At 40.5% G+C, this 72,089-nt stretch overlaps 1 protein-coding gene across 2 annotated transcripts; it reads left to right on the top strand.

The window, feature by feature from the left end:
- The first annotated feature begins 4,073 nt into the window (after positions 1 to 4,073).
- Pold3 (polymerase (DNA-directed), delta 3, accessory subunit) lies at positions 4,074 to 50,591 on the top strand. Of its 2 annotated transcripts, XR_001174978.1 has the most exons (13): positions 4,122 to 4,261; positions 5,368 to 5,423; positions 12,085 to 12,187; positions 19,187 to 19,226; positions 21,121 to 21,253; positions 26,468 to 26,732; positions 28,303 to 28,375; positions 33,397 to 33,562; positions 37,194 to 37,300; positions 42,909 to 43,018; positions 44,582 to 44,660; positions 49,194 to 49,468; positions 50,396 to 50,591. XR_001174978.1 is itself a non-coding variant. In XM_013014170.1 (12 exons), exons 1-12 carry the CDS (start codon positions 4,202 to 4,204, stop codon positions 49,391 to 49,393), a joined length of 1,392 nt encoding a protein of 463 aa, XP_012869624.1. In that variant the 5' UTR covers positions 4,074 to 4,201; the 3' UTR covers positions 49,394 to 49,710. The 2 variants fall into 2 exon arrangements, 1 of the variants encoding a protein (XP_012869624.1); XM_013014170.1 differs by lacking the exon at positions 50,396 to 50,591 and having other exon boundaries at positions 4,074 to 4,261; positions 49,194 to 49,710.
- The last annotated feature ends 21,498 nt before the right edge of the window (positions 50,592 to 72,089 follow it).

A 72,089-nucleotide genomic window follows, 5' to 3' on the forward strand; every position in this document is an offset into this window, starting at 1 on the left:
GGTATCATGGAGAAATCTCCCTGAGGGGGAGAGAATAAAAGGAAACGAAGAGTCAGTTTGGGAACATTGACTATCTGATTTTTGACTCCATAGTCTTAGAAGAAAATATAGAAAGGTAAGACAGTGCATTTATTAAAATTCAGTGTGTGAAGCCCGTGTGTGTAGTAGCATTTGAAGCCTTCCTTTGGGGTCTCCAAAAGCAGTGTGACTTTCCGGTCTCAGCTGGGTTGGAACCTCAGATTGGTTCTATATATTATTCCTGAACTTCTCCCTCTGCCTCCCTCCACCATTTCTGGTCAGTGGGCCTTTGAAGAAAGCTTTTCTCAGTTAGGGTATCAATAATGCTTGCCTTGATAAGACTATATAACAATTTCAGTGGTGGAAGGAAAAGTGGACAACACCTTCCACAAACAGCACTATAGTTCTTCAAAAGGAACCATATAGCAAAACAGTACTTAAAATTCAATTTCATCCATTCAGTTATCAGTCAACAAATATTTACCAAGAACCTATCCCATTGTAGCTTTGGCCAAGTAGGAGGCTGGGAATCCAGGATTGAAAAGGTCTTTGAAGAAGTCTCAGGCTATGGGAACCAAGGATCTCTGTATGGCCTTTGTTTCTGCAGTCAGTGCCCCTTGCTGAAGACTAAATGGAGAATGCTTGTCTTGCTGGTTTCTAAGACAAATGCCTATGGCAGCGTTTCCTCTTTCTGTTGCTTACACAGATGCATATGAACTTCTTGATCCTCCTCGCTTCTACCACCTCCTCATGATCAGAGTTGTGTTGCCCTGTCTTCAGTTCTTGTTCATCCTCACTCCATTTTTGTTCCAGTCCTGGGACTTGAATTCAGGGTCTGGGTGCTGTCCCTAAGCTTATATTGCTCCAGGGTAGCACTTTGAGCCATAGTTCTACTTCTGGCCTTTTTGGTAGTTGAATGGAGATAAGAGTCTCACAGACTGATCTGCCTGGGCTGTCTCCAAACCTCGATCCTCAGACCTCAGCCTCCTGAATAGCTGGGGTTATAGGAATAAGCCACCGGTGCCTCGCCCTTCCTTACTTCTTGACTCACTGCACTCTGGCTAGTGTACCTCTTATTTCTCTGGCCAAGGTCACCAGAGACCTCCTAATGGCCAAATCCAAGGCATTCCTTTCAATGTCTACCCAATTCCGCTAGGAGGATGGACAGATGACACAGCTGGCGATTCTCTCAGAAAAACTCACTTTCGCTTCCACACTGAAAACAAAAAGAACCTCTGAGGGCTATTCCCTTTCACTTCTCTTTTTTAGACATTTCCTCCTTTTTGTGCCCCCGAACTGCTGGTGTTCCCAGGAGGTCTACCTTCAGCTCTGACTCTGGGTGAGTGATAGCCGGTTACAATCTATAAATTGTATACTTTCCCTGTCTCAGCTAGAATCTAAGCATAGACACGTTCCACAGGGGACATGGCTTATTGGATATCTCCAATTTGGTGCCTTCTGCTCATTTCCTGTCTTATAATATGGTCTTTAAGCCATCTGTCTGTTCACTTATCTGCCTCCAATCAGCACTAAATAAGTCTTCAATTGGAATATATATTCACAGAAAGTACTCAAGTTCACAGAAAGAACTAAAAAAAAAAAAAAACCCAACTAAAGAATGAATGAATAAGATTGTCTGAGAAGAATTTGTCCTTTGGTAGTCCCATCTCCTAAAAAACATTTTTATTATCTGACACTTACAAAAACTGAGGAGTTAGAGATATGTCTCAGGTCATAGAGTACCAGCCATGAGCAAAGCAAGCCTTAGATACTGAGTGTGAGTCTCAGTTTTGGAGAGAGAGAGAGAGAGAGAGAGAGAGAGAGATTGAACAAAAGTTTAGCCATTTAGTATTTACAAAACAGAACTGCTATGAAAAACAAAATCAATAGAGGGTTGTTTTGGTTTTCTTGGTTTTGGGGGTTTTTCCGCTGCTGTTGTTTTGTTTTGCAGTGTTTGGGATCAAACCCAGGACCTTGTGCTTGGTAGGTGAGGGTCCATCCTTGAGCCACATCCTCAAACATGCAGTTAATGATGGGACGAATGCTGGAGACAGTGATACAGTTGAGTTGTGGCAAACACACCTATAATTGTGTTTAAATTTAAATTATAGGCGGGGAAGGAGCGATGGCGTACACCTGCCATCCCAGCTGTTCAGAAGGTGGAGTGGGAGAATCACAGATTTGAGGCCATCCTGGCAAAGGAGCAAAATCCTGTTCTCAAAAACAAAATCTAGAGCCAAATGCTAGTAGCTCATGCCTGTAATCCTAGCTACTCACAGGAAGCTAAGATCTGAAGATCATGGTTCAAAACCAGCTCAAGTACGAAAGTTAAGAGAGATTCAATTAAACACCAAAAACAAAACAAAACAAAAAAACAGAAGTGGAGCTGTGGCTTAAGTGGTAGAGTGCTAGCGGTGAACAAGAAAGCCCAGAAAGCTCACATCTGTAATCCTAGCTACTCAAGAGGCTGAGATCTGAAGCACAAGGTTTGAAGCCAGCCCCAGCAAGAAAGTCCAAGAGACTCTTATCTCCAATTAACCACCAGAAAACTGGAAGTGGTGCTGTGGCTCAAAGTGATGGTGCACTAACTCTGAGTAAAAAGAGCTCAGAAAAAAAAAAAAGCAAGCAAGCAAGCAATTTAGGGACAGTGCCCAGGTCCTGACTTCAAGCCCCCAGGAAAGGTGCATGTGCATGTGCGTTCTCTCTCTTTCTCTCTCTCTCTCTCTCTCTCTCTCTCTCTCTCTCACACACACACACACAGAATTAAAGGTACTGAAGAAGCAGTAAAGGCCACTTGAGTCATTTCCCAAAGGAGATAACTAACCCAGCCTGAAAATTAGAAGTAAAGGGAAAACTTGGAACTAAGCTAGACAACATGTCCTTTTACTGTATGTAAAAAACACATGAGAAATAAACTCAGAAGGTTGTCATTGTTAAGGTTTTTAACTATATACAAAACTAATAAGCCTTTTTTTCTTTTTGTGATAATTTTAGGGCTTGAACTCAGGGCCTGCACACTGTCCCTGAGCTTTTGTGCTCAAGGCTACCACTTTACCAAATGTGAGTCACAACTCAACTTCTGGCTTTTTTGATGCTGAATGGACTTTTCTGCCTGGGCTGGTTTAGAACCATGATCCTCAGATCTCAGCCTCCTGAGTAGCTAGAATTACAGATCTGAGCCATTGACACCCCCAACAAGTCTTCTTTTGAAAATGTTTTGTTTGTTTTTGTTGGTTGTAGGGCTTGAACTCTGGGCTTGGGCGCTGTCCCTGCACTCTTCAGCTCAAGGCTAGAGCTCTACCGCATGAGCCATAGCACCATTTCCAGCTTCTTAGTGGTTTATTGGAGATAAGAGTCTCACAGCCTTTCCTGTCTGGGCTGGCTTTGAACCATGATCCTCAGATCTGAGCCTCCTGAGTAGCTACTATTAACAGGCGTGAGCCACCAGCGCTGTGGCTCAAGTGGTAGAGTGCTAGTCTTGAGCAAAAGAAGCTCAGGGACAGAGCTCAGGTCCTGAGTACAAGCCCCAGGACCAGCACAAAAAAATTACAATAAAACCCAGTAAAAATAGCCTGGGTATGGCAGTCCTAGAACTAGGAAAAAGAAGACAAGATAATGCATTATTATTTGGCCACAAAAAGGAATTAAGCAGGGATAAATGCAATAACTTGGACAAATCTTGAAAATATTATACTAAGTGAAAGAAATCAGATATGCAAGAGTATACATCCTATGACTTCATAAATAGTATAGGCAAATCTATAGACAAAAAGAAACTAATAGCCAACTAGGGATAGAAAGAGTAGAGGTTGGAGAAATGATGATGAATGACTATTAATGGATATTTGATTTATTTTGGGGTGATGAAAATATCTGAAAATGACTATGGTGATACTTGCATGACTCTATAAATATACGGAAGCCTGGCCCGCGCACCTAGAAGACTAAGAGCATAACCACGCCCACCTCATGCCGTCGTTCGCGACTTCGTAGCTCCGCCCACCTCAGCCTGCACGCTCCGCGGTCAGGACAAGTTTGGCCCCCCTACGGCCGCCGTAGCGCGTCGGCCCCGTTACCATAGGAAACGACCCGAGACCCGGGAAGGAGCGAAGTCGGTTTCCCGCCGGCGGGAGCTGTGGTTCTGGCCGTCAGAGGGGTCGGTGCGGTTCAACGCTGCAGCACCATGGCAGACCAGCTTTATCTGGAAAACATAGACGAGTTCGTCACAGACCAGAACAAGATCGTAAGGAGCCCAGAATGGAGAAGGCGGGCCTGCGAGGGGGTTTCGGGCCTGGGCCGGCCGCCGGGGCCTTGACCCCTGGTGTTTGCGGCCTCGTGGGGAGCTGGCCGCGGGGAGGCCGGCCAGTCGCGTGCCTCGTGCCCTGGGGCAAGCGAGGACCCTGGCGGAGGGCCGCGTGCCCGGGGTGGGCGTGCCGGCAGCTTGGCACCCGACTCCCGCCTTTCTGGTCAGGCCCCAGGGAGGGGCGTCGCCTGGGAATTTTTGTAAGATCGTCCCGACACTCGGGCATCCAGAGTCCCAAATCTGCAGTGACAGACTCAGTCCTTTCCCGGTTGTGAGACCTGTTGTTCAAGATCACGACCATTTCCTCTTCCTGGAAATTTAAATATTGATTGAGGCGTGGCCGGCCCCCTGGCGCTGGGTTAATCCAGTGAGTGGCTGGCTGTGAGCAGCCTGGGCAAATGAAATTGGGATGATTGAGGGCCTACTGTGCACCCAGGCGCACTGGGTAGTCCTTACAGAGAAGGGCATATAAAAGCAAGAGGGACCAAGTAACATGTTTATGTGTCCTTAGTGAGGGATAGGGACTTTTGGAACCTTAAGTTTGTCTCCTACTAATGCTAAGTGTGGCACCTTTATCCAAATTTTAATAGTCTTCTCTGTGTTGGAAGCTCAGTGTTTAGAATTGGAATTGTGTGCTTACGGGTCCTAAGTCTTGCATGGCTGATTCTCTGCCACTTGAGCCACGTCTCCAGTCTGGCATTTTGCTAGTTAATGTGGAGATAGATCTTACCCAGACTGGCCTAGATGCTCGATACCTAGAATTACAGGGATGAGCTATCAGTGCCTGACTGGAAGTGTTTTAGAGCAGGGAATACCGAGTATGTATATCCAGCTTGCCCTTTTAGATTGTTTTTCCTTACTTAGTCTGTTAAGCAAACTTCTTAGGAAATACCTTGGTCCTACTTGCTCACATGGTTCTTCTAAACTACAGTGGCATTGATTATAAGGCATACTCATCTAAGAATAAAGAGTTTTTAGGATTGGGCCCTTGTGATTGATTTACACTCTGGAGTCAATAAAACTTAAGGAATTGTTTTTTCTTGCAGGTGACATACAAATGGCTGAGCTACACTCTAGGGGTTCATGTTAATCAGGCAAAACAGTAAGTCCAGTTTTCTACCAATTTTAATGACATGAGTTTTTTTTCATTGTTTTTAACTATGCACATAACTTCTTAGGTGACAACTTTTTTTTTTTTCTGTTTCCCTGGGTAATTGGAAAAGAATACTAGTTTTTATTACCTTGATTTTTTTTTTTTTTTGCCTCTTTTAGGAGATGGGTGGGCTTGTATACAAATGTATGGTGATAAATTCACTGGATTTATTTGTAGGCCTGCCTCTGGTTAACATCACTTTGTTATTTCAGATTTATTAAGTGGACTAGTCAGTCCAGTTTATAACTCAGATTTATGTCTGTTGTCTTATGTCTTCACTATATTTTCTTGAGTGCTTCTTAGGCCCATCCTTGGTTGTTACTCATATGTTTCCATGAGGGCATCAGCTGTTTGGCACAAGCTATATAATGGTGTAAGACAGAAAAACTAAGTAAAACTAAAAGAGAGTGTTTAGGTTGGCAATGCATGGCCCTTGTTGAATTTTGATATGTTATTTTTCCTTGCTGAAACTTGAGGGCAAAGGGAGAAGCCAAGTTTTTGAAATAATTTTCAAGTTTTTTTTACCTTAAAGATGCAGATTATTTTTGTACAGTATCTTCAAAATAAAATATATTTTTTAAAAGATGCAGATTATTGGGGCTGGGGGTTTAGGTCAGTGGAAGAGTGCCTGCCTGGCGAGCGCAAGGCCCTGAGTTCAGTCCTCAGCTCTGGGAAAAAAAAAAACAAAAAACCCACAAGGCAACAAAAGATACAGGTTATTGTTTATGTCCTAAGGAGAAGATTTGGTGAACTAGCTGAGGACACATATTTGGAGGTTAAATGCTCATTTTGGTTTGCTTTCTTCCTAAGGATGGCCTGAGGAAATTTCTTTTGAGTTATAAGAACATGCTTCATGGCAAGTCTTAGGAAGACCTTGAGCTCTAGAGAAGTTTGATTTGCCTTTATTTGGGTTAATTTAGACAGATCTAGGGGACTCATTTGGCAGTTTAAGGTCCTGAAACTGTTGGCTTATTTTTGTTTCTGATACTAGAAATTGAACTCAGAGCTTCACACTTACTATGCAGACATCTTACCACTTTAGTCATACCTCCAGCTCCTTTTTGTATTATTTTTGAGGTAAAGTCTTACATTATGCCTGGGCTGGACTGAGTTTGATCTTCCTACTTGTGGTTTCTTGTGTCACTGGGCAATAAGCTTATACCAATGTACTCAGCTATTGGTTGAGATGGAGCTGGAGAACCTCTTTTTACCCAGGCCAATATTGAACCATGATACCATCACCACCACCACCACCACCACACACATACACACAATCACATAGTTTTTGCCTCCTAAATAGCTAGGATTACAGGCTTGAGCCATTTTGCCTAGCTGCCGGACTGGTTTTCACTGAGATTGCTCCTAACCAGTTCCGACCCAAATTCAAGAACCCTCAGTTACTTTTGGTATGGACATTTATAAGTGACTTTTTAAAAAATTAGTTGTAGCAGCTGTTACTATATACATCTGTTGGAGTTTAAGGTGCTTATTTAGGACTGGGATTTCCTTAAAATGAACTAAAGATGCATATGATGTTTGCCTGGTTACATATAGTTTTTAATAGCATTTACAGTGTCTTAACCCCTACTTGACTTCTCAACTTCATCCCATACCACTTGCTTTCTCACTATATTAACAATATGTAAACTCCTTCTGTACTATTATCTCTACCTGGAAGTAATGACTAGAGGCATGGCTCAAGAGTACCTGCCTATCCAGCACAGGAACCTGAGTACTGAAAAAAGAAAAATAGATTTATTGAAATACAGTTCACATACTATACCCATTTAAAGCATACAATTTAATGATTTTTAATATATTTATATAATGTATATATATATTATATATGATAATATATGTATATTTATTGAGTCATGCAAGTATCACCATAGTCATTTTCAGATATTTTCATCACCCCAAAATAAATCAAATATCCATTAATAGTCATTCATCATCATTTCTCCAACCTCTACTCTTTCTATCCCTAGATGGCTATTAGTTTCTTTTTGTCTATAGATTTGCCTATACTAGTTATGAAATCATAGGATGTATACTCTTGCATATCTGATTTCTTTCACTTAGTATAATATTTTCAAGATTTGTCCAAGTTATTGCATTTATCCCTGCTTAATTCCTTTTTGTGGCCAAATAATAATGCATTATCTTGTCTACTTTTTCCTAGTTCTAGGACTGCCATACCCAGGCTATTTTTACTGGGTTTTATTGTAATTTTTTTGTGCTGGTCCTGGGGCTTGTACTCAGGACCTGAGCTCTGTCCCTGAGCTTCTTTTGCTCAAGACTAGCACTCTACCACTTGAGCCACAGCACCACTTCAATTTTTTCAGAGTAGTTTATTGGAGAAAGAATGTCATGGACTTTTCTGCCTGGGCTGGCTTAACACCGCAATCCTCAGATCTCAGCCTCCTGAGTAGCTAGGATTATAGGTGTTAGCCACTAGTGCCAGTTGCACAGATTATTTTTGAAACAGGGTCTGACTTTTAGCTGAGATTATGGGTATATGCTACCACACTCACCTTCTTCCATGTAGTCTTGCAATTTTCTGCCAGTTTTCTGACGTGGAACCAGGGCCCTCTTGACCTCAGGTTCTCATAAAGCTATGGTGACAGGTGTATACCACTGCATCCACCTGTGCCTGAAAAGAGGTCTTATGAGCTTTTTTCCTATGTAAGCCTCAAACCATGATCCTTCTGATTTCAGCTAGAATTACAGGAATGGCCATCAGTACATGACTTGGTTTTGATTTGTTTCTCTCTAATATCTAATGATGTTTTATGTGTTTATTGGCCATTTAGAAATACCTATCCCAAAATTTCACCAATTTTTATTGGATTGTCTTTTTACTGTTGAGTTTTAAGAATTGTTTATATATTCTGGATATAAGATTATGACCAGATAAATGATTTACAAAATCTTTTTCTTATTCCATAGGTGGTCATTGCACTTGCTTGTTGCTGTCCTTTGAAGTACAAATGTTATTGTTGAAAGTGTCCAACTTATTTTTTCTTTTGTCTTCGTTTTAGATGCAGCCTATGAAGGCTGTAAAGACCTATGCTTATGGATTTCCTTCCTTCCTTCCTTGCTCCCTCCCTCCTTCCCTCCCTCCCTTCATCCCTCCCTCTCCGCTTTCTCCCTCCCTTCCTCTCCCCCTTCTTTCTTTCTTTCTTTCTCCTTCCTTTCTTTCCTTTCTTTCTTCTTTCTTTCTTTCTTTTTTCTTCTTTTGACTCAAGGACTTGCTGTCCAGGCTGGCCTTAACCTCACTCTGTACTCCAAGCTGGCTTGGAACTCATGATCCTTCTGCCTCCCCTTTTGTTTTTTTCCTAAGGGTTTTGTATTTTTTTCTCTTATACTTAATTAAATGATTTATTTGGAGCCCATTTTTTGGTGGTATTGGTGTTTGAATGCAGGGCTTTGCACTTGCTAGGCAAGTGCTCGACCACTTGAGCTATCACCTTAGCCTTTTCACTTTAATTTTTGATAGGGTGTCACTGGATAGGCTCAGTCCTGGCTTGGCTTTTACTGTGATACTCATATTATTGTTGGGTTTTTTTGTTTGTTTTTAATGCCCACCTTGGGTCTTGAACTCAGTACCTCGGTGCTGCCCCTGGTCTGTTTTGCTCAAGGCTAGTGCTCTACCACTTGAGCCACAGTTTCACTTCTGTCTTTTTCATGGTTGATTGGATGTAAGAGTCTCAAGCACATTCCTGCCTGGGCTGGCTTTGAATCACTCTTCTCAGATTTCAGCTTCCTGAGTAGCTATGATTACAAGCATGAGCCACCAGTGCCCAGCTCTTCCTATTATTATTTTTATTGTTATTTTGGTGATTGCTAGAAGTGCTTTACCACTTCCTTCACAGCCCAGTCTTTCTGGTTTACTGATTAAGGTGGGGGTCCTGATAATTTTGTTTTTTTTCCTGGGTTGACCTCAAGTCACTGTCTTCCCAATCTACCTCCAGATTAGTTGTGATTATAGGAATGAGCCACCATGTCATGCTAATTTCTTTAATAATTGCTAATTGTCACTATATTCAAGTTTTTTTCAGATTATATGCTTGCTAACCTAAAAAAAATTCATATTAAGACTACACTAAAACTTTCAGATTATTAGTTCAAGGCACTTTTTAAATGAGGAATGGAATTTGTATTACTCATGTCTTCTAGGAATAATTGGGAGTTATTTTTTCATGCCTGGTGTAAGGAAAGAGTGCAATTTGATTTGTATCAATATAGGTATCCATTTGTCTAGCACTTGATAATTCTTACTACTGTCTGGTATTTTCTTTTTATTGTACTTGTCTTCTCTCACTAGAATATATGCTCCTGGAAGGCCAAAACTTTGTTAATCTAGTTCACATTGCTCAGCTTGTTATTGCTGCAGATAATAAATCCCCTCAAAATTTAGTGGTTGCAAACAACTTTTTTTGGGGGGAGGGGGTTCCAGTCATGGGGCCTGAACTCTGAGCTTGGGCGCTGTCCCTCAGCTCTTCAGCTCAAGGCTAGCACTCTACCACTTGAGCCACAGCACCACTTCCGGCTTTTTTTTTCTTTTTTCTTTTGTGGTGCTGAGGAATCGAACCCAGGGCCTCATGCATGCAGGAAAGCACTCTACCACTGAGCCATCTTCCCAGCCCTTTTTTAATACTCTTAAGAGTGTTTAGAATTTTGGACACAGTGGAAATGGTACTGACTAAATGACCTGATTTGCATTTTTAAAACATCACTGTGGCCACAGTGGAAAAGGAAGGGATAGAAGGGGACTTAACACTTGGAATTGGAATAGCCCCGTCAGGAGATTCAAGGGTCATGGAGATAAGAATTACTCAGGAGGAAGAGCTGATTGAGACTTGGCCACTCACTGGATAGGGAGACATTCAGAGCAATGACACCAGGTTTGGTGATTGGAGCAAATGATGATGATGTCAGGGATGGATGAAGCCATCAACATGAATAAAACAGACCAAGGAGAACACATAGAAGTAGATGACCAAGCATAGTTCATGTTCCAGAAAACCCCCTCAGACCCAGTTAAACTACATGGCTACTCACTAACAGAGGGAAAAGATGGCTAAAGCCACTGCTACAGCTAAGCAAAAGGAAGAGAGAAATCTTCAGGAAGGAGTGCAGAGGCAGTTGAGGAGAACCAGGAGACTCAGAAGCTAAGGGACAATTCAGGAAGAGAGTGATTAGCAGTTTAGGTTATATTTCTCTTGATATTGAAAAAAAAATTTTTTGCTATCCTTGGCAGAAGTATGACACATAGAACTCTGTTTCTTGAAATAAAATAAAAATGATATGTCTCTTTTTGCTGTTAAACTTTTAAGTTATGGGAGAGAATCAACTTCTGATATTTGCTGGATGAGAGGAATAAAAATGAATGAAAGGATTTTACTAAAAGCAAATTTTTGCATTTAATGTTGGTTATCTAAGATTAATGAATATTCTGGAAACTGGGTAGTAAAAGCAAACTTACATTCTGTAGTTATTAGTAATTAAATCTGAGTAATTATAAAATTAGACTTAGGTTATTTCGGAGGTAGAGTCTCATATGGGCTGGCTTCGAACCATAAACCTTATATTTTGGAGTACCAAAGTCTTAGAATTTGTGGAAAACTTTGAATCAAACAAGAAAGTCATATGGTCAGGCACTGGTGGCTTATACCTCTAATCCTTGCTTCTCAGGAAGCTGAGGTCTGAGGAGTGCAGTTCAAAGGCAGTCCAAGCAAAATAAAGTCTGTGAGACTCTTATCTCCAATAAACTACCAAAGAAGCTGGAAGTGGAGCTGTGACTCTTGTGGTAGAGTATCATCCTTGAGCAAGAGAAGCTCAGGCCCTTAGTTCAAGCACCAAGGCCCTTAGTTCAAGCCACTGTACTGGGGGAAAGAAAACAAAAAACAAAGCCCCCATCTCTATTTGCTAATACTTTGAAGGGGGAGGGAGGGTAACAGGAATCCCAGGTTAGGAGAATTGAGTCTAGTCTAACTTTATTGCTTAATACCTCAAGATACTAAGAGAGATCTAGAAAAATTATTTTATACTAGATTCTATAGCTAACTAATTAATTTACTGTGGATTTGGTATCATGTCCATTATATATCATTGCCACTGTTCTCATGCAGGCTCTGGTTCTCTTGGCTGGTCATTATTTTATTTTACTATTTATTGTGTCACTGCAAACTCAGACTCAATGTTTCACCTAAAGTCTATCTTTTGTAAAAAAAAAAAAAAGAAATATATATATATATAATATATACACACTTATGTATGTGTGTGTATCTGTATAGACTGAACAAAAGTTCTGCTGTTTAGAAAATTCAATGGACTATCAGATTTATTTATTTATTTTTGCCAGTCCTGGGGCTTGAACTCAGGGCCTGGGCACTGTCCCTGAGCTTTTACTTGCGCTACAGTGCCACTTCTAGCTTTTTCTGTTTATGTGGTACTGAGAAATCAAACCCAGGGCCTTATGCATGCCAGGCCATTACTCTACCAGTAAGTCAAATTCCCGGTCATATCAGATTTCATATATCTAACTTTTAAGTCATAAATTAAGAGTTGAGATTTTTACTAATGAATTCTCCCTTCTTTGGAACAGGATGCTGTATGATTATGTTGAAAGGAAACGGAAGGAAAATTCAGGAGCCCAACTGCATGTCACTTATTTGGTGTCTGGCAGTCTTATTCAGAATGGACATTCTGTAAGTTCTCAGAATTTTATAATGAACTAAAAAACTGTTACAACCTAATTTCCAGGGGAGAGCAAAACACAGATTCAGTATTAAGAAAGTTGAACTGGGATATGAACTGGATATGCTTTAATTATTTTTCAGATATGGGCTCCCATTTGTGCCCAAAATTGGACCATGGTCCTTTTACCTATGCCTCACATGTAACTGGGTTTACAGGCATGCACCACCAAACCTGGTTCAGTTGAGATGGGTTCTTGCTAACTTTTGCTCAGGCTGACTTTGAACTGTCACTCTCCCAGTCCCTGCCTCCTGAATATCTGGGATTATAGATATGATTCACTGTGCCTGGCCTATAATTTTGAATGCTTACTTTGGTAGCTTTGTAGCTTAAGTTGCTGACAGACTGGGGTTTTAGCTCCAGGACTTAGCTAATGCAGTATAGTAACATGGGTTAGGAGCATCTTTATTCTCCTGCATCTTCTTTTTACATTATTATCCTATTTGGTATCTGTTAATCTGTCAACATGGACACCTGCTGCATTTTCATCATCTCATTAAAGCTTTCTTGGTCTGCTAACTTTACCTTTCAGGAGCACAGAGGTCATTCCCTGTAGAAGCTTTGTTCTTCCCACACCAGTGAGCCCTGGTGACTTTGATTACCCCTCCCCCGCCCCCCCCCCCCCCCCCCCCCGCCCCCCACCTCATCCCTGCTTCCTCCCAAAGTGTAGCATTATGTTCTCAACTTTCTAAAGCCTTCTACCACCACCTATCCCATGAGTCTTGGCCCAAGGATCAGGTTCCTTCTCAGAGATCTGCTAGTATGTGTTTTGTTCTCTTCAGACTTTCCCAAAAAATTACAAATTAAAAACCCTGACTTAAATACTGGGAAATGAATCCAGAGCTTGGTACATGCATTGTCAATGAACTGCACTCGAAGCCCTGGGTTTATTTTTTAGAAAGTGCCCCAAACGTGAGATTTAAAACTAATCATTTTATTTTTTATTTTTTGGTGCTGATCCTAGGGCATGAACTCAGGGCATGGGTGCTGTCTCTGTGCTTTTTTGCTCAAGGTTAGCACTCTACCATTTGAGCCAAAGTGCTACTTCTGGCTTTTTCTGAGTAGTTTATTAGAGATAAAGAGTCTCATGGACTTTTCTGCCTGGGCTGGCCTTGAACCATGATCCTCAGATTTCAGCCTCCTGAGTAGCTGATATTATAGGCAGGAGCCACCAGCACACAGCTAAAACTGTAATCTTAATTTAGTAATTTAGAAGCAAACTGCTGGTGGGATCCGATCCTATATTTCTGTAGCCATTAGTTTCTTTCTTCATAAGCTTTTGGTAAGCCAAATGATAATCAGAGGTATTTACAAGTGTGGAATCATTTGTATTATATACCTGAAACTCTCAGATAAACTTGCCATCAGAAATCTCTTCCTGTATCATTCTGAAGTAGATGCTGTCAGTTTGCAACTGCATGACATCTTTTCTGTTCCTGAGTTTAAGGAACTCCTTTCTCTCTTTTTAGAATCTTCAAATAAGTGTAGTTTTCCTTGGGAACCATTGTGTTCCTTTAAAGAACAGCTTGGCTATCTCATATCTGAAATATTCCTTATAAGAAGTGTTTCAAATTTTGGATTTGTTTTAGATTTGAAAATATTTGCATATACATAATGAAATACTTTGGGGATGGAACTCAAATTTAATTATGAAATTCACTTAAGCTTTATACAAACACATACTATACACATACACATATCTAGTACACATAGTCAGAAGTTAGTCTTATGCAGTATTTTTAATTATTTCATGCATGAAACAAAAGTTTCCAAAGTGAATTCCATTTTGGGAATCATATCAGTGCTCAGAAAGATTCAGAGTTTGGAGAATTTTTGATTTGGGTTTTTGGATTAATAACCTGCTATGATTTTTTTTTTTTTTGGCAGGGGTCACCAATCTTTGAGAACTTGAAAGAAAAGTACATGTTAACATTTTAAAAACTTAAGAGTTCTGACTAGGATCTAAAATTAGTAATTTATGTTTTAGAATAATGTAGATTTTACTCTGATATGACAAGAACTCCTAATTTGGGATTGTTAGATTATCTTTAATGGTTAATATTTGAGACTTAGGATTTTTGCGTGAGTTCCTAAAAGTGCATAAAAATTTTATTCCAGAGCACATTTTTCTGTACAACCTGTAATCTGTTTTATTAGTCAGCTTTTTGTTTTTATAATAAAATAACAGATAATCAACTTAAAAGGAAGAAAGGATATGGGTACTTGTAGATCATGCCTGTAATCCTAGCTACTCTGAAGGCTGAGATCTGAGGATTATGGTTTGAAGCTAGCCTGGGCAGGAAAGTCTGAGACTATTATTTCTAACCACCAGAAAACCAGAAGTGGTGCTGTGGTTCAAAGTGTTAGAGTATTATCTTTGAGCAAAAATGCTCAGAGCCAGTACCCAGCCCCTGAGTTCAAGCCCCACGACTGACCAAAAAAATAAAAGGAAGAAAGGTTTATTTTGGCTCAGGATTTTAGAAGTTTTAATCCATGGTTCATTGGCCCCATTGCTTCTATGTATTGAGGCATTATGGTAAGAGACATGCCAGAGGACAGCTTCTATGTATTGAGGCATTATGGTAAGAGACATGCCAGAGGACACCTTCATCTCATGGCTAGAAGCAAAAGAGAGAAAAAGAGTCTAGGGCTCTACAGTCCTCTTGAAGGGCATGCTCCCAATGACCCAAGACCTCCCATTAGGCCCCATGTCTTACAGTTTCTGTAATGCCAAGCCAGGGCCTAAGCCTTTAACACATGGGCATTTGAGGACCACGTAAGACCCAAATATAGCAAAAGTTAGAAAGCTGTGGCTTGCTTATGAAGTACCTTCTATTTTTAAGAGGACATTTAAATTCTGCTCAAAGTGCTTTTTCAAACACAGTCTTTATTGGACTCTTCATATAAAAATTACATTAAGCCAGGTACTGGTGGCTCATGCCAGTAATACTAGCTGTTTAGGAAGGTGAGATCTGAGGATCACAGTTTGAAGCTAGCCCAAGCAGGAAAGTCCTTGAGGCTCTTACCTCCAATTAATCACCTGAAAACCTGAAGTGGAGCTGTGGCCCAAAGTGGTATAGTATTAGCCTTGAGTAAAAAGGCTCAAGGGTAGTTTCTAGGCCCTGAGTTCAAGCCCCCTGACTGATCTGAGAAAAGAAAAAAAATTAAGAATGAGGTTGCTGTTGTTGGAACCACATGGACTTGTAGCACTCCTTACAGCCTCACCAGGAAGCACTGGAATTGCCTATCAAGTATGTTTGCTAACCCATGCTTTTCTCATAATAGCAGATTTTATTTTTGTTTTATTTTTTTCTAATTAAAGTTTTAATGTTTCTTTCTAGAAAGGAAAAGAGCACTATAGGCTTGGTATAGATTTAGATTTATTTTAATAAAAATAATTTTTATTTTTCTGATAGTCATGATTATTTATAAAAAATACTTAACTATGCAGAAAGCAGAACCTCTCTCTAATCTCATTCAGGAAAGTTTCAAGGCAATGTTTGTTTAAGCCTCTTTTTGTGATTTAGGTTAGAGGTTATCAACCTGATCTATCTATTATGAGTTTCTCATTAGCTTTTCCTGTAGTAATGTTTAGCTGAGATTGATTTTTATCATTGTCTGCATTATTAATTCACTACAGTTGATAAAATATTGATTTTTTTATGTGTACATTCTTCTAATGTTGATATTGACTCATTTCTAACAAATCAGAATGGATTTTATTCTTCTGTGTGGTGTCAGGGAATGAACTCAGGACCTTGTCCATACTAGGCAAGTACTCTACTACTTGAGCTATGCCTCTAGCCTCAAATATACTTATATACTTTTTTCTTTTTTTTTTGGTCGGTTGTGGGGCTTGAACTCTGGGCTTGGGCGCTGTCCCTCAGCTCTTCAGCTCAAGGCAAGCACTCTACCACTTGAGCTACAGCGCCACTTCCGGTTTTCTGGTTGTTTTATTGGAGATAGGAGTCTCACGGTCTCTCCTGCCCGGGCTGGCTTTGAACTGCGATCCTCAGATCTCAGCCTCCTGAGTAGCTAGGATTACAGGCGTGAGCCACCAGTGCCCGGCTATACTTTTTTCTTTTAAAAAAAAAAGTTATTATAAAGGTGATGTACAGAGGGATTACAGTTACATAAATCAGATGATGAATACATTTCCTTTTGGGCAGTATCATCCTCAAATATATGTATTTTTAAAATAACAATATGGTGATGTTTTGATTTTTTGTGGTGTTAACTGACACTAAGCATGGTGGCAACCCATCTGTAATTTCAGCATTCAGAAGGTGTAGACAGGAGGATAACAGTTCAAGACCAGTCTGGGTTCCATAGCAAGACTCTGTCTTAATACTGTCTATATGTTCAAAGGGTTTACTCCCTGCCAGCTCTGGCTTTATGATGCTGACCTTATGCTTGTGTTTACCTTATTATCAGGAAGCCAGAATCAGAGCACCACTCTGGTTTGTGTTGTTAGGCACCAGCAAGCTGGCTTTTCCGCTCTGTTGTTTGTGTACATTTTTAGTATCTTATAGCAGTGCTTAGGCACACCGGACTATCTAGTTTTTCTCTGTAGGTATAAACTCTTATTTCCAGAGCTCTTACTGAAGGTCTGCATGGTTTTTGAGTGATTAGTTCTTAATGCTCTTTTTCTTGTAGGTTCTTTTAGTGTGCAGTTCTTTTTAAGAGAAAACACATAGTCATAATTCAAATTTATGGTTAATTTTGAAACAAGTTACTTGATTTTTATACTGCTCTTTTATCTTAGAAATATTGGTGGCTCCTAATATATATGTTTTAGCTAAATGCATGGGTAAGAAAAGCCAAATGTATATATAATATTTGTGCCTGTGCTATGACTTGAACTCAGGGCATTGAGCTTGCTTTCTCATGGCTAGGATGCTACTATTTGAGCCTTGTCTCCAGTATGACACTCTGTTACATTGGAGATGGAGTCTCGTGGAGTTTTTCTGCCCTAGCTGACTTTGTACCACTCTTCTCTGATCTAAGCCCCCTGAGTAGTTAGGATTACAAGTGTGAGATACTGGTGCCAGGCAAAACCAGTAGTTTTACTGATAATACAATTATTAAAATGAATTTTAAGGTTTTTTTCTTATAGCCAGGTATGTGAGTGCACACCTATAATTCCAGCACTCAGGAGGCTTAGACAGCAGAATTGAGTTCAAAAGTCTGGGCTCTGTACAGTCAAAAAAAGCAAACAAAAAATGTATGTATATATTTCATAGTTGCTTGTCTATAGTCAGGTCCTGCTAAAACACTAATTGTAGTTAATCTACCAATGTACTATCTATAAGTATTACATGAAGCCTTTTCCATTTTGCCTTTGATTTGTTGGTGCCTTAGTAGTTGTAGGTCCCTTGTAGTTTTTGGTTTTTTTGTTTTGTTTTTTCTTCTTAGGCTGGTGTTGGTGCTTAAACTCAGGGCCTGGGCAAGGTCTCTGAGCTTTTGTGCTCAAGGTGAGTGCTAATGCTCTACCTCTTGAGCCACATCTTCACTTCTGACTTTTTTTTTTTGGGGGGGGGAGGGTGTTAATTGGAGATGAGTCTCATAGACTTCTGCCAAGGGTGGCTTAGAACTGTGATCCTTAGATCTTGGCTTCCTGAGTAGGATTGTAGGCATGAGCCACTGGCTATCTTCTCCTTTTGATATTGTGTATATTTTTAACATAAACAATTATATATTCACATTACCCTTTTTCTTAGATAAACATTTACTGTGTAATCTATTTTACTGTTTTATATTTTTATTATTTGAGAAATTATAGAAATATTTATTACAGCCACATAGGACTATAATGATAGATTCACCTTAGTCGACTTAGTAGTCCCTTTTTGAGTTTATTTGTAATCTTTGGCTGTTAACAATAGTGCTATAGTAAATAGCTTAGTGTGTATGGGTTTTGGGTGTTTTTAATCTGTTCTAGAATTATTTTCTAGAGGCTGAGTCAAAGGATAAATGTATACGTACTTTCATTGGGTATTACCAGATACTTTTATTCTCACCAATATGTTTCTGTCTAGCACATGCATACATGTTTCAGGGCTATTTGCTTTCCTTTGCTAGGATTAGTTTGTTCCTGTCCATTTTTTCAAAAATGTTTGTCTTTAATCTGTTTATTTTTACAACCTTTTGTGATAGAAGTTGGAAATGTTTTTCTCATTTCATCACTTAGTTTTGTACTTTGTATAGTTTTTTGTTTTCATCCAAAAGTTGTTAGTTCTTATAGATTATTTCAATTATTTTTGGATTTTGAATTACAGGTAGGAAATATTTCCTTATTCTTGGGTTATCTCATGCTATAGAAGAAGGCACCTGTTTTCTTCTATTGGATATATTATCTTTTTACTTTGATTTGAAAGTAAATTCTGATCCATTCAGAATTTAGTGCTGATAAGTGGTGTGAGACAGATCCAGTCTTTTTCTAGTTCTGTAGAGTTATAGAAGCATTCTCACTAAATCATGTACTGATTTGAGATGCTGTATTTTATTATGGTATTGACATCTGTACTCTTGTTTTAATCTTACTGAGATTATAAATGGTGTCTGGCTTTATTAATCTGTAACTTTTTCATGTGTGTGCTGATACTGGAATTTGAATTCAGGGACTCATGCTCTCGGTTGGCTTTTCCACTCAAGGCTGGCACTTTACCACTTGAGCCATGCTGTCAATTCTGGCTTTTTGCTAGTTAATTGGAGATAAGAATTTTGTGGACTTCCTTGCCCAGGTTGGTTTTAAATTACAATCTTCAGGTCTCAGCCTTCTGAATAGCTAGGATTAAAAGTATAAGCAACCAGCGCCTGATTTAACATTTTAAGGGTACTCAGTGTTTACCTAATTTCATATCTAAGCACAATTGGATTATGGGGCAGGGAAACTTCCTAATTGCCAAATTTAGTACTTTAAACATTAACAAAGTGTTATTTCCTTGTAGTGCCACAAGGTTGCAGTAGTGAGAGAAGATAAATTGGAAGGTAAGTATTATAGCAGTGTAGCAAGTCTTTCTTCTTTCCTCTTATGGCATTTATGTAGGAACACTATATACCATCCCTAACCTTCTGAACTGTAACTGAGGAACCCTATTTTATTACTAGTTTCAGAAATATGTTAAATAAAATATGATACTGCATCTGATTAACTTCCCATTTTTAGGGCCAAAAACTGCTGATAGTTACAAAGCACTTGTATCACAGGATGACAGAACTCATGACAGACATACAAAAACCATCATACCACAAAGGACATTTCATCAACAGGCAGTAGTGTCTTGTGTTCCATAACGGGTTGTTCAAAAAGAATATTTTCCTGAAAGTTAGCCTTTTAAAATAAGTCCTGCTGACTTAAGACTATTAGTGCTGCTGCTGCTCTATTGTTTAAAAATCCAATTCAGGTCTGATGCCAGTGGTACATACCTGTAATACTGGCCACTCAAGAGGCTAAGATTTGAGGATCTCTGATAGAAGCCAGCTAAGACAGGAAAGTCTGTGAGACTCTTTCTAGTTAACCACTAAAAAAACGATGTGGAGCTGTAGAAGAAGAGTCTAACCTTGAGCAAAAAAGCTCAGTCACAGTGCTTAGGCCCTGAGTTCAAACCCCAGAACTGGCATATGTGTGTGTGCGTGCGCACACACACACACACACACACAAATATCCAATTCAAAAACATTTCATAAGAATCAGGGTTCTTCCAACTCAGATGCCCCTCAGTAGAGGAATGGATCAAGAAAATATGATACATATATGTGTATATATATATAATGGAATTCTATGTCTCCACCAGAAAGTATGGCATTGCCCCATTTGTTAGAAAATGGAAAGACTTGGAAAAAATTATATTAAGTGAAGTAAACCAGGCCCAAAGAAACATAGGTCCCATGGTTTCCCTTATTTACAATAACTAGTATATGTCTGGAATAAACAGAAAAGGTCAAAAGTTATGTACATATGACCAGATAAGATGATTTTAAGTGAAATGAACCCAAAGATAGGGACACAAGTGGTCTTTTCTTGTTATTGTTTCTAATGTATTTATAATGTACCATGTGATTTTTTTTTGTTTCTTTGTATGTTCCTCCTCCACAGTATAACCCCTGTTTTCACTGTATTTGATGTCATGCCCTGCATCTTGTGTATACACTTCTCTAATTTGGGGAAGGGAAGGGAAAAAACAAAATGCTTAAGTAGGGATACAGGTTGACCCATTGTAACAATGAGATGTACAAGACACTACGTTGAAAAATAAACTTTACAATTTAGGTGTGGGGGGAGTGTAGTTGTAGAGGTGGGAGGGAAGGGATGGTAGGGAAAAAACAAAGGAGGAGGCAACAATGCTTGTTAGAAATGTACTCATTACCTTGCTCATGTAACTGTAACCCCTCTATACAATATTTTTACAATAAAAAATGTATAAAAAAAGAATCAGGGTTCTTATGCTCTTCATATATTCATCTCATCTTGGGATGAATTTCCACAGTGAGAGGCAAAGATTTCTACAGTGATTATCTACTATGCCAACCTGGGCAAACTAAATTTAGGATACATAAATGAGTCCTCTCAGGAGAGATTATTTAGTTCTATTTAACTGGTTAAAAAAAATCATCGTAGTCATCATCAATCATCAGTATTTGCCGAGTGTCCACTGGATGAGTGATACTCTTACAGGTGCTGTGCTTAGAAATGACTCATCACCACCTACCTCGACATCATGTCCTCATTGCAGACAGAAGAGTGTATGTGGCTCTTTGGCCTTTTAGAGTTTTTTAGACCACTGCAGATTGCAAATGGTTTTAATGTTGAAGGGTTTCTTGTTAAAGTCCCACATGCCATGAAGTTGTGTATTAACAGACTGTTTTTCCTGTTGACTTGTAGCAGTGAAGTCCAAGCTAGCTGTGACTGCCAGCATCCATGTGTACAGCATCCAGAAAGCTATGCTAAAGGACAGTGGGCCTCTGTTCAATACCGACTATGACATCCTTAAAAGCAACTTGCAGAACTGTAGCAAGTAAGCTCCTTAGTGTTCCTTGTGGGCTTCTTTACAAATTGATTTTGTAAGATGTTTATACAATGGCTGCCTCTTCAGAGTGAATGCCAAGTCTAGTAAAACCCCATTTATCTTGCAGTAAGACACATGTTTTATTAGTACATCATAAGGTGAAAAATAGCAGTCACAACCCATATTGAAAACCCCAGTGGACTCCCCATAAATCTATTTCTCATGTATTTATCCTGTCACCACCACCAGAAATGCTTGTTGTGCCCCACTCCTCCCTTCCCCCAGTCTCTTGCTTGTGTAAATTCTACCCATCCTTCAGGAGCAAGTTCAAATGTTGTCCTTCAAAAACCTGTTCCTGAAATTCTGAGCTTTGGTTCTTTATTTTCAAATTAGATGTAATAGTACCTATTTTGTGGGATTGTATTAAAGGTTCAATTCAGTGCTCTAAACATATGGGTACCTACTAAAACACATGTAGTAATTGGAATTTATTCAGCAAATATCTTATGAATACTTATGTTTCACAATGTACAGAATATGGCCTAGTCACTTGCTCCCAAGGTTCTGAGCACTGAGAGTCTGGGTGGCAGCGTTCTAATTGGAGGAACAGTGTGGGAAAATTTTGGCTATAGCGGGCACTTACCCCACTTCTGGATGAGTATAATGAGGTAGCAAGACAGAGAGATTTCTTAACAGTTAGGACAGCTAAATGGCCTGAAGGCCCAACAGAAATAACCAGACAAAAGGGTGGGAGAGTACAAACAGAAAAGAGGAAATGATGCAAATACGTACAGTTGGAACTTAGTGAGAGGTAAGGATACTCAGGAGATTGGAGTCAGGTGATGCTTTCACTACTAAGATAAGGAATGGAGACTTTATCTTGAGAGCACTTAGGAGCCACTGAAAATTTCTAAGCAAATGGGATGAAATTATAAGAACCACATTTTAGAAAGATGACTGGCTGCAGTGTTAAAAGTAGAGCAGAGGCCAGGTGCCGGTGGCTCAGGCCTGTAATCCTAGCTACTCGGAGGCTGAGATATGAGGATCTTGGTTCAAAGCCAGCTCGGGCAGGAAAGTCCATGAGACTCTTATCTCCAATAAACCACTAGAAAACAGGAAGTGGTGCTATGGCTCAAGTGGTAGAGTGCTTCCCTTGAGCTGAAGAGTGCAGGGATAGTGCCCATGCCCAGAGTTCAAGTCCCACTACTGACAAAAAAAAAAAAAGTAGAGCAGAAAGGAAGCAAGGTCATAAGGGAGCAGAGTTCCAGGGAGGAAATGACAGTTGTCTGCAGTGCAGTAGTGAGTGGTATTGGATATGTGATTATATACACATAACTATTGAGCCTTTGTGAGCCTTTCCTAAGAATATCCTCCTTTGGTCTCACTATGTGAATGTTTAGAGGCCTGTATAATTTATCATGTCCAAATGTAATTTTTTTTGTCTTTTACCATCCATTGGGTTTATTTATAGATTTGTAGGCACATTCTAGTTTACCACAAATGAGGGAAACTATGCAAACTATGTTTCTTGGGGTCTGGCTTACTTCATTTAATATACTTTTTTCTAAGTCTTTCCATTTCCTTATGAATGGTGCAATAATACCATTTTTTCTGATGGAAGCATAGAATTCCATTGTGACTATATACCACATTTTCTTGATCCACTGGTCCACTGAGGGACACCTGGGTTGATTCCATGTTTTGGCTATGATAAATAATGCTGAAGTCGACATGGTTGTGCTGGTGGCTTCAGTGTGGCCTTGTTTGTGGTGGAATTGCTGGGTCATAGGGAAGTTCTATGTTTAGTCATTTGAGGAACCTCCATACTGCTTTGCAGAGTGATTGAACAAGTTTACATTCCCACTCATCATGTAGCAGTGTTCCCTTTTGGCTACATCCTGGCCAGCATCTGTTATTGTTAGTTTTCTTGATAATGGCCATTCTTAACTGGGGTGAGGTATCATCTCAATGTTGTTTGGATTTGCATTTCTTTTATGGCCAGAGATGTTGAACATATCTTCATGTGTCTAAGAAGTCTCTCTTTAAGTCATTAGCCCACTTATTAATTGGGTTTTTGTTTCTTTGAGGATTTGGGTTTTTTTGGGGGGGGGCTAGTTCATTTTTTGAGCTCTAAATATATTTTAGAAATGAGGCCCTTGTCTGATGCATAGCTAATAAAGAGCTTCTTCGATTCTGTGGGCTTTCTGTTTATCTTGCTAAATTTGTCCTTTGCCATGCAGAAACTCTTCAGTTTGATGCGGTCCCATTTATTAGTCTTTCTTTGATTTGTTGTGATTCTGGATCTTAGGAAGTTTAAACCAGTACCTATGAGCGCTAGTATTTCCCCTATCCCTTTCTGTAATATTCTCATGGTACCTGGTTTTACATTTAGGTCTTTGATCCATTTGAATTGATTCTGGTGCAGGGTGATATATAAGGATCTAGTTTCAGTTTTCTAAATGTGGATAGCCAATTCTGCCAGCACCATTTGTTGAAGAGGCTATCTTTCTTCCATCCTGGTAAACACTATTTAATGATTGTGTGTGTGTGTGTGTGTGTGTGTGTGTGTGTGTGTGTGTGTGTGTGTGTGTGTGTGTGTGTGTGTGTGTGTGTGTGTACGTGTACGCGTGCTGGGACTTTTTTCTCAAAGGCTGGTGCTTTATCAATTGAGTGACACTGTTATTTCCAGCTTTTTCTGGTTAATTGGAGCTAAAAGTCTCATGGATCTGTCTGCCCATGCTGGCTTCAAATGGGGATCCTCAGATCTCAACTTATTGAATAGCTAGGATTACAGGTGTGAGCCATTGGTGCCCAGCAGTGATAGCAGTTTTTTAAGGTTGGGCTGAAAGACAGGGACCCAAGAGTTAGCAGCCACAGATAATAGGAAAGTCACAAGAATGTGTGGGGTTCCAGAAGCTAAGGGAAGAGTTTGAGGAAGGAGGGACTGCTGGACATGGTCAAATGCTGCTGAGAAGCCAGGGAAAACAAGAACTGAGAAGTGCCTGTTGAGTGCAGTGATGGCCTTAGGAAAAGCATTTCCATTAAGTACATCTGATCAGCTGAAGAAACAAGGACATGAAGAAGAGAGGCAGCGCAGAAAATGTGGCTGAAATGGAGAGAAAGAGAGAAGAGACTAAAGAGATGGAGACTGGAGGAAGAATATGTACAGTTTTCAAGTTGAATATGATTTGAAGTTATATTGTTGGAAGAGAGTCCTGGAGGAGGAAAGGCTGAAGACACTTGGGGAGACAAAATAGCAGACAGAGATAGTCCTGGAGGAACAATAGAATACAGAATTGCCAACATGTGGAATTGTCACTTATGAATCTCACAGGAGTAGGAATCATTTTGTTATCTGCATACATCAAATGGTGCTTGGGACATAGTAAGCCTTCAATAAACAATTGTTGAATAGAAAAATGTTGAACAAAAAAACAATTAGTTGTAGATAATAGTTCTTTCAGTTCAAGACTTAGGAGTATAATGTCCATTTAAATATTAATAAATAATTATGTAGCCAGAGAATATAACTTAAAAGCCCAGTGAATCTGGGCTTGTAACTATTAAGTTCAAGAGAACATTAATACCCCTGATAGGTTTCTGTAAAATATATTATCCATCTATCATTACAATCTTGTCATAGCATGAAACAAGCCAGCAAGAGTAAAAGTAAGTTGGAGATTGAAAATGCAGTTTGCTTTGGGCCCATTAAAACAAACAGGACAAGTAGAAGTATGGTAACAGGAAGCACTTCAGTGAAACCTTACCTAAATACTTGCAGTATCCTTGGTAGAAAATGTGAGGAATTTATCTCTAGTAAAGAAGTTTGTCTTTCGTCCTGAAAATTATGGGCCACCTGAGATCTGACTCATGAGTTGTATATTTTAAAAAATGCTGTAACAGGAAGAAAATCTCAGTTTCAGAATTGAGCACAGATTCTTCTCTTTTCGGACCTGGTCCCAGTCTAACATGGACTCCTCCTCATTGCCGGTAACCGGTCCTGACCCTAAGGTGTGGAATGCAGACGCAACAGAGAAAGAGTTGTTGTGGGGCCAACCTTAGGTGCTGACAATGAAATAAAACATGGCTCTTTCCCACATACATGGAAGCCTTGCAAGGCCAGAGAGGAAGACCAGGGGTAAAAGTAAATTGTTTCCATCTGTCCTTAGCTCCAATACAGCAGAGATTGGATTAATGAAAGGCTTTTTGCTGTGGACCATAATGAGTCAGTTGACGGTTTTGTAGTTTGGGGATTGTTCAGTCTGAAATGAAATGTTAGGTCAAGGATATTTTCCCCCCTCTTAGGCCAGTTATTCTAGCAGTCAGTGTTGAAGTTGTGCTGGTGATCTCTGATAATTCTTCTCTCCATGTATTTTCTGAATCATCCCCCATTTCCCACCCCCAAAGAGATACACTAAGGAAGGGGGAGAAGATAGAATCTCCCTCTCAGCCACTTTTTTCCAATGTCTTTCCTGCAGTGTGCTGCCTTACACTGGCCATGTGCTGGGTGCCTGAAGTGTAAGATGAACAACTCTAATGAAGTCTCCTTCCTCCAATGAGCAAAAGCAGGGGAAGTTAAATGTTTTCCTTTGTTAGAAAATGCTGAGAAACCAAGAAGGCTAAATGCTTATCCATTCACACTGCAGAATGTTCCATTAAGGATCTATGTGAAACTGGCACAATCAACAGAGATCAGAGAATAAGAGAAGAATAATGTTCCCTTTAACATGCCATACAAACTATTCACTAGTGTCTTTGCTTGACCTTCTGCATAATTACTTGTCTGGTGCTGTAAGTTGGTATTACTGAAATTAGGAACAAATGACTAAAGGATAAGTTATAAAAGCCAGTGGCTCTGTTCCCTGTTTCCTCTATGTTTTAAAGCACGATCCATTCTGGCAAAAAGAGTTGCCAGGAAACTTGTTAATATTTAAAGCTTTTAGTTTTTATTCCATCAATGTTTATTGAATGCCTAGCTCTATAAGAGGAATGTCTTTAAGGGATAACCACTTGGTTTTCCACCAGTGGTAAAATTACTAAATATTTTATTATTGTTTGCTGTCATTTTACTCTTTTGAATTAGAAGGCTCCTGATTCCAGTCCTCGCTCTGTTGTTAAGTAGATGTATATCTTACTTTTATATTAGGGTAGAAGGTATTACATTAAAAAAGCAAAAGTTTGAAAATAAGGTTTGATACTGACATGGATAATTTCTATCCTAAGGTTTAGTGCCATTCAGTGTGCAGCAGCAGTTCCCAGACCTCCTGCAGAATCTTCCTCTTCCAGAAAGTTTGAGCAGTCAGATCCTGAGGCGTCCAGTGAGACACAAGTCAATAATGAATTGTCCACCAATGGTCATAGCCCACCTGCCTCCAAACAGGTTCCTCAGCAGCCCAAAGGAATTATGGGAATGTTTGCTGCCAAAGCTGCTACTAAAACCCAAGATCCCAACAAGGAAACCAAAACAGAGGTTAAGGAAGGAACGAATGTAAGTCTTCTTTGAACATGTCTTCATTATAGCATAGAATGGGTTTCTAGTTGTGTGTGATAGTTTCTGTGTACTTTAATTATAAAAGGTTCTGATATTTGATTCTGATTTTTCCACTTTAGTCTGGGCCCTTTAATACTTTGGATTCTCATCAAAAATCATCCCTTGGATAATACTTCCCACCAAGCCTTGGGTTGTTCTCTTGTAATAGAGATACCTGCCCTTTGCATTATAAGAATGTTGTGGACTCTAGTTGAAATAGTACATGTGACAACTGCTCAAACAATTGTAACGATCAAGGAATTATGTATTAATGTGCCAGCATTTTACAGTCTCAGCCTTGCTACATATATGACTTCTGAGTATATTTAACAATCTTAATCCATTGTACACAATTTTTTGGCCTTTTGTCTTCATTAACTTCTTTTTTGTTTGTTTAGTCACCTGAGCTAACTTGAGAGCATTGACCTTAAAAACAATAACAACAAACCAGCAAGGTATGATGGCTCATACCTGTAATTCCAGCTACTTAGGAGTTACTTGGGAGACGGGAGAATTGTAGTTTGAAAGCTAGCTCAGAACAAATTTTGTGAGACTTGATCTTAACAAAAATGCTGGGTATGGTGAACTGTGCTTATCATTCCAGCTATGTGGGAAGCCATAAATCAGAAGACTGAGGTCAGGCCTGTCAAGTGGTAGAGAATCTGCCTAGCAAGTGTGGGGCTGTGTGATCAAACCCCAGTGTCACTACTAAAAAAGAAAAAGAAAGAAAAAAGGTGTTGGAGGCATGGCTTAGGTAGTAGAGTACCAGTCAGTGAGCAAAAGGGTCAAATACCAAGTTTGAGTCCCAGTCTCCAACAACAACAAAAAAATGATAGTACTCAGTATTGTTGTGCATACATACATAGGTATGCATAGTACTATATTCTCAGAACTTAGAAGGTTGAGGCAAGGGGATCACAAATTTGAGGTTTGCCTAGGCTACAAAGTGAGCTTGAGGCTAGCCTGATACCCTATCTCAAAAAACAAAACAAACAACAACCCAAACATCAAAATGCTATCTTAAAATCCAGAAAACTGAAATTGTTGTTAATTACTATTTTTGAGCTTCTTTCTACATGTGGAAAAGAGAAAGATGGAGGAAAACAAAAACACTTTTTGAATTCCTTCTATGTGGTCATGGTTTGATCTTTATGTAAATCCTCTTATTATTTGAATCTTGTCGTTTTCAGATCTACTTCTGATGACTAAAAGTGTTACAGTTTGTCCGCTGTCCCCTGTTGTGTAGTGTACCACACTGCCTCTGATTTGTTTTAATTCTGTTAATCTTAATAGTTTTCAAATGTGCTCGGAAAAGTTTAGATACATCCATGGATAATTTTTGTAAAAGTTCTGAGAAACAAAGCTTTAGAAATTAATATCTAGTTACTGTCTGGTCTAGACCATTGTTATAGTAGATTAGTTCTTATGTCTACCATCTCTGTTACTGAAGAGATAGTTCAAGACAAGTACAAGAGCAGCCTAAATGCTGTGAAGAAAGTCATGTATGTGTTCTTTTCTGTGCTTTTAGGTGTCTACAGCAGGCAGCAAAGCACCAGGAAAGGGGAATGTGATGAGCAATTTTTTCGGAAAAGCTGCTATGAGTAAGCATATTCTTACTTTCCTTTGATTTGTGTTTGATATCTGTTCAGTAATACATCATACCTGAGGCAAAGGCCAATTTTGTGCCTAGCCATACATTCTCTAATATAAATTTACCCTGTAATGACTAATGTACTAAAGAGTTTAACCTGTGGCCCATGAACTGCATGGGTGAGCTGGGCTCAGTTAATATCTCTTGGAGGGTAGATTGATTATACTATTTCTGCTTCAAATTTCCTGCCTAAAAAAAAGAATGAAATATTTGTTTCATGGAGCTCTTGAAAATGAGTGTTTAAAACAAATGGGTGTTTAGCTTCCATTTCTTGCATTGGGAACAAGAAATGTTTCTCCTCAAACCTGGTTATACTAATATGAATCCTTGTTAAAACTTTCACCTTGTAAAACTTACCTTTTTGTGATATATCCTTAAATGGGGCTTTTCTCAAGGGCCTGTGATTTTGCATAGAAGCTGGGAAGCTTTCATCCCTCCCTCCAGTGACATGTTAGAGATAAATTCAGGGCCTCACACATGTGAAGCAGGACTGTATGACTCAGTAACCTGCATTAGTAAAGGCTATTTTGTCTTGCCAGTAACACAATACAGGCTGGTTCTGGGAACTGAGGACTACGAATGCACATATGTGCAGTGTGCTTTACTGCAGAGCTACATGGCTAGCTCCCCTGCATTTCCTAAGGGGTTGTTTACTCCTATTGAATGCGTGTACATATATATTTATATAAGTATACATATATATCTGTATATATATATAATATTGTGCATATATGTATATATGTATGTACATATATATGTAATTTTCTTTTTTTTTAATTATGAAAATAGTGTACAGAGGAGTTACAATTACATGGGCAACATAATGAGTATACTTCTTTTTTTTTTTTGAGATTAGTTTTTTTGTGTGTGTGTGAAAATACTGTACAGAAGGGTTACAATTACATGGGCAAGATAGTGAGTACATTTCTTATCAAGCATTGTAGCCTCCTCCTTTGTTTACCCTTCCCGTCCCTTCCCAGCCTCATGAAAGGAATCTGTTTAGTGGTACAGCAGTGTAGATTGTAGATGCTGGCATCCATTGCCTTCTGTGACCTTGGTTATTCCTATATCCCAGAGAGCCACAAAAACAAGTCTTCTGTTTTAGTTATTTCCATATAGGAATCAAGTACTCTGCATGCACTGGAAGGATCCAGGTAGCAATTTAAATTTATTTATTTTTTGAGAAAGCAGAAATCTTTATTTTAAAAACTACTTAATTAACAAGATTTTTTTTTTTTTTTTTTGGTCTGGTTGTGGGGCCTGAGCTCTGGGCCTGGGCGCTGTCTCTCAGCTCTTCAGCTGAAGGCTAGTGCTCTACCACTTGAACCACAGCACCACTTCCGGCTTTTTTCTTTTTGCTTATGTGGTGCTGAGGAATCGAACCCAGGGCCTCATGCATGCAAGGCAAGCGCTCTACCACTGAGCCACCTTCCCAGCCCCCAACAAGATTTTTTATGGAAAGAAACAATACTTAGATATTTTTCATACTTCCCATATCAAGTTTACATCCCCTGGGGTATGTGACAGAAAACTAGGAAGAATTTGGAAGCTGCTGGATAATTATGGCACACTTTTCTTGGAGCATAGATTTGTACAATGATTTCATGGCATTTTGTTACATGCCTGTGCAAAAAAAAAAAAACCAGCTCTGAAATCTGCCTTTCCATGGTAACCAAATTGGTGATCAAGGGAAGATTGGGATGATGGTATTTTATTTGCCATGAAAACCTTCAGGGAAAAACATTTTTCTGTGCCCAGAGAATGTAGAAAGTGCAATGCTGGAAGGTTATTGAGAAACCACTCCCCCACCCCCTGCACAGGAAGGCTTCCTACTTCTGTGATGGAACATCATGCTGGTGGCCAGTCCTGATGCTGGTGCTGCCACCATATCCAGTCAGATTGTGGCTTCTTGGCAGTTTTGATAAGGGCCACATATTTGTGTGTTTGTAACCTTAAGAAACTGAAGTTTTACATTATTTAATGTGTGTGATGTGAATGTTTGGTAACTGTAAAAATACTTATTCTATATAAGTGTACATTTATTTGTTTGTTTGTTTATTTGGTTCCTGTCCTAGAGCTTCAACTCAAGGTCTGGGTGCTGTCCATGAGCTTCTTTTGCTCAAGGCTAGTGTTTTACCACTTGAATCACAGCTTCACTTCAGTCTTTTTTGGTAGTTTAGTGGAGATGAGAGTCTCACAAGCTTTGAACTGTGATCCTCAGATCTCAGCCTCCTGAGTAGCTAGTATTACAGTCATGAGCCACAATACCTGGCCTACATTTATTTTTATTTAATTAATATTGATTGAGCAACTACTATATGTTTGTCAGTATTAGGTATTGGTGGTATTATGGAGAAAAAAAGGCAAAGTCCCTCCCCTCATGGCCTTTATTGTCAATTGGAGAGACAGATAAGTAAATACATGGGAAAAATTATTGTGATTGCTAGGCAGATGTTGTAATGGTATAGAATAGAGAGAAAGGAGAAGCTTAGATAAAATACAAGAGTTCAGTATTCACCTAGTAAAATCACTTGCAAAGTAGATTTAATGTATTTTTTAAGAGCTTTAATGTTCAGAATAAAATTATGAGGTTTTCTTTTTTAAATTATATTTGACACAAGACAAGATCATTGCAATGAAAATAAAACTTGGAAGCTGGATAAAGAAAGCTCATTGTGGGACTTGAACTGTATAAACTTAATGCTGGACAATAGCAGATGTTGGCAAAGATGTGGAGAAACTGAACTTCTATACATTACTGTGGAGAGTGTAATATAGTAAACTCACTCTTCCGAACATGTGGCAGTACTTTAAAAAGTTAAACAAGGATTAATCTTTAATTCCAGTGACAGATATCTACTCAAGTTAATTAAAACTATGTCCACACAAAAATATGTACAAAATGTCCATAGCAACATTTTTTGAGTCAAAAAGTATAAATGACCCAAAGGGTCATCATCTGTTGAGTGAATCAAAGGGTTATCAACTGTTAAATGAATAAACAAAACATAGTATATATAAAGACAGTGGAATATTATTCAACTATACAAAGGAGTGAAGTTCTGTGATTAAACATGTTTTATTTCCTAGTGAGTTTGGGATATTTTGGTGGGAGAGTTTGAGAAACACTAATACTTGAGAACAGTAGAATTGAAAATTCAAGCAAGACTATCACTACTGGGCTAGTGGGTTTCCAAAATCCATGTTTCCCATTTAAATCTTTAAAAGTGTAAATATAATATAAATTATTGTACTAACCTGTACATAGTTCTGCTGTTTACAACTTGAATACTATTGTGTGACGTTGCTTACACTGAGTACAACAAATTATGTTTTCACAGGTTATATATGCTTTCACAGATAATAAGATTGTGCTTTCACAAGTTCTCAGATAGGCCCATTTTGCTTACATTTGTCAGTCCCACACTGAACAGTTATGTTTGTGTGTAAGTTTTGGCTTGCTGTAAGGAAAAGGGTCAGGACTGACTTAGGTTCATATCTTGGCTCTTTTTCCTGTCAGTGTTACTTTAGGTAAGACACTTGATGTTACGTCCTTTTATTTACATATTAATTTTGCTCCCTACCATCCCTTCCCTCCTACCTCCCCAACCCCCGCCCCCCCAACCTCCAACCCCTACCTCCTGCCACCAAAGTTGTAAAGTTCATTTTCAACATAGTGTTTTGTACATCTCATTGCTACAATGGGTCACCTGTATCCTTATTTCAGCATTTTATTATTTCCCTTCCCCTTCCCAAATTAGAAATATATATATACAAGATGCAGGGCACTGGAATCAAATACAGTGAAAACAGGTTATACCATGGGGGAAGAATATACAAAAAAAAATCACATAGTACATTATAAATACATTAAAAACAACAGCAACAAAAATAAAGCTTCATGCCCTTATCTTGGAGTTCATTTTGCTTAGCATCATCTTATATGGTCATATGTACATAGCTTTTGATCTTTTCTGTTTGTCCTAGGCATATACTAGTTATTGCAAATAAGGGACACCATGGGACCTATGGCTTACTTCACTTAATATAATTTTTTCCAAGTCTTTACATTTCCTAACAAATGGGGCAGTATCATTCTTTCTGATGAAGGCATAGAATTCCATTGTATATATATGCCACATTTTCTTGATCCAGTCATCTACTGAGAGGCATCTCGGTTGGTTCCATGTCTTAGCTATGATGAATAATGCTGCGATAAACATAGTTGTACTGGTAGCTTTAGTATGACTTGTTTGTGATGATTTGGGTAAATGTCCAAAAATGCCTGGGTCAAAGGAGAGCTCCATGTGTAGTCTTTTGAGGATCCTCCATCCTGCTTTCCCAAATGGTTAAACACGTTTACACTCCCACCAACAGTAGGGTTCCCTTTTGGCCACATCCCCTCTAGTATCTGTTGTTATTAGATTTGATTATAGCCATTCTAACTGGGGTGAGGTGGCTAGAGAAGTTGAGCATTTCTTCATGTGTCTGTTGTCCATTCTTATTTTCTCTTCAGAGAACTCTCTTTTGAAGTCTTTAGCCCACTTATTAATCAGGTAGTTGTTTCATTGAGGATTTGTTTTTGGAGGTTTTAATTATCACCATTTTTTTTAACTGTGTCCTCTTACTACCTGTGACTCTCCATTTTCCTCATTGGAAAAATGAGAGAGATGCTATCTCACAAGGTTGATTTTTTTTTCTTCTAAGCTTTGTTTTTATTATCATTTGACTTGGGGCTGTAATACAAGACATTAGCAGGAGGCAGAAATGAACCACTCCAGCTTAAGTAGTAGTTGGAAAGGAGAAGTGTTTTCTGAACAGACCTTGAGCTTCTTTAGGACAAGGACTGTTTTCACCCATTTGGCCGTTGCTCCTAACATATTCCCTGGCACATAGTAAGTAGGTTGTTGAGAGTGAGAGATTGATATTGTCTGATAAGGCTGTATATCATCTGCAATACTTTCTTTGTAGGTAAACTTAAAGTCAATTTGGATTCAGAACAAGCAGTGAAAGAAGAAAAAGCAGTGCAGCAGTCTTCAGTGTCTGTCACTGAAGCCAAGTTGGCAGCTCCCACAGGCCTGAAGAAACCCAGCAAAAAAGCAGAACCTGTTAAGATGCAGCAGAAGGAAAAAAAATGGTAGGAAAATGTTGTCCCTTGCGGGGGAAGAATGTCTGCTGGGGGATAGGTCTGCTTGGGCTTATTGACAGCAGGCAGTTTTCAGTTGAGTGGTAAATCCTACTTAATGCCTTAGGGATACAACTGTACAAGCAAGATGAAGAGAGAAGCTTGGTAGCTTTTCTAGTGAAGTAGGTCTGTGCCATCAGCCAGCTTTGGTGATTTACGGCATCAAGTCATATTTTTGTCCCTGCTGATCTAAATTGATTATCTTTCCCCCGCTACTTCATTTTAAATTTGTGGACATTGCATAAGAGCTGAGTGTTGTGCGTGGGCCTGTGTGCATTACACTCCAAATTGCCAAGTGAGAGGTTACTGTTTCCAGTCAAATTTAAGAGAAAAAGGTCTTTGTTTTCTTTTTATATCAATGAGTTTATTTTTCAAGTGGTAAAATGTAATTAGAAAAGAAAATAAAAAGCATACAAGCTGTTAAAAATGGATCCAGGAATTTGAGACACTACCTCATAGTTGGTAGAATTAGTCTGTTGAAAGAAATTCTAAAAGACACTGTCAGCACTGATAGGCCACAAAGAACTGACTTTTGTGGCAAGGTTGGGACAGCTTGAGTAGAAAACATCAGCAAATGGTGATGTTTCTGAGGCTTAAGGCTCTGTCCAGTAACCCTTATTCCTAGGGACATGTGGTACAGCTGGGTTAAAATGTCCCCAGCGATGGGTTGATCATTATTGCCAGGAATGCACTATCTACTAGATAGGATTGAAATTGCAGATTTTTAGTAGATACCCTTTACCATTGAGAAAGTTATTGTGACAGGTTTCATCATGAATGGTGTTGAATTTGGACAGATGCTTTTTCTGCATTTGTATTTGGTGTTAATATGGTCAGTTACACTAATTGATCTTAAAATAGCCTTGCATTCTTGAGATAAACCCTAGTCAGGAGGCATTGTTCTTTTAATACATAGCTAGATTAGATTTGTTACTATTATAGTAAACAGTTTTTGCTACTGTGTTTATGAGGACTATAGGCCAGTTGCTTTCTGATAATCTTTTTGTTTAGTTTTACTATCACAGTCATGCTAAATTCATAAAAGTAGTTGAGAAGGGGTTTTGCAGGGATTTCTGCAGGAATTTGGGTATATTTAAGAAATGATAAAATCCCTTAGTGAATTTGGGCCTTGGCCTACTCCTGGATTTTTTTTTTAAACAGGAAGGTGTTTATTGTGAATGACTCCTTTTTCTTTTGGCAGTACTGGAGATTGGACTCAGCGCTTTGTGCTTACTAGGCAAGTGCTTCATCACTTGAACCACATTCCCAGTCCTGTTGTGAACTTGATTCCTTTACATAGTGTCATTCAAATTTTCTCTTTCTTGGATCAGTTTTGAGTCAGTTGTGTTTTTAAAGTACTTTATTTCATTTGAGCTATTGGACTAGCTAGCATAAAGTCACTGGTAATACAGCCTGTCCCTTAAGCATCTGTAAACCTTCAGTCAGCACTATAGAGTCCACCACTGTTTCATTCCTGATTGATAAAATGTGTATTTTTGTAAGTCAGTTTTATAGTAGGCTTATTGATTTTAGTAGTCTTTTCTTCAAAAATAACACCTTTGCCTTTGCGAGGGTTTTTTTTTCTTTATATTTTTCTATTACATTGATTTATGTTCATACGTTAAAAAAATATTTCCGGGTCTGGGAAGGTGGCTCAGTGGTGGAGCGCTTGCCGTGCATGCATGAGGCTCTGGGTTTGATTCCTTAGCCCACATAAGCAGAAAAAGCTGGAAGTGGCGCTGTGGCTCAAGTGGTAGAGCACTAGCCTTGAGCTGAAAAGCTGAGGGACAGCGCCCAGGCCCAGAGTTCAGGCCCCACGACCAACCGAAAAAACAGAAATTATTTCCTTTTGGTATAGGGCAGGCTCCATTGGGGGAATAAGTACCAGCAAGAGTGGGGAGGGACTAGTAAAAAGGGTGAATGAAAATGGACCAATGTTACCTATTAGAGTGGTTTTCATAGGGAGAGAGTGGGATGATGAAGAATGTGATAGCGGTTGATAGGGATATGTTATATGTGTGTGGGGAGATGTCACAATGAAACTCCTTTTTACAACTAATATACTTTTAAAACTATTTCCTTTACTTATTTTGGGTTTGGTTTAGTCTTTATTTGCTTATTATCTTTAAGGAGTTGTATAAAGGAGTTACCATTCAAAGCAATTTATGAATACAATGTGTCTTGGTCAACTCACCTCTTCAAACATTCTCACTCCTCCTCACTCCCTCCCCCCTTCTCTCACTTTCCTTAATTTTGTAAGATAGGCATGGAGGTGGGCTGGGAAGGTGGCTTAGTAGTAGAGCACTTGCCTTGCATGCATGAGGCCCTGGGTTCGATTCCTCAGCACCACATAAGCAAAAAGAAAAAAGCCGGAAGTGGCGCTGTGGCTCAAGTGGTAGAGCACTAGCCTTGAGCTGAAGAGCTGAAGGACAGTGCCCAGGCCCAGAGTTCAGGCCCCACGACCGGACCCAAAAAAAAAAAAAAAAGATAGGCATGGAGGTTTTGACTACATTTTCCCCATCTTCTCTTCATTCGCCTACCTCTTGCCCCTTGACCCCCACCCATCCCAGTTCCTGGTGTTTATTTGTTAGCCTTTCTAAGGGATTATACTGGTTTAGTCTTTTTCTAATAAAAGATAGAAAGAAAAGTTGATAGGGTAACTGAAGACATTACTTAGTGACAAAGCCTATGAGTTAAATGTATTTATCTTTAGCATATAAATTACTCACCGATCAAGTGAACAGTGTGGTAGAATATCCAAAAGTTCTGAAGTTATGTCCCACAACATTTTATTTGTCCATTAAAGTCTATCATATTGCATTATAACTAGTGGTATTGGCTGGAGCTTCTATTTTGGGTCTTACTATGTAGTCCTGTTTGGCCTTGAATACATGATCTTCCTTCTTCAGTTTCTCAAGCATTAGAATTATATGTACCTATCACATCTGACTGGCCAGATCTTTTTTGTTTCGGTAGTGGGACTTGAACTTAGGGCCTGGGTGCTATCCTTTAGGTTGTTTGCTCAAGGGTGGTGCTCTACCACTTGAGCTGCACCTCCCTTTGGAATCTTTTTGGTGATTAATTGGATATAAGAACTTTTCCAATCCAATCAGCCTAGTGTGGCTTTGAACCAGAATCCTCACATCTCAGTCTCCTGAGATGTGAGCATTACACAGGAATGAGTCACTGGTACCTGACTGGCCAGAGCTTCTTGAGAACAGTATTTTTTTTTTCTGATCCCTGTTTCTTTAGTGTTTATTGAAGACTTTTGTATATAGGAAGTAGCTGCTAATTTGATGCTTGTTAAATGCTTGAAAGGGAAAGTAAGAAACCTTTCTTGATAATCTAGTTGTAGCTTCCAATGGTCTGTAAAGAGCTAGAGAAATGTTTTACTCTGGTTACCCTATAAAGTGATCTGGTTGTGGGAGCTAGCAGTATATACTTAAAAAGAATATTTTTCTCTTGGACTTTTTTAGCCTTTGGAAATAAGACCATGGTTTATAAAGCAAGATACCTAGGAAGATAGGAATATTTACATGTTCATTCCATATAACATGCTTTATTTATTCCTGGATGGCGAAAGGGGGAAGCGAGTAGAGTTATCTGATGATGAAATAAAGGAAACTGAAGGCATGAAGAAAAAGAGGAGAAGGATCAAACTTCCTCAGTCTGATAGCAGTGACGATGAAGGTGGGCATTGTTTATTAATTTTGGGCTGGGATCAATTCTTATAATGCTCAAAGAGTGAAATATGTATTTATTAGGGTTACAATGAGAGTTGTAACCCTAACGTTGAAAGAATATAGCACCTATTTCTGTTTGAAATCTACTTTAGCTTTTGATCAGAATCATGATCATTTGGTATCTTGTGAATTAACCAACGCAAAGAGAAAAGGGATAAACAGTACTGTAGTACATGTTGTCTAAAATGTTTTCTTTCTTTTAATAAGGGGATATTCTTTTAACTACTTTCATTTAATCTGAAATCATATATGGTGTATAGGAAGAGCCAGAAGAAAAAAGCACCTAGGCAAAATTGATGTACTAGGTATCTCCACGCTAGAAAGCATGCTTTGAGAACCAGGGGTTAAAACCTTGAGCAGCTGTTAGCAGTTCTCCAAGATGTCATGGCCTAAAACATACAAACCATTTTAGGTAATGAGGGAAATGTAGTTCAAAGAAATTCAGTGTCACACAAAGGCACGTGAACAAATACAAATAAACAGATAATAAGAGGGATTCAAGAATAATGAATGCCCAAAAGAACCTGTTATGCTGTCCTAGGACAAAACTAAAAATGTAAGACTTGCCAAGAAATGGTATTAGAAGGACTAAAGATAGTACAGAGGTTCTCCCCAAAAGGAAGAGTAAAAAAATGAGAAAATGGATTTGTATGTGTGCAAAAACTAATGTAAAACAAGTATGAGAGAAGCAGGACCAGGCAGTTGAACCTCTGAGAAAGTAACTTTCCAACTCTTAATGTTCATGGATAAATGTCAAGGCTTGCAGCCTCTGGTGCCCTGTGAGAAGGCAGTGCCCTTCAGAGTTGTCTGGCAAAGTAGGCATTGTGAGAATCCCAGAGAGGAACTTGCTACGTTCTCACTTTGGGTCATTTGTCAAATGCTTTGACTAAATTTACTGAAAAGGAAGAGTCCTAACTATGTGAATGAAAGAAAGGCAATCAAGGAAAACTCTGATCATTTAAAGAATGAAATAAAGGCAGTCCATGTAGACAGATGAAATAGAGAGTAAACTTAGGACTGTCTTTTTTTTTTTTTTTTAAAGTCATGGGGCTTCAACTCAGGACCTGGCCACTGTCCCTGAGCTTTTTCACTTAAGGTTAGCTCTCTACACTTTGAGCCACAGCACCACTTCTAGTTTTCTGGGGGTTAGTTAGAGATAAGAGTCTCAAAGAAGAAGTGGCACTGTAGCTCAAGTGGTAGAGTGCTCGCCTTGAGCTGAAGAGCTGAGGGACAGTGCTCAGGCCCAAAGTTCAAGCCCCATGACTGACCAAAAAAAAAAAAAAAAAAAGAGTCTCAGAGGCTTTCCTGCTCGGGCTAGCTTTGAACTGTGATCCTCATACCTCAGCCTCCTGAGTAGCTAGCATTAAAGGCATGAGCCACCAGCACCCGCTGGGACTATGTCTTCATTGGAATAATTGTCCCTATTTCCAATCAGAAAATAAGTTGGTGGGAAAAGTCTGGAGGCTTTAAAACCATCCGCCTAACATATTGGAAATAGATGATTTAATCTAGTATTAGTGCAGGAGTCAGCTCTTAAAGCAAGGAAGTACTGTGGTTAATTGGGCTTAATTACATTCTTCTAAAATACTCTGTAGTTCTGATCTGTAGGCCACAGAAATAATAACACCCTAGGGTGATTAGAAATATGAGTGGGGTGGTTTAGTTTGGAAAGCAGTAAAAGTAATGTGATAGAGGTGTGCAGCCTTCAATAACAGATGGGAACAAGGGCTGTAGAGTTTTTCCTCTGGCAAAAAGTTTTGGCATTTGATGAAATTTATAAACCTCTGTCATTTTATTCTCAAATTTCTTTGTCTCATCACCAATAGGATTTTAAACTTTTACACTATGTTTCATTTATTCCTGTTGTGTTTGTGTTATACTGGTAATGTGCGATTAGCTCAATCTTCTGTCGTAAGCTTATAGTTAGCAGAGGAGCAGCAGGAGCAGAGAAATTTTCATGGACTCTGAAGTCAGACAGACTTGGTTTCTATCTTTCCTGCACTGCTAATTGTGTGACTTGAGACAGGTTTCTTCACTTCTGTATCTTTGTTTCTTGCTGTGTGTGCGTGCGTGCGTGCGTGTGAGAGTGTGTGTGTGTGTTGTGTGTGTGTGTGTGTGCGCGCCAGGCAGGGCCTGGGCACTGTCCCTGAGCTTTTGTGCTCAGGGCTAGTGCTCTACTACTTGAGCCACAGCTCTACTTCTGTCTTTTTTCTGGTTAATTGGATATATAGAGTTTCACAGACTTTCTTGCTTGGACTGGCTTCGAACTGCAGTCTTCAGCTCTCAGCCTCCTGAGTAACTATGGTTAAAGGTGTGAGCCATCAGTGCCTGGCTGTTTCCTCCTTTCTAAAATCAAGATGTTACCACACAGGTTTTTTATGATCAGCAAATAAGATGATTGATATGTCACACCTCCTTGGGGTGTAGTGTACTTGCCTTGCAAGCATGATACCCTGAGTTCAAAACCCAGTACCACCAGAAAACAAAAAGAAAAGAAAAAGATGTCTGCACTAGTACTTTGACAGTACTTCACACAGAGTATCTGTTCTTGTTGCCAACCACTCTTCTGTTGCATGTTTAGTCAGTGTTGAGCAGTGGTACTTATATCTACTAGAACCTTTCAGAAATATCTTCACCTTCTTGCTCGGACTCTACCACTGAAGCTTCTATTTCTTTACCTGGCAATGTCATAAGCACCTCTAGCAGTTCTCCATACTCTTGTAAAGCAAAAGAGACCAAACCCAGGAAGAACATCAATAATAATATCTACATAGCTGGAGAGTATATTAAATAAAATTTCTGCAGATATGTTTTAAGTATTTGCTAATATTCTCAATCCTAGCAGGTTGTTTGTGGAGAATGTTTATAAGCAAATGATTCCCACTCTTTAAGTAAGGATGGGTTTACTACTGTTATTTCCACCATAGTGTGATATTTAAATTGTACATTTTGTTTAAAAGATTAAAGAATGACATGGCTTGGATGTTTATTTTTAATGTGTTAATTTCTTGAAATAAACAGATTAATCTAAAAAAAAAATTGACTCCTAGGAAGCTATGAGTGCTTTCCAGGAATTCTAATTCCTCATCTCTGCCAGAGAAGTCTTGACAAACAAGTGGTTCCACTGCTGGATGCTGAAATTAGCTTGACCACAGTACTTATTCTGTCCCAACAAAATTGTTTTCCTCAGATGATGTTTGACTACTTAAGTGCCTTTCATCAGAAGAGTGGTAGATTTGCTTCAGATATATTTAACACTTACTAATACAATCAAACTTTCTATGGTATCATCAGGGAATAAATGAGGAGTTTTCACTGTGTGTAACATTTCTAAACATGTATACAGTATATCCGGATCAATTTCACTCCTTATTTCACTTTGTCTCATCCCTTTACATCAGGCATATCTTAGAGTTCTGTCACTAAATATGTGCTGAGTCCTAGTGCTGGCTTGATGATAGAATAAAGCAGGAAGGCACGCTATCTGTTCTTCCCATTCCAGCATATAAATATAAATATGAGCAAGGCTGTTTTATTTTTTCTAATTTCTTTGAACCTCAGTTGTATAAGACTGTATAAGATAGTGATTTCTGGGGTTAAAAGAATGTTCCTGAGATCTAGAAAACTGCAGCTTTTTGTCTCAATATTTCTCAAAATGTTTTCTTTTGAAAAATTTAAACAAAGTAATAGATACAAAATTTGTAAAGTCAGCTAAACCAAGCTCTCTCATGGAAAGCAATTTCTGCCTTCTCAATTATTTGATTAGCTTTTCTCTTGTCAGTGTTCTCCTGTTTGCTTTCCATATATCAAGGATTTCATGAAATTTCTTTGTTAAGGGCTCTTGACTCCTCTGTCCTCTTCCAATGTACTGGGTTATAGAATCTAATTCCTACATTTGGCATTTCTCTTAGGGACATGCTGAAGGAGGAGGGAGGCCTATGTTGTCTTCTTTGACCTGGATGTTCCTCATTCCAAATTTATTTCAGAAAGTGATTATTTTCATTTACTTGAAACAAAACAACAACAACAAAAAAAAACCCAGTTACTGTTGCTCTGTGTTGAGTACCAAGGGAATTGTGGCAGCCCTCCTCTTTGGAGCCAGAGCCTGGGGGTAATGTGGGTAAACAAACAGCTGCATGCACTGCGGTGAGGGGCTAAATGGTGCCACTGGGATTAAGTGTTTTCCTTGGGTAAGTCAAGTGGTTGCAGAACTGGAAATAGAATGAGAACACCTAAATTTATTACTGTGAGTACTCACAACTCTTTTTCTTTGGCTTCTTCACTGCCCAAACTCCTCCAACCACTCTAACATACATCTGTCCTTGTGGCCTGGCTTTCTGAATATCTCTTTCTACCTAACAGTGGGCAACTGGTTCTGGGATGTGACACTTCTCTCACTTGAGCTCCTACTCTGTGCTAGTGTCCCAGAGCTGGGTTAATAGTTGGACCTCTTTTTGTATTTCTGTTTCTTGTTTTCCAGAGCTTATAAAGTGGGCCTGTACTGTTTCGTTCTGGCTCTTGTTCTGCTTCACCTCTTCAGATCATTTGGCCATGAACCCTGTACTGTCATAATTTTTACACTGACCTAATCAGTTGGGAGAAATTCAGATCCAAGGCTTGTGCTTAGAATTCGAATGCAGCCAGGAGATTCAGGGAGCAGATGAAGCTAAGTATCTAACCCTTCCCTCTGACCAGCAATCCTTTTGTGGTGATTAAGTAAAAGGTCAGTTGAGGAGTCTTCACTTTTCTTCTAATGGGTCTTTACTAGGCTCACTATTTCTGTAACTACTAAGAAACAATGAGATCCCTCTTGGAGCCCTCTCTTCTCTGGTGGTTTCATGCATAGCATTATTTTCTCCTACTCTCAGCAGAACTTGGTCAGTGAGGCAGTCATTAGAAATTGTTCCCATGCAAAATAGTCTTGGTTGTTAGAATATCACTTCAGAGGTGACCTATCCCCCCCCAAACATCTCAAATGATTGCAAGTATTCCTCAGGTCACAATAACAAAGCCTCTGGTGTGGACCATCTGGATGAGGTTTGTCTTTGTACTTTGTCTTGAGGAGAAATGTCTGGTCATGAATGGTAAGGCAGTGTGGATAGTTGCATTGAGAAAGCTACTGAATCAGATGGACTTGGGTTTTAAAACCCTCCTGTCTCCATTACAGGCTTTATGACTTTGGCAAGTAAAGAAATCTCTCCAAACTTTTATGTATGTGAGAATTGTATGTATAAAATAACATAACACATAGTAGGAGATCAGTGGATATTTGTAAACCAACTTTGTGCTCAGACTTAACCTGTAAAGTAAAACATTTGGCTAAGATCATCTCTGAGATTCTTCTAAACTTGGATAATTCTGGATCCTCTGGTTTTGGTTATAAACTTGATGTGTATTGAAAGATAACTGCAGCAGCCTTGGCTATCATGGATCATGAATTACTCCATATAAAATGCCCCTTTCTAGATGTAGAAGTTTAGCAATGTTGGCAGAGAAGTCATTGTAGCAGCTAGAGCTTGCAATTCTCTATCTAAACTTATTTCATTTTTTTTCAGTCTTCCCAGACTCTCCTGGGGCTTATGAAGCTGAGTCACTGCCCCCACCTCCTCCTGTATCTCCACCTCCTGATCCAGTGCCAAAGACTGAACCTGAGCCTCCTGTCAAGGTAAAAATTCAATGGTAGAGCTTGCTGCCTGAGGAGGATCTATATAGTTTGGATGCTGATCAAGACTTGCTGTAGACTTCACAAAAGCCAATAGATGGCTCTCATCTCATTCTGCTTCCTACAGGTTGACTGAGTGGGTATTCCCTCTCTTCTCACCTGAAGGGAGATTCTTCTATAGGACATAGTCTCAGGAAGATTATGGAGGAGGTGGGTTTGGGGAGCTGCTTTGTTTTTCATAGCCTTCACCATCAGGGCTGTTGTGCTACACTGCAGTTGGAATTAAGGGGGGAGGGGGCGGGGGGAAGATAGAAGGAAACAATGAAAGAACTTGTGTCTAGCCAGGTTCTGGTGGCTAACATCTATAATCCTAGCTACTTAGGAGGCTAGGATCTGAGGATTGTAGTTTGAAGCCATCCCAAGCAGGAAAGGCTATGAGACTTTCATCTCCAATTAACCATCTGAAAATCAGACATTGAGCTTTGGCTCAAAGTGGTAGAGTGCTAGCCTTGAGCAAAAAAAAAATCTTAGGAACAGTACTCAGGACCTGAGTTCAAGCCCCATGACTCATGTTTGTTGCTATTCTGGAAAAAGGCTAGAGGAGAAAAGCTGTCAAATGGGAACATAGGGTTTTCTTTGCTCTTCTGCTGTGTTTTGTTTATATCTATTAGTGTTGATAATGAAATATTGAGAAAACAAGTGCTAATGTTTTTAACTTGTACCCATTGGCTTTCTCTTAATTCATAATTAAGACTTATTTAATTCTTGCACTGATCTATTGGCCGAAGAGAAGAGGGGGATGAAGAATTGGTGGAGATATAAGGGAAATTGATGTTAATTCCTGTTATAGATGGACTATAATGTTGAAATGTTAAAGCTAACATACCAACATATGACATATCATAGCAGGAGCCTAGGTGGAGAAGCCCATGATCTGATTTAGGGGTCACCCCTTTAATGGAGGACAGCCCCAATCTTCCATTAAAGTTCTTGTAACAGTGAATTGTAGTGGTCTGCTATCCTTGCCTCTTCTTCACTAAGGTCCTTATCCTGTTTGTCTTTATCTTTTTTTTTGGGTGTTGACACTGGGGCTTGAATTCAGAGTTTGGGCACTGCCCCTTAGTTATTTTGCTAAGGCTAGTGCTGTATCACATGAACCACAGCTCTACTTCAGGCTTTTTGGTTAACTACAGGTAAAAAGTCTCATGGACTTTCCTACCCAGGTTGGCTTTGAACCTCTGTCCTCAGATCTCAGATCTCCTGAAGAGCTAGGATTACAGGTGTGAGCCACTAGCATTTGGCCCTATTTGGCCCTTATTGCTTGAGTGGATCCATTTCTTTCCTCGGCATGCTGCTTTCTTTCTCAGAAGCAATGAATAATCCAGCCTCTGTATATGGAGAACATAGCTTGTCCGTGTGGTAGGACTTGTCTTAAGTGTAGTTTCTTTTTCAACTTTATCATAATGGAATATTGGGGAGTGATTGTTAGAGATTTAAAATCTTTTGTTACTTGTTTTTTTTTTAATAGCTTTGTCTAACTTAATACCTTGTCCTCTGATCTTTTAGAGTTCAAGTGGAGAAAACAAAAGAAAACGAAAGCGTGTCCTGAAATCTAAAACCTTTGTGGATGAAGACAACTGCATAGGTAAAACAAAATGTTGGCTTTGAATCCAGAGATGACTTATTACCATAGAGAGGAACCAGAATCTCTGATAGAGTCATATGCACATATGACACAGCTCTGTGTGCTGCTATTGCTGCTGCCACTTGGAGTGGCAGAGTTAGAGAACTCCAGGTGAAGTCAGAACACCTGGGCTCTTGTTGGGACATAGGCCATAAAAGTAAGCTTTGACATCTTGGTTAAAATTTGTATTTGTAGCTGGACACCAGTGGCTCATGCCTGTATCCTAGCTACTCGCGATCTGAGGATCGCAGTTCAAAGCCAGCCCGGGCAGGAAAGTCATGAGACTCTTATCTCCAATAAACCGGAAGTGGCGCTGTGGCTCAAGCGGTAGAGTGCTCGCCTTAAGCTGAAGAGCACAAGGACAGCGCCCAAGCCCAGAGTTCAAGCCCCACGACCGACCAAAAAAAAAAAATTTTGTTTGCTCTGGTGGGTTTTCTTGGTCTTTACCATGGAGGTAAAATAATCTATTTTGCCTATTGGTAGGTTTGTTATGAAGAGTCAAGTGAGATAATCTGAACTTAGGGTATTCTTACAAACATTGAGAAACATTTGATAACTTTTTTAGTGTGATTGTTTTATAAATTTGAGCAGTGAGAAAGCAACTTCTCAGTTGAAAGAACCAAGAATCTTCTTACCAAGTGCCACTGACTCACACCTATAATCCAAATTACTCAGGAGGCTGAGATTTGAGGATCTCAGAAGCTAGCCCAGGCAAAAAATCTGTGGGATTCTTTTTTTAAAAATTGGTCATGAGACTTGAACTCTGGGCCTGGGTGCTGTCCCTGAGCTCTTTTGTGCTACCATTTTGAGCCATAGTTCCACTTCTAGTTTTTGAATGGTTAATTGGAAATAAAAGTTTCTCATGGGGACTTTTCTGCCTAGGCTGGCTTCAAACTGTGATCCTCAGAGCTCAGCCTCCTGACTGGCTACAGTTACAAAAATGAGCCACCAGCACCTGGGTGTGAGACTTTTTATCTCCCAATAACCAGCAAAAAGCAATAACCAGCAAAAAGCTAGAAGTAGGGATGTGGTTCAAGTGATAGAACACCATTTTGAGTGAAAAATTGTAAGGAATATCACCTAGGACCCAAGTTCAAGCTTCAGTAATGGCATCCTCAAAAAAAAAAAAAAATTCCCAGCCGGGCATTGGTGGCTTAGGACTGTAATCCTACCTATGCAGAAGGCTGAGATCTGAGCATTGCAATTTAAAGCCAGCCTGTGCAGGAAAGGCCGTGAGACTCTAGCTCGAATAAACCACTCAGAAAACTGGAAGTGGTGCAGTGGTTCAAGAGGTAGAGCACTAGCCTTGACCTGAAGAGCTGAGGGACAGCGCCCAGGCCCAGAGTTCAAGCCCCATGACCAACAAAAAAAAAAAAAAGAGAGAGAAAAAAAAATATCCCCCTCCCCCACCAAATCTTCTTTGGTGTTTAATCTTATTTGTTCTAGATGAGTATAACTCATCCACATCACTTCCCTGGTTCTTCTCTTTGTGAGCCATGTTAGGAAAAAGCATGTGCTTGCTACAAGTGCCAGGAGAGGAATTAGAACTCAGGCTTTGAGTTATTAGCTGTTTCTACTCTTCTCATTATTATACCAGACTTGTGAGACTTCCAGCATTTAATACTTGAGGTCCAGTGAGATAGAGCCCAGCTCCCAGTACTATGCCCTTGTGGAGTTGACCTTGTCAACCTCTTACCCGTTGAAGCACCTGTTTTTGTTTCTCTTTGTTGCACTTGGCCCAGCTCATATCTCTTAGAGAAAGATGTCCCATCCCTTTTTGATATTCCTTTCTTAGTTCAAATTTCTATATTTAAAAGATTGATTAGTTCTTCAGAGTCAGCAGAAATAATTCCTAGACACCATGGCTATTAAAGCTGGAGAAGACATTCTGTGGCTGTGTGTCTTGCCCCACTGTCCCCTCCTCCAAGTCCCCTGCTATGGCCTCTTCCATGGCCTCTGCCATTTTGATCATAGCACATGGTTGGGGAAATAACATTTCCTTAATGTAGACATCAGTCTTTGTGTGCCAAAAGTGCCTGAGCTTGTGAATTCTGAACTTTGAGTGGATTTGTTTTGTTATTTCAAGACAGTGGTTTGGCCATGGGTGGAATATATGTATTTACTATTGAAGTTCTTACTTTTCTCCTTTTACTTGGAGAAAGACAAGTATTGGTGCGATATCGCCCTTGCTCCTACCCTCATAGAAGAAAGTAAAATATTTTTGTGTTCATTAGATATTTGTGGCTAATTACTGCTTTGTTTAAAACACAACACTTGAGTTGAGCTAGGTGTGGAATGTTGTCGTCCAATCTCCAGCAGGACTGTTAAGAACTTTGAGTGCGATGATACATAATGCTTTCAAGTAAGGATTTTAGTCCAAGCACAACCTAATGAATGAATCTTGGCTCTGGTCACTAAGAAAAAAGTTCTGCTTTCCTCTGCTTTAGAATGTTCCAGCACAGGAGCCTTGCTTGCTCTGTCCTGTGCTGGATCCCCTTGGTTCTGTGGGCTTAAAAAGCTAATCTTGCCTTCTCTGGGAATTTACAACAGGGACTTGAGAGAAGATTGGTGAACTTGTAGACAAGAAGTGAATGTCTAAGAGCATAGCAATCGAATGAAAAAAGAATCTGATATGCACAATAACACATTTTTGTAATGGACAGTGGCATGTTCAGCTACAATAAAAGTTCTGTGTTTTTGAGTTGAAATCTCTTTCAACTCCCCCCAAGTAATGTATCCTACACAATCAACATGAAGGACTTCATAAGAAGTAAAAGCTCAGTGGCAGTAGTTCACACCTATAATCTTAGTTAAGATCTGAGGATCCAGGTTTGATGCCCAGGCAGACAGTTCTTTTTTTTTTTTTGGGGGGTGGGGGGGGTCCCGTTGTGGGGCCTGAACTTTGGGCCTGGGCGCTGTCCCTCAGCTCTTCAGCTCAAAGCTAGCGCTCTACCACTTGAGCCACAGCACCACTTCCGGCTTTTTTCTTTTTGCTTATGTGGTGCTAAGGAATCAAACCCAGGGCCTCAAGCATGCAAGGCAAGTGCTCTACCACTGAGCCACCTTCCCAGCCCAGGCAGACAGTTCTTAGACTCATCTCTCATTAGCCAGCAAAAAGCCAGACGTAGAGGTGTGGCTCAAGTGATAGAGCACAAACCTTGAGTGAAAAGGCCAATCTAGGTCTGGGAATGTGGCTTAGTGGTAGAGTGCTTGCTAGCATACATGGAGCCCTGGGTTTGATTCCTCAGTACTACATAAACAGAAAAAGTCAGAAGTGGCACTGTGACTCAATTGGTAGAGTGCTAGCCTTGAGCAAAAGAAAAGAAGTTCAGGGATAGTGCCCAGGTCCTGAGTTCAAGCCCCAATACCAGCACCAAAAAAAAATGAAATAATGAGCTACTTCGTGCTCAAGTTGCCATTGGAACATGGAGTTCAGTGTATAAAATAGCAAAGGCATCTACTACCACCGAGCAGTAAGCCATTGCCTTAGGTGACTATCAGTCCTAACTTGAGATGTTGAATAAATAACACTCAGAGATTTGTCCCATTAATCAAGGTACATAATACTTTGGAAGATGCATGTGAGATGAGAAAGGTATTCTGGGATCATGCTTGTTGAACTAATAGTATTTTATGGACATTCCCTAAGAGCCCTCTCAAAAGTAATACATTTCTTAGTTTGCTGACTTTGTGTTACCTGAAGTTAAAATTTTTGGTTTAGTAGGCTGGAGGTACGACCTGAGATTCTGCATTTCTTTTTGTCTTCTCTTTTGGTACTAGAGATTGAATCCAGTGCTTGCTGTGTAAGTAGTTTACCATGGAGCTTCAGCCCAACCTGAGATTCTGCATTTCTAATGCACTGATAGGAAATTCTAATGCCCCTGGTCTGGGGAGCACAGTTTGAATAGGAAGGCCTTCTAAATCACAACTTTTGTTTCTTACTCTAGCATTGTCCTTTTTTAAAACAACTGTATCCTTTAATAGGGTTTGCTTGGGACTGTTGCCTTCATGATGTAGATTGCTGAATCTTGGGTTAGTTAGTAGTCATTCAATGAAAAACAACAGTTGAGAAGCTAACGTTCAGCCCTCTGTATTTAAGATATGCACAGTGAGGTCACAGACCAGGAAAATCAGCAGTGGGAATTGGCAGAAACTATGGTGAGGAAGATAACCCTCAAGAAACCAGTCAGAGCATGGTGTTAGGTGTATGAGTATGTGTTTGAGGTATACAATTCAAATGTAGAACTCAGAAAGCTAGCCAATATGACTTAATAAAGGCCCATTTAATGGCTGGAGACATAGTAAAGAAGAGGGCTCGGTGCTAATTCTCAGCTCCATTTAAAAGGTGTGAGAGCTTTAAGACCCACATGTTTCCTAGCTGAGACTGGATATGCTGTTCCAGGAGAAAGTTTCCTGAGTACTGCACCAGGAAAAAAATCTCATTCTCTTGATAATGACTCACCCCACCCATGTCCCATTGTTTCCTTGTTCTAGTGACTGAAAAAGTCTATGAGAGTGAATCTTGCACTGATAGCGAAGAGGAAATCAAGATGAAGACACCCTCTGTGCTCAGGCCTCCTGCCATGACTCTGAAAAAAGAGCCCAAAGATGAACGGAAGGGGCCCAAGAAAGGGGCTGCTGTGGGCAAAGCTAGCAGACAAGCATCCATCACTGGCTTCTTCCAGAGGAAATGAACTGCCATCTCTGCCAGTCAGAGACATGGAGTGGTCAGAGGACAAGACCAAGAAGTATAAAATCTCACTTACTGTGTAAGTTCACTTAGTGCCTCGCCTCATCTGGATCAAAAGACTGTTCTTCCGTCTTGTGAGGCTTATTCATTTCTGGATTTTAACCAAAAAAGGTCACCAGAAGCAGGAGGCAAAATAATATTTAAAACGTTTTGTTACCTTCTAAAGACTATTTGTTGTGTGCTGGTCCTGGGGTTGAACTTTCTTGTGTGTGACTAGGTGCTGTTGCTGAGCTTCTCTATCACTTGAGTCACAGCTCTACTTCTGACTTTTTTTTTTTTTTTAGTAGTAGTTTATTGGCAATAAGAGTCCCACAGACTTTCCTGCCCCGGCTGACTTTGAACTTTGTTCCTCAGATTTCAGTTTCCTGAGTAGCTAGAATAATAGACGTGAGCCATTAGTGCCCAGCACATTTTTAAAGCACAGTCTTTGGCCAGTGTGAGAAAATTCACTCCAAAATTAAATTGGGATTGATTGTATAGTTATCCATTGGACCCCACCCATTTCTTTCCTCTCTTCTGTATGTGTGTGAATGTTTTTGTCCATGAATTCTACTGGATGTGTTCACCACCACCATTCCTCCTTCTCCCCACTCTCATACTTTGTCCCTTAACCCCATAAACTGTTTTCTGTAAATCTGTTCAGTCTTTGTTGGACTAAAAGCTGAAACAAAAATCTTGTTGTAACTGTTTTTCTCCGTACCATAGAACACACTGACACCTGGCTGAGGACCAGGGCATTACTTGTGTTCTTCCCCTTTGACAAAAGCTTAATTAGTGGTTAGAGGAAGGCCTCAGGCAGAGCACAAATACAAATTTAATGACGAATTCAACTCCAACAAATTATTTAGAGTCAGTATGGATATGAGAGGAGTTGTCCTGTGGCTGACACAGGTGTGCTAATCCTATGCTCTATATGATTTCCTGCTCCCCTTTCTTCCATTCTCAGTACCTAGAGAGTAAAACCCATAATGAGATGAAGACTAAAAAGACCCTCTGTATGGATAGTGTACAACATCTACAAGGAAATGGGACCTTCAGAAACAGCAGTTTTCCAGGAAGTCAATGAACTTTAGGTATCCATTTACACACAGATAATACTTCGTGCAATTTTAACTTGCCCATTTCCAAGAAGGGCTGACAGATTAGTGCTTTTCTATTTGTAGAAATTATCTGTTCAGATGGTAAGTATCAAGCATTCTGACTGGGCAGGCAGTGGGTGAGACCAGTAGATGGAGTTATGTGGCAGTGATCTGGCACAGTGAGCTCCAGGGATGGAGATGCAGACTAGCCTGCTGCTGGGACTCTCCCATGGCAGACAAGGGCCTTGTGATTTCTCTTCCTGCCTCAGCCTGGCCTGTGTCATTAGCAAGTAGTCAGCTGTAGCCTGCTGAAGATTAGGATTGTAACTGGCCTTGAGATTAACTTGAATTTCTTTAGCAACCATGGACTTAATGGTTAAGACCAGCAGCTTGGGGGAGGAGCCCTGGCATCAGAACAGGACTTGGGAAGGCAGAGGCTCTGTATAACAGGCTTTATAAAGGTTGACATACTCCAAAACCAATTCTTTTTTTAACAATGAAAAGGAATGGAAAGCATGGCCTTAAAGCTTGATGAGAAAACTTCTGGAGAAGAATCCCTTTGTTTTCAATGGTTATTTATGTCATCCTGTCTAGTCATTTTTCTAAATGAGAGTGGAAAATCGAAAGACAACAGTCCAGTTTTTTGAAAAGTTATTTTGCTGGGCTCTGTAAGAAAACTGACTGAATTAGAAAAATCTGGTCACAGTTGGAGTTCCATCTTTCAAAGGATAACACACGTCCTGCGATCTCTATGCCTAGCACACGGCATAAACTCTGAGCTGTCTGTGACAGTAATTATTGAATAGTGGCTTTATTTCTTGATTTTATACAGTACTCTCCCATGTTACCCACATGAATTAAATAAATTTGAGAAGTTTTAAAACAGTTTCAAACTGAATGCCTGATGACTCTGTTCCTTGACAGATCAGCAACAGTGTGTGCAATTATCTAAACTTTGAACAGGAACGAGGGGTTTTCAGTTTATGTTGCTAAAAGTGCATACCCATGGTCTGTTTGCTGCCTCCATCAGTTTTTCAGCCCTCTGGGAAATCTTACTTTCAGCCAACCTCATTTCTCAGTTCATTTAGAGAAAAAGCTTGTCCAGGTCTTGTCCTTGTATTAGTTTGGCTTCATCACTTGCTCTCTGACTTTGGGCAAATATGAGCCTTAGGTTCTTAATAACAGAGCTAAAATGAGTTACTGTGAGCCAATTGTGAGCCAGTGTTTACGTACAAATTTGTTCCAAGGTTGCTCTCACAGACAGCAGCTTCCTTTCTGATATCATAAATGATACAACTGGCTACCAGCTTGAAATATTGTCAAGGATTTGACCCAAAGGCTGTACTCTAAAAGGCATTCTACTGTGTATCCAGCCATAAGGGGAAGAGAGAGTTATTGCTAGTTTATGAAAGGCTTTTAAAGAATTAACTTTTTTTTTAACAGGAAGAGTGGTATTTATAGATGGCAATGCAGTATTTACTATTCATTAAAACATTTGTTGTGTTATCCACTCTGTGTCCAGGCCTCGTTTAGGCACTGGAAGATAGAATAGAAACCATAGAATTTGTCTCTGGTCATCAGGACCCCTGAAAGAGACATGCCAGTGCAATGGAACTAGTGTCTTATGTGAGTTCAGTGACAGAAGCACAAAGGTCTTCTCCCAAGTTCTAACCAGGCTTGACCCTGCTTGGCTTCTGAGATCACCCAAAAATCAGGAGGTCTAGCTGTAGGTGGCATGGGGTCTTCTGTGAGTTCTTAGAGGGTGAGGGTCATCACAGTTTTCTGAAGGAGAGGGAACCAAACAATTCTTTGAAGGATGAGGATTTTTTCTAAGTAAAAAGGAATAGGAGCCAGGTTCTGGTAGGCTGAGATCTGAGGATTGCAGTTCAAAGCCAGCCTGGGCAGGAAAGTCCATGAGACCCAATTAACCACCAAAAAGGCAGAAGTGGAATGGTGGCACAACTGGTAGAGTGCTAGCCTTGAGCAAAAAAAAAAGCTCCGCGATAATGTATAGGCCCTCAGGCAGGCACCCACACATGTGTGCATCCATGCGCATGTATACACACACAGGAATGGGAAAGATTTCTCAGGCAGGAGAGCTTGTCAGGAATGCAAAGAAAGGGACTGGGATGGAGACAACTCCAAAGACTAGAGTTTGGAAACAGGGAACTATACTGAAAAGAAAAGATGGAGTCCTGCTAAGGAGTTTGTAGATAACAGAACCAAATGAATAGAAATAGAGGAGTGAAGACCCAGGTTGATTCCTCACTAATAGTAATTGCTGGCTTTTACTATGCTTTTGTAGGACACAATGGTATCTCTACCCATATGTGCACTTTGTATCTTAAGTCTAGTCATGAAAATTGTAAATAGGATTAAAGAAAACTATCATGGTTAAAACAAATGGTCCTTAATTCTGGCAGCCAGCATAGACACTTGCATTGTTCTCTTTTCCTCCTCTTCTCCCTTATTAACTCAGATTTCTTAAACAGAATTCATTTTTAAAAAGTAGTTTCAACAGCTAGTAATGCTCTGTTGCTCTCAATAATGTGAGCTTCCACTCACCTCCCTGAAACACAGTCGGGGTGCGAAGTTGGGGGGAGGATGGATGGAACAATTCTCTTTTCTATCTTTGTTTCTTTAAGAAGACATCAGTTATTATAGAGGAGAGCGAAAAGAAAGGCCTTATAAGGAAACTAAATAGTTTCTTCAGGACATGAGTAGAATGAGTGCCTAATAATGTATTTGCCAGAAATGTACTCTGTGTCAAGACTCGTTTTGGTAAACTTGTCTCCTTTCATTGGTTCCGGGATCTGAGTATGCTGTAATGCAGCTTTTACCACCATGAAACCCAGGGGCTGCCTCGTTTTGTTGGGAGACGGCAGTATTGCTTTCTGAGTTATTGCCCTGGCGGCTCTGTAAATTAGCCCATGCTGTCACCATGCCCTCTCTGAAGGGCACATTGTACCCAAATAACTGCATTTAGGATTGCCTCTTGCCACTCCCTACTTCATGACACTTCTCTCCACTTGTATCTGTGTCCAGTTTTTGTGTGTGTGTTCTTAAGTTTGGGCCACCCACAGATTGCCACCCAGGCTCCTTAGCCAGAGAGACTTGGTTAGGCCTCCAATCCAATAATTTTCCATTGGATCAGAACCTACCTTAACTCTAGAATTCCTCTTCCATTTCAAACCCAGAATATCGTGTGACTCCCCACACTCTCCCTCCTCCATTATTTTTCTTTTTTTGCTCTTGCCAGACTCCTGTTTCTTAAGACCTCCCTTGGCTCTCGCAACCTTCTTTTTTTAATGCTCAAACTTCTCTATGGCTAAGGCCTTCTTTGGCTTTTTTTTTTTTTTTTTTTTGCTACATAAACTATCTTTCTCAAGGTCTTCTTCCATAGGTCCTGTCTTCCTGGACTGTTCTATAAAAATAGAAAAAACACATTAAGTATCTGCTTTGGATCATTCAGATGCAAAGCATCAAGCAGCTGATGAATGCTAGATATGTTAGTGCTGGACTAGATACTGTGGAGATTATTTGCAAGAGCCTGGAAGGTGCCATTTTGGAGGACAGGAAGGACATACTGTATAGCCTGGAGCACTTTAGACAATGCTTCGCTGAGTTGTGGACTTAATAATATTGTCTTCTGAATTCACTAGAAAAGTGGAATTGCTCTAATGGGCAAAACCTTTAGAATCCTGTGTTGAGAACAGCATAAGAGTTAAGATGGCTGAGGATGGTGCCCTAAGTTAGGATGCCTGTGTTAGCTGTTTGAACTTCCTTCACCATTTATATACCATGATTCATAGAGGTAAATAATAAGGTGAATCTTTAAATGGAGTTATTCCTGTCCTACTCCAAGGATGAAAATATAGATGAGAAAGCAAACAGGTGCCTGGATTATTTCAGAAGTTTGCAGGATCTATACTGATTCTCTATACGTTCAACTTGTTTGCCATACATTGTCAACAGTGAAACTGGGCTGCTCTGATAGAAACAACACAGGTTTGGGAGAAAAAGGTCACAGGTCCCAACCCTGTCTGAGCCATTGACATTAGTCCTAGTACTCATCTGTGGCCTCTACTTAGTCTTTCCCACATTTTCATCTGCCTTAAAGGGTTGTTGTAAAGCCTTAGTGAAATAATGCATGGGTAGTCCCTGATTTTTGTTTTGTTTAGTTCTCGGGAATCACACTCAGGATTTCTTGTGTGCTAGACAAGTGCTTTACCACTGAGCTACATTCCCAGCCCTGTCCCTGTTGTTGGCATATATTAACTAATACAAAGCAGAACAGTTCACTTTTTTTTTTTTAGCCACTATTGTGTGCTTGACACTGTTTCAAGAAGTAAGTAAGATAATTCTTTTCCTCCTAGCAACCCTATGAGGTAAGTCCTTGTGTTTCCATTTTGTAAATGAAGAAACAGGCAGTTTTATTCAAGATGGCAGAGCCAGGATATAAACCTTGGCAGTTCCACCCCATTTCCCTCAGTCTTAACCACTGTGCTATAATGGCTACATATGCTCTTGGCTATGTTATTTTGTACTTCCATACTTACTGTCCAATGTTGATGTTTATTGATTGATTGATTGCCGGTTGTGGGGCCTGAACTCTGGGCCTGGGCGCTATCCCTCAGCTCTTCAGCTCAAGGCTAGGGCTCTACCACTTGAGCCACAGCACCACTTTTGGCTTTTTTTGCTTATGTGGTGCTGAGGAATCGAACTCAGGGGCTCATGTATGCAAGGCAAGCACTCTACCACTGAGCCACCTTCCCAGCCCTGATGTTTATTTTTATAAGTAAAAGTACAACTAGCTTTTCAGATCTTAGCTGATCAGATTCAAACCATCCTAATGTTTGTCTCAGTCAGCTACTCATCTGTCTGATGGCTGAATTCTCTCTATAGCATCCCTGCCAAGTTGTCCTGAGTCTATAAACAAAGATGCATTATGTTCTGTATACCATACTTACTAAATTACAAAGTTAGATATGTAGACTAATAAATGTTATGATGCATGGGGTCACAGTCTTTAAAAAGAAATGAACTCATTTACCTTACTTTTGTAACTGTAATTCCCCTGCTCATCATCTTTTCAATAAAGATTAAAAAAGAGAGAAGCTAGAAGAAAGTAAAGCTTTCTGATTAATTTTAGATCATCAGGAAAGAGCACTTCCTGAGGGAAAAAAAAAATTACCCAACTCTTGGCATTGCCTTTGACTTAACCTTTATAAGAAATCCAAGAATGTTTGAAATTCAAAAAGAAGTTTGTCTCTGGTAGAAAAGTGGCTCCAGGGCACTTGCCCTGATTTGTACCTGGTAAGGTTAGGGCCATGTCTCTTGTGAATATCAAAACCATATCTTCTAGTGAGAGTTGCTTAAAGGTGTGTGAAGCTGACGCACAGCATGGTGATAGTAGAATGCTGTTTAGTCTCTCCTGGGTTGGGATGCACACAAGTCAGAACCCTTATTCTACAAACCAAAGCACCTCATATGAGTGTTTCTCTTGTTCCCCTTAGGTAGGATTTGCATTTATGTAAACAAGGCAAGGTTTTTCTTTATCATGCCTCATCCTTACAATCACCAGCAAGATCATGTCTATATTTACAGAAAACAAGCCCAGGAGTTGAGCTGGGTAGGGCCAGCATCTCACAGTGAGTATAACAAGGCTCAATCCTAGATCTTCAAACTTAGCATCTTGTGACTCACTCACAGGATAGCAAAATGTGTGGTGTGTTCATAATTGTACCTCAATTCTTTGGATGCTCACTGATTGCCCCACAACTAAGGTGGCCACAGGAGAGGATTTAACCAAAGCATGTGGCACCTTTAAAACTGCAGGTTGCAGTAGGGGGGTTCTTGCACAGTGGCTCAGCACACAGCCCTTTGCCAACAGTCCCTGAGTGAATCCCTACACATGGAAAACAACACTCCTCAGGTTGTGTTCTAGCGATCCTGGAGGGAGGACCAGAGCATGGACTCTAAGCTTTCTGGCTCGAAGCTTGAACTTGAAGCTTTCTGTGCTGGGGTTTGAATTGGGGCCTCAAAGAACTTGGAGCTTTCTACTATACCATCTCCTTCCCTTGTATAGAGGAGGGTGCAACCACAGGACCCATGGGAGGGTGGCCTATGCCTGCCTTGGGGAGTAAGGAAAGATTTAGCAAGGAAGGAGGGCTTAAACGTGGGAGTGAGACGGCTATTTTAGGCAGAAGAAACAGGGCCATGAGGAATCCTAGGTCTTGTGAGAGTCTGGTTGGTGGGTTTAGAGGCCAGATGATTAGGCAGGGACCAGATCACAGAGGCTTTTTGTTAAATAGTTTAGACTTTGTACTATCAGCCACAGGAAGATTTTTTTAATACATTAAGTTTGGCAATTAGAAAAACCACCCTTTATTACCTGAAAAGAGAACTACTAAAGTTAGAGCCAGATTGTATCTGCATCTTGAGACAGAACAAGCAGAGGAAAAGAATTTGAAGTTGGATTTTGTTCCATTTGAGGCAGATGACTCTTTGATCCACTTGGAAACTCAGGACAGGAGTGTTTTAGGAGCAATTTCAGTGTGGAGTGATCCTCCCTTACTGGGTCATTTCATGCTTGGAAATCCTCTGGCTCCTGCCTGAGCCATGGTCCTAGTTAAAGCATGGAGATGGGATTGGTTCCACTGTTCCACTCAGAAGTCATGTAGGCCCTTCTCTGACGCACATGCACACACTCTGATTTGGACCTGGAACTGACTCCATCTGCCTGGAATTCTTGGGCCAAAGTGACCCATAGTCTCAGACTGGTCACCTAAACTCAACCCAGGTCATGTTTATCATATATCCATTCTATTGCAAAGGCCTGCCAAACACTTTATATCATTGAATCATTATGTTTTGTGAGATATAATCAGCCCAGTTACATGAATTTAGTGACACTAAGGCTGCCCACCTAGTATGTGGATAGCAAAGTTGGCACTTGGGAGACAGGCTGAGTGTCCTCGGGGTGGGAGGGGGGAGGAGGTGGTTTCTCACAGCCCTACACATGATAGAGCTATACCATGGGGCTACATCACTTGCCCTTGTCATCCATTTTTTATCTGAGCTGTTTCCAGTGGTGTGAAATACAATAAGCAATCTTAAGTATAATAGTTGGTGTTCATATTAGGCGTTGACTGAACAGCCACTGAACTTGGTATTATAGCATGATCTAATTCTTCTCTAGCAGTAAGTTTGTTTGCTGTGAATCCCAAACTTCACCCTTCAAATATGGGGACAGCTATTGTGAAGTTACTGCATGAATCTTGGAGTCCCCTAGGCTTCCCAGCCTGTGTACTTTAGAAGCTGTGGAGCAGCTGGAGATGATCACTTTTTGGTGTTGCAGAAAGTACTTGACCTTTAGAGTCTGAAGTTCCGTGTTCCCACTTACTATTAGTGTAACTTTCCAAAAGTCACCTCATTGAGTCTCTCAGCTTGCCTGTAAGGTGAAGCAAATAACTACTGCAAGGTTGCTTTGAGGATTAGAGATAAATAGAAAGTGCCCAGTTCATAGTGGTTGGTAATAAATGTTCATTATTATTATTATCAGAACAGTGCTTTGGGAGCTTTAATCTTACTTATGGGAGAAAAATGAGTTTCTGTACTTTGTTAAATGTTTTCAGTTAACTTTTTCTTTTTTTTTTTTTTTTTTTGTGTTTGTGTCAGTATTGGGGCTTGAACTTAGGGTCTGAGCACTGTCCCTTAGCTTTTTTGCTCAAGACTAGCACTTTGCCACCTAAACCACAACTCTACTTTTGGCTTTTGGTAGTTAATGGGAGATAAAAATCTTGTGGTCTCTCCTGTTTTCCTTGGCTTCAGACCACTAGATCTCAGCCTCCTGAACAGCTAGGGTTACAGATGTGAGCCATTGGCACCTGGATTCAGTTAGCCTGTATTAGAGTGCCCACCTTAGAGACAACACACTGGACTACCAGCACTGATGCCCTAACAGAGTGAAGAGGGCATGCCAATGGGCCAGTGTTCCAGTGCAGCCTCTGATTCTGTTCACTTGCCAAACTCATGAGCCACCAGCACTGCACCTTAGGTGCATATTCTATATGCATGTCTGGCTCCATGCATATAGAATATACTTGTTTCACCCACATTTCTGCTTGCCACAGTGTGGAGGAGAGCTAGTTGTTTGAGTATATGGCCAGACATCGCAGGGTGTCTTTATTAATGAAAGAATAAATAGATCTCCCACAGTGAAGAGGCCTCCCCCAGTGATGTATGGGGTGCTCAGGCAGTCGTCATGCCGGCAGTTTGAGCCCATCTGTTTTCTCTGTCCACCCCCTAAGTACTGTCCCCTGTGGTTTGCATCATTCTCTGAGGCCAGCCAACTCCACGTGCCCCTCCCCCCTAAGTCCACTCACTCAATAGCTGTCTTATTTAAACACGCCCCCTCTCTGGGCACCAGATGTGAAGTTTCAAGGCAGCAGAAGCCAGGCTGGCTAGTGCCATGACACCTGCTTTAGCAGGCAGGCCAGTCAGCTGCTGCTTCTGATGATGTTGGCTCTGTTTCATGGACAGCATGAGGATTTCACCCCACCAAGTGCACACACGGGCAGCTGAGGGAGCCTCATAAATTATGGCTTTGTTTGTTTACTTCGGGCAGACAGCATGGTGTAGTGGAAAGAGCCTTGCCCTTGGAAGCAGAAGGCAGGGGTGTGAGCCCTCCTGGGTTGTGTGACTTCTTTCTACTGGGTGCTGCTTTCTTTATAGTAGTAATCACTATCTTAGATGTGTTATCTATTTATCTGCATACTTGCCATCCACTGCGATGCCAGTTTCAGCAACCCAGGGACTGTCTTGCCCATCATTCTAGCTCCAGCACCTAGGACAGTGACTGGAACTAGTAGGCTCTTAGAAATTATTGATCAAATGAATGAATTCCAAAGATGGCCATGTGATCACCTTCAGAAAGTCATTTGTCTTCTCCAGTCTTCAGTTTTGTCAATTCCAAAATGGAGCCCTTGGGTCTCCCTTATATATCAAGATTTTAAAGGAGTTGGAGGCATGGCTAGTTGATAAGAGTACTAGTCAATGAACAAAAGCATCAGCTACTGAGTTTGAGTCCTAGTCTTAGACTTAAATTATATATATATATATATATATATATATATATATATGTGTGTGTGTGTGTGTGTGTTTAAGAAATTATATTCTGCCTCTGTATTGGGCATTCTGCCAAGCTTTCAAAAATACATACCCATGGGGCTGGGAAGGTGGCTCAGTGGTAGAGTGTTTGCCTTGCATGCATGAGGCCCTGGGTTCACCTCCTCAGTACCACATAAGCAGAAAAAGCTGGAAGTAGCACTGTGGCTCAAGTGGTAGAGTGCTATCCTTGGGCTGAAGAGCTGAGGGACAGCGCCCAGGCCCAGAGTTCAGGCCCCATGACCAACCAAACAAAAAAAAAACCATACCCAGCCAGGCTCCTGTGGCACCCACCTGTAATCCTACTCAGAAGGCTGAGGTCTGAGGATTACAGATTGAAGCCATCCTGGGCAGAAAAGTTCATGAGACTCTTAACTCCAATAAACTACTCAGAAAAAGCTGGAAGTGGTGTGGTGGCTCAAATGGTAGAGTGCTAGCTTTGAGCAAAACGAAGCTCAAGACAGCACCCAGGCCAAATTTAAATCCCAGGACTGACTGACAGAAGAAAAAAAAAAAATACACAGCCATAACTGGGCATTAGTGGCTTGTGCCTGTAATCGTAGCTACTGAGGAGGATGGGACCTGAGGATGAAAGTTTGAAGACAGCCCAGGCAGAGAAGTCCATGAAACTCCATCCAGTTAACTAGCAAAATGCCAGACTGGAAGTTTGGCTCAATTTGTAGAGTGCTGGCTGTGAGCAAGAAAGCTGAGCCAACGTAAGGCCCTGAGTTTAAATCCCACTACCAGCAAAATGAATGATTAAATGAATGAGTACAAGCAAAATGAATGAATGAATGAATAAGCAAGCAGCCATGAACAGGTCAGAAACAGGACCTTCCCTCATGGAGTTTTAAAAGAGGGGCAACCAAATAAATAATTACATGAATGAGTTGGGATTTTTTTGTTTTTGTTTTGCTTGCTTGTTTGCAGTAAAGATTGAACTTTAGGCCTTCCATAGGCTGGGCAAGCACTCTACCACTATGCTCCCAGCCCTTTTTCATTTCTTTTTTAAAATATAATTTTATTATTAAGGAGTTGTTCAGAAGAGTTACAATTCCATAACTTAGGAATTAGTACATTTCTTTTATGATACTGTCACCTCTTCACTTTCCCCTCCCATCCTTGCCTACAAGTTACATAGTTCACTTTTCACATAGTATACATTGAATACCATGACTACCTTTGTTTACCCTTCCTTCATCCCTTTTTTTTTTCTCTTTAAGCTTGAACTTGGCCTGGGCACTGTCTCTGAGCTTCTTTTGCTCAAGGCTAGCACTCTACCACTTGAGCCACAGTGCCACTTCCAGCTTTTTCTGTTTATGTGGTGCTGGGGAATCGAACCCAGGGCTTCATTCATGCTAAGCAAGCACTCGACCGCTGAGCCACATTTTTAGCCTTCCTGTCTATTTCTATGCCTGCCCATTTGCCCCCCTAAAAAGACAACAACAAAACAAGCAACACCAACAATAACAACAAAAACATGTTTCCATTTACTGGAATTCATTTTTTTTGTTCTTTTTTCTTTTTGCTTATGTGGTGCTGAGGAATCGAACCCAGGGCCTCAGGCATGCAAGGCAAGCGCTCTACCACTGAGCCAACTTCCCAGCCCCTACTGGAATTCATTTTGATAAGTAGTACTTTAGATATTCAGAGGAGTTATGCCTTTGTGTTTCTCCCCTAAGTATCCTCCTTTAGTGTGTGTGTGTGTGTGTGTGAGAGAGAGAGAGAATGCATAGACCTCTGTGTAAGTTGTCATGTCCAGTTGTGTTTTAGGTCTAGCTTCCACATATGAGAGAAAACATGAACCATTTGTCTCTGAGCTTGGCTTACCTCACTTACCAATATTTGTTCTAGGTCCATCGATTTCCCTGAAGTGACCTAATATTATTCTTACTAATGGATGAGTAAAATTCCACTATGTATGTGTACCATATTTTTTGATCCTCTCATCTATTATAGAACCTTTTGTATTTGTTGAGTCTCATTGCTACCTTTCTCTGAGCTGATCTCAACTGGTGATCCTTCTGCCTCGGCTTTCTGATTAGCTGGGATTGTAAGCATGAGCACCCACGTCTGGCTCCATAAATAAAGATTTAATGATCATTGTGATAAGCCTTATATGGTACAACGACAGGTTTCTGCTAGTGGAATCTAACCATGTCCATAAAGATTTCCTGTGAAATTTAAGTTTAGACTTTGAAGATAGGTAGGTATAGCCAGGAAAACAGTGTGTAATATTTCAGTCAGAGGAATCATGGGTAGGAAAACCAAGGGTGGGCATGTGGCTAGAACACAGTGGCCAACAGAGAGGATGTGCCCAAGATGAGGTTGGAGAGGTTGGTGTGGCAAGCTTGCTCAGAACTTTGCAGGTCAGAGGTGTCATTATAAAGGCAAAGGGAAGTCATTGAGGACAAGTCCTGTTGTTACAGAGACTGATTAGTACTGAACAAAGGGAAGCCTGTCAGAGGTAGATGGGGTGGAGCATCAGTGTTGTGAGAGAATGGTGGAGACTGGTCACCAGCGGAGTTGAGACCAGGTAGATACCTGGGAGAAGCAGTATTGACACTAACAGCAGACACAGACTCAAGAGCCAGAGATCTTGCTGGTTGTCACTCTCACCCTTGGATTATCTCCAGGGCCAGTGTTATAGGCCTGTTTATCTTCCATAATGCCTTGCCTAGCAAACCTATCTATCTATCTATCTATTTTAGTTTTTGAGAGAGAATCGCACTAGGTAGCCCAGTCTCACCTTCAAGTCATTACTATGCAGCTCAAGCTAACTTCAACTTCATAATCCTCAGCCTCCTGAGTACTGGGATTATAGGTATGTGCTATCATACCCAGCTAAATACAGTCTTTTTTTAGTCTGGTATTGGGGATGAAACCCAGTGGTAGGCAAGCATTCTACTGCTAAAAAATAAAAAATAAAATTGAGGCTTAGAGAGGCTGAGTGACTTGCTTATGATCACATAGTTAAAAATGATTTTAACTAGAGGATATCTGCTTCTGGTCAAGTAGACTAACTGGTTGTGAATTACCCCTTCCATCTCAAAAACTAAAACTGATCACAACCTATGAAATAGTTGTTTTCATACACTGGACAGCAAGCAGGCTAGAAATATGACCCCTAATAAAAGGAAGACTAATGAGGGAGGAGGCAGAGAGGGAAAATACTAACAAGTTATTTTGTGGACAAATTGATTGTAAAGCTAATATGAAAAGTCAGGTGTTGGTGGTTCATCCCTATAACCCTAGCCACTCAAAGCTAAAATCTAGAAGATTGTAGTTTGAAACCAACTCAGGTAGAAAAGGTTTTATATGGAAAGGCAAAAGACCCAGAATAATCAACCCAATATTGAAAGAAAAGAACAAAACTAAAGAACTTCCACCACTTATCTTCAGGACTTACTACAATGCCATCATGGCAGCAAACACCTGTAATCCCAGCACTTGAGAGGCTGAGGGCCCAAATTCAAGATGAGATCCTATTTAAAAAAGCAACAACAATCCACAAACTCTATGTTACGGTGATTAAGACAGTATGGTATTGGTAAAAGAACAGTCAAATAGATAAATGGAACACAATAAAGAGAGAAGAAATAGATCACATTGACATAGTCTACCTTTCACTGACAAAAGAGCAAAGGCAATATAATACAGGAAAGCCAATCTTTGTAATGAATGATGCTGGAAAAACTGGCCATGCAAGACCTATCCTCCCCAAAATTAACACAGAATGGATCAGAGCCCTAAATGTGCAACATAAAACTAGAAAACTCCCAAAGATAACAAGAGAATATACCACCAAATGCAATTTCTGTGAAAGAATTGATCAACTAGACTTCATTGAAATGGAAAAAAAAAAAAAAGACATGCTTTGTCAAAGACACAATTAAAGGAATGAAAAAAACAAGCCACTGCCTGGGAGAGAATATTTGCAAAGGACATACCTGACAAAAGGTTATTCTACAAAACATAGCTGGGAGCTGGAGCTCATGCCTATAATCCTAGCTACACAGGAGACTAAGATCTGAGGGTTGCAATTCAAGGCCAGCCCAGGCAGGAAAGTCCATGAGACTCATCTCCAATTACCTACCAGAAAACTGGAAGTGACTCTGGGGCTTAAAGTGGTAGAGCACTAGCCTTGAGGAAAAGAACTCAGTAACATTAACCAGGCCTTAAGTTCAAGCCTGACCAAACTGACCCAACACATACCCACACCACCAAAGAATTTTTTTTTTGGGGGGGGTCCAGTCGTGGGGCCTGAACTCTGGGCCTGGGCACTGTCCCTCAGCTCTTCAGCTCAAGGCTAGCGCTCTATGACTTGAGCCACAACGCCACTTCCGGCTTTTTTCTTTTTGCTTATGTGGTGCTGAGGAATTGAACCCAGGGCCTCATGCATGCAAGGCAAGCGCTCTACCACTGAGCCACCTTCCCAGCCCCCACACCAAAGAATTTTTTAAGCTCAGTAGGTAAACATCTGGCTTTGTGGTGGTAGTACTGAAAAACTACATTCATGGAATATTTGGTGAGTTGCATCATACATGGCCGCCTTGAATATTCTCCACCAAGGATAAACTATTAAGTTCAATGTGTGGGGTACAGAGGAGAGATCTGGTAGGCTGAGCAGTGGCTGTTTTATCCCTGCTCAGTTTATTTTTGTTGAGGTTTGTTTTGGGGTTTGTTTTTGGCAGTACTGGGTGCAAAGCAGGCACTCTACCACTTGAGCCACCCTGCCAGCTCCAGGCCTAGTTATTTGACGTAATAGGAATGACTTGAAAGGTCGTGCCTGACTGGCACAGTGGTCTGATGCAAGTATGTGGAAGCATCTCCATCAGGATGTATAGCAAGCCAAGGGTCTATTAAGGACAAGAAAGTGAAGGCAAAAATCTGTTCTCTTCTACCAAAAGAACCTTCAAAAGCACTATGACATTTCTGCTAAAAGTTACTCTAGCTTAGAGAAGGCCTTCCTCTGACTTTCTAGAAAACTACTTACAGGCACCATGTGGAGTCTCATGTCAGAGATGGTCATGGATGCAGTTTTGGCTGCACAGGATGAGCCTGATGTGAGCTTGTGCAGATCACACAGCTGCTCTCCTCACAAGGATGGTGGCTGAGCAAGCGAAGCTGGAGGCTGCCATCAGAGCCTCATTGCTCGAGGACCTGTGCAGCACCGGCAGCGGTCCCATGACAGCCACTTCATGGCTGCTTTGGGCATGCTGAAAGGGCTGAATGGACTTTGCTGTATACTGAACATGGGACTTTCAAAACAAAAAACAACTTCATTTTGGGGGCCATATATATTTACCTGTTTGGGAATTCAATTGTTTCCTTCTTGAGTTTCAAATGTATTTCACATGACAGCATTCCTGGTAAAATCTGGTTTGTTACTACCACTCCCATTCCTTTTTGCTCAGCATCAAAATAAGCTAGATTAGAGGTGTGATGTAAATGGTAGAGCCCCAGCCATACAAGAGCTCAAGACCATGGTACTGGCACAAAATAAGACTGCAACCTGAGGGTCTAGTGTGGTGCTTCATACTTATAATTCCCTCATTTGTTCCAGCTACAGAGTGAGACTCGGTCTCAAAAATAACAACAGAATCAGAACAAAAATCATATCCTAAGAGTCTAAGAAGGCAATGCTTAAGAAGGAAAGTAATAATATGGGACCCATAATACAAGAAAGAATACATGACAAAACTAGCAAAATGACAGACTTGTATGACTCTTAGGTTATATTTCAATGGTATAATAATTTTAAAATGAACTGTTGGAGTGCAGCTCAGTGATGACTATTTACCTAGCATATGCACCTCACCACCACAATAGATAGATAGATAGATAGATTTATAAGATACACATACATGGGAGCAATCACTATAAACAAAATATATATGGCTAATAAGCACAACAGATATGAAATGGAATACTGAAAATGAAATACTCAGACTAAAGAAGATTGGAAAGAAAAATAACCAAAGAATGCATGGGATAAATAGCACTAGAAAGTTGATAGATTAAATATAACTATATTAGCATAAAATATAAACAGACTATTACAATTAAAGGTAGAAACTCTCAGATCAGACTTCAAAAAATTTAAAAACAACAAAAAACAAGCTAGACAAAAATGTACTGTCAACAAGAGAGCATGTTAAAGATGATGAAGTTAAGATGAAAGTCTTGGAATAAAAAGAAGACAATATGGCCAGGTGACAACACTCATGCCTATAATCCTGGAGCTACTCTAGGGCTGAATCCTGGTTTAAATGAGTCCCAGAAGAAAAATGAGACTTTTATTTCCAATTCACCAGCAAAAAGCCAGAAGTGGAGGTGTGGCTCAAGCGATAGAGTACCAGCTTTGAGTAGAAAAAAGCCAAGGAAGAGCTTGAAGTCTTGAGTTCAAGCCCCCTGTACTGCCCCCCCCAAGATGCAATCATAAATTAGAAGAAACTTGAAATCATTATTTTAATAACAAATAAAATAGACTTCAGGACAAGGAGGATTGCCAGATGTAAAGAGACCTGTTTCTTTGTAAGAAGAAAACCAATTCCTCAAGAAGAGTACTCCTACAGTTGCATACACTGTCTCACGAAGTAAAAATGGACAGAACTGAGCAAAGAAGTAAGGAAGCCCGTAGCCGAGAAGGCTTCCCCGTGATGAGAGCAGGATGATTGGAATGGCAGAAAAGGAGCTTGGAAACTCCTTCCAAAAAAAAAAAAAATCAAAAAGTCAAAATGTTAAAACTGGGAGGGAAAAACCAAACACAAAATTTTCCCTAAGGCCTACAACAATTTAAGAAGCACTTATTTATGAAAAGCTACTGTACCTTGGGTAGGAACAGTTTGTGTCTGTGGTATTTTAGCCTAGGGTTCCCTCTCCTCCCTCTCTCCCAGCCTCAGCTCAATCCCCATGCTAAAAGACCCCATTAAGAAAAATAAGTAGAGGGGCTGGGCACAGTGGCTTAGCTCTGGAAGCCCAGCTGCTTGAGAGGCAGAGGCTTGGAAATCATGATTCACGGCTAGTCAGGCCAGTGGCTGGGGCAGTGGAACCCATCTTCATCTCAGCTATAGAGGAGCCGAAATGGCAGAGGGCAGTGTTGCCCATCTATCATCCCCAGGGACACAGGGAAGCGCAGGTAGGAGGATCACAGACCAGGCCCTAGGTATACAGTGAGACTCAACCTTGAAAATAACTAACATATAAAGAGGCTAGAAGCATGGCTGAAGGAGTAGAGTGCTTTCCTGGCAAATAAGAGGCCTTTAGTTCAATCCCCAGTACCACCAAAAGAAAAAAAGAATGAGTAGATAAGCCACAGACTGAGATTAAATATTCACGGTATGTATACTACACATTTATCTTTATATATTTGTCAAAGCATTTCTATCTAGAATATATAAACAATTATAGCTCAATATTAAGAAGACCCAACTAAAATGTGGGGTTTTTTTGTTTGTTTGTTTTTGTCACTCGTGGGGCTTGAACTTTGGGCCTGGGCACTGTGTCTGTACACTTCAGCTCAAGGCAAGCGCTCTACCGCTTGAGCCACAGTGCCACTTCCAGTTTTCTAGTGGTTTATTGTAGATAAGAGTCTCACGGAGTTTCCTGCCCGGGCTGGCTTTGAACTGTGATTCTCAGATCTCAGCCTCCTGAGTACCTAGGATTATAGGCATGAGCCATGGGTGCCCAGCTAAACTCAGTTTTTTTTTAATGAGCAAAAGATATGAAGAGGCAAATAGATATTTTTTAAAGGATTAGACACACAAACACACAATGTATATATGATACATTAAAATGTGGTTAAGGGCTGGGCTAGAGTGCCTGGACTTAGAATGCCAGCATAGAAAGTGTAAGGCCCTGAGTTCAAACCCCAGTACAGTTTTTTAAAATGCTTAATGTCACTATTCATCAGTAAAATGTCAGTGAAATCTCCACTGATACCACAACATGCCCACAAACTGGCTATAAATGAAGACAGGTAATACCTGGTGTGGTAGGGCTTAGAGCACTCTTATATTCAAATCCCATGGACATAGGCTGGTAGCAATATAAAGTGACTCCAGTGCTTTGAAAATGAGTCTAGAACTTTCTCAGAAAGCTAACATGCATTTTCCAAATGACCCTGCAATTCTACTTGTAAATATTTACAAAATTATATATATATAAGATTATATATATATGTCCCTGCAAAACTTGAACACCAGTGCTCAAGGCATCTTTATTCTAAAACTGGAAACACATAAGTATCTGCCAGAGATGAGTGGATAGACAAATTCTAGCATATCCATATGATAAAATATAACTCAACAATAAAAAAAAGAATGAGTTGGACTAAACAATTAAAGATTGGAGCTGGGCACTGGTGGCTCACGCCTGTAATCCTAGCTACTCATGAGGCTGAGATCTGAGGATTGCAGGTTCCAAGCCAGTCCGGACAGGAAAGCCTGTGAGACTTTTATCTCTAATTAACCACCAGAAAACCAGGAGTGGCTCTATGGCTTGAGCTGAAGAGCTCAGGGACAGCGCCCAGGCCCAGAGTTCAAGCCCCATGACTGATCAAAAAATAAATAAATAAAGATTGGATACTGATTCTTCACCAAGTCCTCACAACTTCCCAATTCATTCCATGGGGTCCGTATTACCCTGGTACAAAACCCAGACAAAAATATCACAAGGAAAGAAAATATTCACTAATATATCTTTATAAATGACAAAAATCCTCAATTAAATATTACTAAGCTGAGCTAGGTGATGGTGGCTCATGCCTGCAATCCTAGAAACTCAGGAGGCTGAGATCTGAAGATTGTGGTCTGAAGACAGTTCAAACAGGAAAGTTCTTTGGACTCTTATTTCCAATTAACAAGCAAAAACCCCAAAGTTGGGCTACAGTTCAAGTGGTAGAGCACTACCCATGAGCAAAAAAAGCTACAATGTCCAGGCCCTCCCTGAGTTCCAGCCCCAGTACAGCACAAAAACAGGGCGAGGGGTGAAGATAGGGGTTGGAGGTGAAAAGTATGTGGAGTTTTTTTGTTTTTCTTTTCTTTTTTTTTCTTGGCTTTTTAAAACTGATGCTAGACGTTCAATCCCACTCAGTAGGCATTTCTGGGGAACTAAGTGAAAATATTTTGCCATTAGTTTGAGAGGCAGGGAGGAGCCTAAGATCTTAGGCCTCAGAGGCAAGCAAAGGTTTGAGTCACGACTTAGAGGTAATAGTTTCAGGTGAGGAAATGGTTAAAGTTAAGTGGGGAGAACACAGAAATGCAAGCACAGAAAGCAGGCAGCTGAGCCATCTGCCCTTCTTTCTTTTGGGACGAGGGTATTTAAGGCCCTGGGCCTTCAGGCAATAAGAGAGTGTGTTGTACCCCAGGCAGACTATGGTCAAAAGACCCAAGTTCTTGGTGTTAGCTCCATGGTGCTGTGTGGGTTTGGGCAGCTGAACTTGCTGTCTATGGCTCGGTTCCCTCTCTTGTCATTAGAGACAAGAATGCCAGCCCTCTCTCACTTCCAAAATTGTTGCAGGATGTCAAAGGAGAAGGTAGCAGAAAGTGCTTTGTAAGCCTGGAGGAAGAGGCGCACACCTGCAATCTTCACTACTCAGGAAGCTGAGATCTGAGGATTGTGATTTGAAGCCAACTTGGGCAGCAAAGTCTTATTCACAACTGACCACCAAAAAGCCAGAAATGGAGGTATGGCTCAAGTGATAGAGCATTAGCCTTGAGTAGAAAAAGCTAAGGGACAGTGCTCAAGCCCTGAGTTCAAGTCTACATACACACACACACACACACACACACACACACACACTGCTTTATAAACACTAAAAGACTCATCAAATGTAAGAGGTTATTATTGCAGTGGGAGATGGATTTGGTTGCAGTAAGCACAGTTGTTACTTTCTATTTCTTTAAAAGAAAGAAAAAAAAACAAACCAGCAACAGCAGCAGCAAGTACTGCCAGGTGCACAGCATAGTTTTTCCAACTTTGAGAAGCAAATAAAAGGCAGAGGCCAACTGGCTCCTCCTGAGAGCCCTGTCTTCACCAATTGAATCTGAAATCATGGTCCAGAGAATGGTTGCAGGCACTGGCCCAGGACAGCAGGCCCCTAGGCCCCTGTCCTGGCGGAGAAGGACCTAGGGAGCACCAGGCCAACAGAGGTCGTTGGCATGGCCAAAGACCCGGTCCCTCGGCTCCTGTGGCTTGGAACCGACTGAGCCCTACCCTGCCAGATGTGCTGTGCAGAGTCCCAGGCTTTGCTGTGAAAGATGCTGCTCAGCCACATTCAGGAGCCTCACCTCAGGATTAGGTTGAGAAGTGGTGTGGCTTCACCACAAAATAGGCCAGGCCAAGTTTCTATGCTCCACAGGTGGCCAGCCTCAGTTCTGAGGGTCCCATTGGGCCTGCCAGACCTTCGGGAAAGGTCCTACACAGGAAGCCTAGAGAAACTGTCCAGTTCTTCCCAGGCCCACAGATGCCTGGCAGGAGATGAGCCCTTGAAATCTGTGTGCATCCTGGGCCCAGTCTTCTTAAATGTACCTTTAAGGTGGCCACATTGGTCCTAAATCTTGGTGGCCAGAGCTCTAGAAAGTCTTAGTGACCATCTAGTCCAACCCCTTTGCTTCCTTTTGTGGAACCTGAGGCCCAGAGAAGCTAGGAGGTTGCTAAAGGTTGGAGCTAGGGAATGTCTCTGAAGCAGCAGGAGGGATGGATAAGGTGAATGTCAGTGACTAGGACTAGAACTGAAGTTCTTTATATACGTGTATGAAAAAGAACAGTGAAGTCTGTTGAAACTGTTTTAAGAAGCAGTGAGAGGGGGTAATGGAGAGCAATAGAGGGAGTGAAGAAATGGAGTACATTGTATATATGAATGGAAATGCCACAATGAAACCTCCTTGTACAACTAATATATACTAATAAAAACCATGGAATAGTCCGTGATGACTCATGCCTGTGATCTCAGCTATTCAGGAGGCTGAGATCTGAGGCTATGGTTCAAAGCCAGCCTGGCAGATAGACCCAAAAGACTCTTACTTTGAATTAACCAACAAAAAGCTGAAAGTGGAGGTTTGGGGAATAGAGGAGGGAAGAAAAGGGAGCAAGGAAGGGAAGGAAGGAAGGAAAAGAGGAAAGGAGGGAAAGAAAAAAAAAGAAACAAGAAAGAAAAGAGAAGGAAGGAAGAGAAAGAAAGAAAAAGCTAGATTATTGTCCTGAGGAGGCTGAGATCTGAGGATTCTGGTTTGAAGGCCATCTGGGAAGAAAGTCCATAAGACTCTTATCCCCAATTAACCACCAAAAAGTTGAAAGTAGAACTGTGGCTCAGATGGTAGAGTGCCATCCTCTAGTAGAAAAGCTAAAGGACAGCATCCAGACCCCCTGAGCTCAAGCCCCAGTACTGGCACACGCACACACACACACACACACACACACACTCAGAATTGCCAAATGTTTTGGGAATTAAGAAAGCTTAGGAAATAGTGCATTTATTCCACAGGTACTTAGTGAGCACATACCATATACCAGGTGATAGGGATACAGCAGCGGGCACAACCCGTGTCCTCAAAGTGTTTAACTGATAAGAGCCTCACTGGGGCCTCTAAGCCCAGTGTCTGAATTATGTCTACTTAAAATTCACATGTTGAAGGCCTAATCCCTAGCATCCCAGAATGTGGCCATATTTGGAAATAAGGTCTGTAAAACATAGTTCAGAGTAATGATGTTATTAAGATAGGCTCTAGTTCAGTGAGCCAGGTGCCTGTGGCTCATGCCTATAATCCTAGCTACTCAGGAAGCTGAGATCTGAAGGTTGTGGTTCAAAGCCAGCTGGGTCAGAAATGTCCATGAGACTCATCTCTAAGTAACCAGCCAAAAGCCAGGAATGGAGGTGTAACTCAAGTCCTAGTGCCTTGAGTGGAAGTGCTAAAGGAGAGCATGAAGCCCTGAGTTCAAGCTCCAATACTGGCACAAAGAAAGAGGAGGAGAAAGAAGAGAAGGAGAAGAAGGAGGGGGAGGCAAAGTCATTGTCTGCGGTATTTTGTGATGGAAGCTTTAGCAAACAAATGTACCTGGCCTTATCCAGCAGTTACCCCTTAAGTGAGCTGGCTGAGAATGCAGAATGCAAATAAAGAGCCTAGCCTATGTGGGCTGTTGGCTGAGAAGCCCAAAGCTTAGCGCTATCTATGGATTTGTCCCTGAGGGCAGGCCGTTAGCCTCTGAGTACAGCTGTCCCAGAAGCATGTGTGGATGCTTCACCCACAATAAGCCACATCCACAGAAATGACCAAAAGCCCTGTAGTTCTCATCTCTAAAAGGAAGGACCACTGGGAATGACCTGGGGATCAAAGGGCTTGTGCTGCCCAGAGAGACCCAAAATGGACAAGGATCTGAGCTAAGGTCACA

Source organism: Dipodomys ordii, unplaced genomic scaffold, assembly GCF_000151885.1.
Source record: "Dipodomys ordii isolate 6190 unplaced genomic scaffold, Dord_2.0 Scaffold22, whole genome shotgun sequence".
NCBI lineage: Eukaryota > Metazoa > Chordata > Mammalia > Rodentia > Heteromyidae > Dipodomys > Dipodomys ordii.

Coding starts and splice junctions, on each gene's coding strand:
- Pold3 (XM_013014170.1), top strand. CDS start 4,202: ATGGCAGACCAGCTTTATCTGGAAAACATAGACGAGTTCGTCACAGAC. Junction 5,424..12,084: donor CATGTTAATCAGGCAAAACA/GTAAGTCCAGTT, acceptor TCTTTGGAACAG/GATGCTGTATGATTATGTTG. Junction 28,376..33,396: donor TTTCGGAAAAGCTGCTATGA/GTAAGCATATTC, acceptor CTTTCTTTGTAG/GTAAACTTAAAGTCAATTTG.